Consider the following 60,948-nt stretch of genomic DNA (forward strand, 5'->3'; position numbering starts at 1 on the left):
GACGCGGGCTCTGGCTCGCTGACCGGGGCTGACGAGGGCTCAGGCTCGCTGACCGTGGCTGACGAGGGCTCAGGTTCGCTCACCGTGGCAGGCGTGGGCTCAGGCTCGCAGACCGGGGCAGGCGTGGGCTCAGGCTCGCAGACCGGGGCTTTCCTTCTCCTCCTCTTCCAGGTGGAAGAAGTTGGCAGCACTGGCTCATTGATCCGGGTAGGCAGGGGCTCAGGCTCGACAGCCGGAATCACGAGGGGAGGTTCCTCGGGCGCGAGGTTCCTCAGACCAAGGCTCACGTACTCCCTCCACGGGAGCTCTCCGGGTATCGGCGCCACTCTCCACCGGGATGACAGTAACCCGACCCAGTAGATGGACCTCAGGGCGTCGTCATTGAGCCCGGTGTGGATGGCGACCGTGAAGAAGAGCCGTGAGTACTCGCGGACAGGAAGATTTGCCTGGGACAGTTTGAGGAAAACTGCTGCTAGATCCATTTGGCGTTCTATCGTTCTGTAACGAAATGAAGGCAGCGAAGGCAGACGAGGAGAGTGGATCTAAATGCAACTGTTTTATTTAAATAAACCAACGAATAAACACAAAAGAAACAACCACGATGGGAAAACAGGAAACAAAACACAATGAAATAAAACTGAGAAGGGCAGGGAACACATAATAGGCTAGACAACATTCAACGATAGACAGCGACTAAACAAAGAACCAGGGTTTAAATACACGGACAAAATGAAGACTGAACGAGACACAGGTGAAAACAATGATGAGTGCACTATGGAGCTACAAGGGTGACAAAAGTGAAAACTAAGGAACTCAAAAAGTGACAAAAATGACAAACAAAAGGGCAACAGTGAGACAAGACAAGGTATACATAACATTATGTTTATGAGTCACATTAAAGGGTGTTTCACCTGCAATGTGATATTTGAACGTGAAGAACTGAGTGTTTACTATGAGTCTGAAGTGAAATGTGAATAGGTGTTGTGAACACTGTAAACACTTAATGTGTTACATTTGATAATTTAAGGGTTATTTTATCATTCTAAAAAGGGTATTGTTTATGTTATTGATTTAATTTATTTAACTTAATTAAAAAAAGACTCAGTAGTTATATTTGATATATCACATTGTATTGTGTTATATTATTGAGGTAAAAGGTATTTACCTATAGTAAAAAATAGTAATGTACATATTTAACTGAGAAGAGACATAGTTGTTAATCTAGTTAAGGGTTTAAAGTAGGTTTTATTTGGGATAAATACATAGGGAAAATTAAATATGAAGAGAAATAAAGAGAATAAGAACTCAGGGCCCTTTCCATCTAAGTTAGGAAGAGGAGCGCTACATGGAGAACTGTAGTCAGCGGAATAACGTCTGCATTGTTGGAATTCCTGAAGACAAAGAAGATCGGGATATGGTGAAATTCCTGGACGGGCTCTTTCTGAGTCTGCTCAACATAACAGGCCATAAGCTGGAACTGAGCAAGCTCACAGGATTCCGGCTCGCGATCTGCTGAGGGGGAGAGGCCCCGATCAATTCTGGCCAAATTTTTTCGATCATCCGATAAATATCTCGTGTTATGCGAGGCAAGGAGTAAAGGAAGGTTTTCTTGGAAGAACCGCTGCATTTTCTTGTTCCCAGACTTTGCGAATTCAACAAGAGAGAAATCTTGATTCAAGGAATGCAAGAAACTCTTATTGGAGGTTGTTTTTCCACTGATGTTCCAGGCCAAATTGAGAATAAATGCTAAGGATGGCCGTAAATCATTCACATGTCCCCAGCAAGCAATGTCCTTCATAAAGTCAATGGAATGAGTAAGTTATTTTGTGGTATTCATGTTGTAGCTGAATGGATCGACTCACTGAACATTCACTTGACTGTCTGAGGAAACTGAGTGTTTTTTTTTCATTTCTTTTTGTGCTGGTTCCACCTAGCGGCTGGAGTTTGTTTTGTGGAGTAACACTCCTTCAGGACAGTGATGTGGATGAATCTGGACATTCTTTGTGCTTATGCCTCCTATTGGCTGGAATTTGTTTTGTGGCATATTTCTTGCAACACATTGGAGTGTTTAGGTCATTTGTTGCACTCATGTAGCAGCCGAATGGGCTGACACACTGGACATTCCTGTCCAGGGAAAATGAGTGCCTTTTCTTTTTTCTTTTTTTTTCTTCTTTTGGTTCTCATTCAACCTAGTGGAGTTTGGAGTTTGTTTTTTGGAAGAACACACCTTCGGGACAGATATATGGGTAAATCTACACTTTCTTTGTGTTTATTCCACCTATTGGCTGGAATTTTATTTATAGATTCTCTTTTGTTGTGTAATTCTGCCTCACAAAATTTGTACAGAAACACCGGACCCTCCCAATCCCCAACCCCACCCAAAAGAACACCCCAGTGGTCCCACATGATTATAGACACACAAAAACAAATATTACAAAAATATATTAGAATTAAATAATTAAATAAATAAAATATAATAATCTCACATTTAACATCTACACCTCTCTCTCCACTGTCCTTCCCCGAGAGCCCTTCAAAAATGACAGATATTTGCACCACTTTCCCACAAAGAATTCCAAATTACCCAATCCTCTAGATACCCCTTCTTCAAAAGCTGCCACCCTCCTCATCTCCTCACAACACTCCAGAAATTATGGCGCTCTGTCCGACTTCCAACCAAAGACTTGTCTGCCAATCATAACACTTGTCAGAACCCAATTTTTTATTAATTTGTCCCCAAATTTATGACCGCCCCATCGCCCAAAATACAAATTATGAGGTAAAACTTGAGTGCCCAAACATCACACAAATTACTCTGAACCCTCAACCAAAAATCCCCCCCCCCCAAAAGACATGAGTTGTGTCTCCAACTTTTGATTGGCAATGCCAGCAGGTGGGTGTTTCTTCAAGACCAAGCCTATGTAATCTAGAGGGGGTCCAGTTAAAACTATGTAAAATCTTAAATTGCATCTCTAGATGCTGACTTGACTTTTTTTTTTTTAATCCTAGTCCACACTCCTTCCTCCAATTCCAAATTCAAATCTTTCTCCAATAATCTCTTGATAGAAGTTAAAGCTCCATCCCCCAGACTCTGAATTGGCAGGGAATAATACACTGATGCCTCATGGCCTTTTCCAAAAGCATTAATCACCTTTCCCAAAGCATCTGCCACCTTATTGGGTGTGTGTTACCCCCAAAAACCACACAGAGCATGTGGTGTATCTGTAAATACCTATAAAACTGAGATCTGTGAATCTCAAAATGATGACCCAAATTCTTAAAAGATCTCAACACTCCACTCTCATACAGTTGGCCGATTGTAGCAACCCCCCTCACAATCCACTCTAACCAACAGAAAGGGGACTTATTGATACATCATTTGGGGTTCAGCCATATGCTTGAGGCAACATTTAAATAAATGTCTGAATTAAATACTCCATGTCCAAATCACGTGCAAATGTGAAATTACGGTGTGTCACTTAACTTCTTCATTTGATAGAAAGTCTTTGCAATGGTGAAATAGGGGAAAGGACTTCCTGTTCAATAGAAAACCAGGGAGGGCTTCCCTACACTATCAAATTGCTAAAAATAAGAGAGGGGGATATCTATAGGGAGTGACTGTAGCAGGTAGTTGAATTTTGGAATACAGTTGATTTTAATCATATTAATCTTCCCAATAATCAATAAATGTTATGAAGCCCACCTGTCAATATTGCTCAAAAACCTTTTAATTAAAGTGTCAAAATGAACTCTAAATAAATCAGACAAATTTGCTGACAATAAAATACCAAATACTTAATGCCCTGTTTGGGCCACTGGAAGGTGCCCGGCTGGAAGACCTTTACTGGACAGTACGTTGTCAGAGCTAAAGCTTCATATATGGACCAATTGACTTTGTATCCTGAGAACTTGGAAAAGGAATTCATAATTCTGTGGAGGCAAGGCATAGATCTAGCAGTTTCAGAGACAAATAATAAAATATCATCAGCGAAAAGTAGAAGCTTATGCCCCATCCCTCCCGCCATCACCCCTGGAAAATCATCCTCCTTTCTTATTGCGGCTGCTAATGGTTCCAGGGTAAGACAATAATGGGAAAAGAGGGCAACCCTGCAGAGTGCCGAGTAAAATAATATGAAATTAATACATTTGTTTGTACCTCTGCAACAGGGTGTCTCTAAAGTAACTTAATCCAACCAATGAATATACTTCTGAACCCATACATTTCCAAAATCTTAAAAAGATAATGCCATTCTTCCATATAAAAGGCCTTTTCGGCATCAAGTGAGAAGGCATCAACTGGAGACTAACAATTCACTACTGACCACATGATATTGATGAAATGCCTAATGTTATCCGAAGAAATATGGCCCTGAATAAACCCCATCTGATCTATACGTATAAGAGATGTCATAACTTTTAAGTAAAGATTGGTTAATTTTAGATAGAATTAGAAATCATTTTGAACTTTTAAAATCACTTGGATCTTTGTCCTTTTTAAGAATCAGAATGATCTGGGATTGTGTCCCAAAACCATCCTTTGCCCCTGAATTTCTGCTAAAACAATAAAGATTCTCCCTAATTTATCTTTAATCTGTTTGAGAGATTTGAATTGTAGATGTTTACTTATCAATGTAATGACTCCCCTGCTCTTAATTGAGCCAGTGCTAAAGAAAACATGCCCACCCCATATCTTCCCAAAATGTTCAGCTTCCTGCATGGAATGATGTGTTTCTTAAAGAAACACTATATGACATTTCTTACACTTAATAAAATAAATAACCTTCCTTGTTCTGGGGTACCCCAACCCATTCACATTCCACGTGGAGAAGGATTACCCACTCATAATAACATTTGACATTTTGATATAATAGAAAAAATTTATTGTTAGTCAAAAACAAGATTATACAGACCACATTCCAACATTAGTACAACAATCAAACCCTGAACTCCCTCCCTCCCAAACCAAAAAAAAAAGAAAAACGTGTGCATTGACCCTGCACACAACAGTGCCAACCGGCATCAATCCCTCTAAACATAAAAGGTCCATGTGCGCCTACAAGAGCCCCCCTCGACAACTTTGCCTTCGGATTGCTCAAATCCGAAGCTTCTGCACAAATTTTGTGAGGCACAATTACATAACAGAAAATACTTTGTAAAACAAACCCCAATCGATAGGCAGAATAAACACAAAGAACGTGTAGATTCATTCACAGAACTGTCTCAAAGGTATGCTCCGCCACAAAATATATTACAACGATATAAAGTCGTTCAGTTTCCTCGGACAGACAAACAAGTGCTCAGTGAGCTGGTTATTTATGAGTGCAGCAGATGACGTAACAATGTCCCACAAGAATACTCCACAAAACAAACTCCAGCCAACAGGACAAGCACAAGGAATGAAAATATTCATCCATAACTGTCCCGAAGCAGTGATATTCCACAAAAAAAACTCCAGTCACTAAGCGGAACCAGCAAAAAAAGAAACAAAACAGGCATCCCGGTTCCTCAAATGGTCAAGAGTCAAAGACATCCTTTGTGTGGGCATGTAGATATTTTGTGGCCATCCCCAGTATCCACTCTCAATCTGGCTGGGAACCCCTGTGCAAAAGCAATCCTCTGTCAATATAAAAGTTTCTTGAAGGAGAAGTGTTATTCCACAAAACAAAATCTAGCCACAAAGCGTAATCAATATAAACAGAAACAAAAATGGCGCCCAGCTTCCTCAGACAGTCGGGTGTATGTTCAGCGAGTCAATCCATTCACATGAGAAACACCAAATGGCTTAATCACTCCAGAGTATTTATGAAGTACAATGCTTGTTTGTGACACGTAAATACTTTTCGGCCATCCTTTCGATCTATTCTCAGTTTGGCCAGAAACATCAGTGCAAAAGTGAACTTCCGTTGATGCAAGGGTCTCTTACACTCCTCAAATCGATCACGTTTTCCTCTTGTCGGATTCGCAAAGTTCGGGAACAAGATAATGTTGTGATTCTTCCAAGAAAGCTTTCCTTTGCTCCTCACCTCGCACAACATGAGATCTTTATCAGATGTCCCAAAAATTTGCCAGAATTGATCGGGGCCTCAGCCGATCTGCGAGCCAGGACTCTGTGAGCTTGCTTGATTTCCAGCTTATGGTCTGTTATAACTAGGGAAGAGCTCGTCAAGGAATTTGACCATAGCTTGCTCAGGAATTCCAACAATATATATTATTTCTTCAACTCCTATTTTCGAGATCTTCCAGTTTTTCCAAAATGCTTTCCACGTCTATTTTGGTCGAGAACGGATTAGCGGATAATTCCCTTTCCGATGACTCCAGATAATCGATCCGCTTCTCAACATCTGCCACTCTTGTAACCAACTCAGAGAATTTTGTTTCCATTGCTGTAATGAAACAATGTATTACAGCAAGATTCTCCAAGTCAGCAACAACCTTCGTCAGCATCACAGATATGTTGGACAGTTGGCATTGTATCTCTTCCGCCGGGCCATCCAAATTGAGTCCTCAGTATGCAGACCCATCAGAGGTTTCAGCTTGATCATGTAAGAGTCTTTTAATGTCTCCAGAGCCTGAGGATTTTTACTTCTTTGCCATGTTTACCTCACAGAACAAATATGTAATTAGGTGTATTGAATCTCACCAGATTATAACATGAAAATAATTTAAAAACTAGCAAAGTGCGCAGAGCTCGTCTCTCACACGTCTGCTCCTTGCATGGTGTCACATGACATATCAACCTGGGTCCGTTTAATAAAAAATGGGGCAGCTATTTATCCTTCTTGGAGGCCTCTCAGTGAGGGGAAGTGGAGAGTGATGCATAGTTTTAAATGTGTGTGTACAACCTTATTGTTTTTTTTTTGGAAGTATTCTTTTTATGTTTTTTTTTTTTTTTTATATATGTTTGTGTGTCATTATCAATTTAACTTTCGTCAATTGGGGGAGTTTTTTGGGGGAAGGGTTGGTTATAATTATATATAATTTGATTCCACATTTTCTGTTATGTTTATTTAAGTTGTTGTATGGAATCAATAAATGCTGTTAATAAAAAAAGGGACATTGGAATGTTTGGGCATAGCAATATGGCAGCGCAGTGGCTTCACAGTTATGACATCATGAGCAATACATTTCTGTAACATATATCAGCGATGTGAACTTGTGAATCATATTTTGTTTAAATATAATAGTTATAATCACTATAAACATATATATTTTTTTAAAGTGCCTTAGTTTAAGAAACACACATACAAAACATTAAGAAAATTAAGAAAATTATTCAGACTTAATTTCAAGTCTTTATACTAATAAAGCTTTGTATAAGCATATATTGACATCTGGTTATTGTTCTCCCATTACTTTCTAAAGTCAAGTAAAACATCTGTAGGTAAAACAACATGCTGGATATGGGGGGTCATATTTTTTTTTATTCATTTTTCATATGATTAAACTCATAATACACATTATATGTCTTATCTTATTGTCTTTAATTTACCCATGAGGGCTTTAAATAAAATATTCATCAATGTCAGCTGTACAGTTAAAGTTTTTGGAATATGATTTAATGTCCAGGTTATAGGGGAAAAGAGGGAAAGAAAGGAGTATGATATCATGATGTATCTAATTTTGTGTAACCCAGAGGCCATTTAATAAGATGGCTGTCGTAATGAGGCTTGTTAGCATTACTGCTTGTTTACCTCAGGAACCTTATGATAAATGCAAGTGCAAAAAACTCATTTAAAGTGTGTGTGGGGGTGGCTGATTGAGTGGGCGCAGTAATATGCCTGTTAGCCAATAATTTGTGCTCTAGGTGTGAACTCATTTATGCATATCTGTGTGTTTATATAGTATGTGAGATGCGACTGAAAACCAATGAGGTCACATTTCCTCAAGGTCACCCTGAGAAAGCCAGTCATAATTTTATTTTAATCTGATAGGTATAAAGTGTCCCTCAGAAAGCCACACCTGTCACCCAGGATGCTCAATAGAGAGACAGACAATAATGATAAATAGAAAGAAAGAGAGAGAACGGGAATTAATCATGAAAAGACAAGTGTATGATTGCTGCTGACATGTTCAGGGTGGAAATCCCCATGGCAACACCAGGAAACCACATGCTTTCACCATGGAAACTAAGCCTGGGTAGGAATGCTAATGTCATATTCATACACATAGAGTCAGTCATACACAGAGAGGAAGAATATATTTTTTACAATTCAGTAAATAGCAATATATTATAGTTTTACAGCATGCGATATTATACATAAATGTATCTAAGAATGTAATTTGTATGAGTGCTACATTATTTGTAGTTAAAGGCATGATTAAACCAAAACTGAAAATTCTGTCATCGTTTTCATACGTTGTTCCAAATGCTGACTTTCCTTCTGGAACACAGGAGACATTAGGAAGAGTGTTAGTCTTAGTTATCATTCAAATTTATTGCATCTTTTTTTCCACACAATGAAAGGCAATGGTGACCGAACATGTGATTCTGCCTAAAGGTGCGGTAACATTTACCTTTGCACGCATTTTCCATCGTGTGAAGTATTTACTGTTACCAATTGTCACGTGGAGTTCAAGTTTGGTTCGTTTTGACACACGAATTTGCCGCATTGACCAATAAGATGTTGCTTGGTTTGGCAGTGACCTCTGTGTGGGCAGTACTTTGGACACAGCTACACTGAATATTTACAGTGGATAAGGATATAATTTTAGCTGCAAGTTTTGAACTTCAATCACCCAGAGTACAAAGTGCAGCATTATACAGAGGCAGCTTGGCAATTAGATTTAGCTGGTTTCACATGTGCATTACATCCGTCCACCCCATCTTCGTTTGCTTGTTAAAGTGACCGCACCTTAACATTTTCCTTTTGTGTTCCACAGACAAAAGAAGAAAATAAAAAAATCAAGTGGGTTTGGAACAACATGAGGATGATCAAATGATGACAGATTTTCATTTTAGGTCAGACCTGGGCATTTTACGGCCCGCAGGCCACATCCAGCCCGTTGGCTGTCCCTGTCTGGCCCGCGTGAGGTCAAGTAAATTAAAACATAAATCAAAAAATAGGCCTATTTATGCTGTGCATGAAATACGGCAGTGTTGCTTATATTTTGAAAAGACTGCCATTGTTTATATATATATATATATATATATATATATATATATATATATATATATATATATATATATATATATATATATATATATTTATATATATATATATATATATATTTTATATATATTATCTATTTTATATATTTACGTAGTGGCGCACATGCGTAGGCGCAGGTACATATGATGCTGGTAAGCTAGCCCTCAACATGTCAGTCCACGGCAAAAAGAGAAAAATCGATACAGAATGTCGCGTTTTCAACAAGACATGGACTGCTAAATATTTATTTACAGAAGTCAAAGGTAAAGCCGTGTGCTTAGTTTGTGGTGTACAGGTCGCTGTGTTCAAGGATTACAATTTGAATCGCCACTACGTGACCAAACATGAGGAGAAATACAAGAACTTGTCTGATCAAGAGCGCGCAAGGGAGTCGGATGCTTTGCTAGCTAAGCTGCAAAACCAACAAGGACTTTTACTAAACTTTGCACATCCAGAGATGCAGCTGTCAAGACAGGTTATGTCATATCCCACAAAATAGCTAGAAAAAGTAAACCGTTTTCTGACGGGGAGTTTATTAAGGAGTGTTTGTTGGACTCTGCTGCCCTAATATGCCCGGAGAAAAAGGGAGCTTTTGAGAACGTGCCTCTCTCACGACGGACTGTAACGAGGAGGGTTGAGGACATCGCGGGGAATCTGGAACTTCAGCTGAAGAACAGAGCAGTCAGCTTCGACTATTTTTCCCTTGCTTTGGATGAGAGCTGCGATGTAAGTGACACTGCCCAGCTACTCATTTTCAAGTATTTATTGCTTTTTGCATGAAGTTGACTGTTGCTTATCTTTAACATACTGTAAAACAACTTTTCAGTATTTGGGAAGATTAACATGTTAATAATAAAATGAAACACTGATGCAATTATTGTTTTTACTGTTTATTACTTCTATAGGAGTATTTTCCTACACCACAATTTCATATATTTTTACAAATATTTACAGAATATTCTTATACTTATGAATACCAGTAGTAACTAATCAAAAATATATTATTCAATGCTTTTTACAATGGGGAAAATTAACTTCAAGTTATTGTTGGTTCGGCCCTCCAACATAAGTCAGTTTTCTTATGTGGCCCCTTTTAAAAATTAATTGCCCACCCCTGTTTTAGGTGAACTATCCTTATAATGAATGCATTAACACAACAGAAACATTAATTGCTGTAGTAAATCACTCTGAAAAGAACAAACATGAAGGTTGTGTGAAATCTGAAATCTAGGTGAGGGAATCCTCTTCGGTCCTGCACTTGTCCTACATATTACACACACATTCATACACACATGCACTCATGTTCACACATACAGTCACACAGAGCAGCCTTCACTTGCCCCAAAATCACAGTGTCCTAAAAACTATTTTAGCATTTGCCCAGTCCCTCTGTGTCTAGATTAACACCCCTCTCTCAATCATGCCCTCTTTCTAAATGTCTCTGGAACATGTTTGTGTAAACCTGTATACACATCCTGTCTCTCTCTCTCTCACTCTCTCTCGCAGACACACCAGATCCGTCTTTCTCCCTGAAGATTCACACTGTGTACTGCTCAGAGGCAGAAATCTCTCACAGCTGGCCTGGAAAGACAGAGTCTGTATTTATGTGTCTTTGTGTGATCAATGACATGTCTGAAGGCCGGTGGGTGCAAATCTTCAATCTGTTTCTCAATCACAAGCATCAATGAACCTGGTAGTGGTGGTGGCGTAGTGGGCTAAAGCACATAACTGGTAATCAGAAGGTTGCTGGTTCGATCCCCACAGCCACCACCATTGTGTCCTTGAGCAAGACACTTAACTTCAGGTTGCTCTGGGGGGATTGTCCGTGTAATAAGTGCACTGTAAGTCGCTTTGGATAAAAGCATCTGCCAAATGCGTAAATGTAAATGTAATTGAACCAGACTCACATTTGACTGTAGAGTGTATAAACATACACAGACAAAAAAGTTACAACATGGGCAATAACATTTGTTATATTCTGTATGGAATACTTGATTCTAAATAGTTAATTGTGGCATTCTATGGTCAAATATTTTGTAAAATGACCGCTAAACGGTATAATTGACTGTTAGACCGAGCAGCCTATTTTCTACATATAGCATCTGTGCTATAATGTCACTCATATTATTTTCCAATCTCTTTTTTCTCACGAAATGAAGAATTTCAACTCAAATCAATATTACAAGTCTGTTTATTTAGGTACTTGGTAAGTAGCCATGTAATGAGTGGGATAATGTACAGTTAGTTGGTTATGATTTAAAAAAAAAAATTTGATTAAATCATGACCGAATATACATTTTTCCTTAAACCTCACTCATCATCAATTTGTCTCCCATTTCCCTTAAACTTATTAGAAAGTGTTCATTCCTTTGGCCAATCGAGCCTCTTAAAGCCTGCAGCTTAATAAATTGCTTCTAATTACTTCTTTAATTAAAGTCTGCACCTCTGAGAATCTGGGTTTGTATTGAGATTTTATCCTGCTGACTAAGCCCTCAATATTTATCTGTAATTAGACAGCCAATGGTTATGCCCCATTGGCCTTTTGTCAGCTTGTTTTTAAATAGTTCTTTTGAAGGGTCAAAGACTGTCATCCTATCAATAACTGTACACTTCCAGAGTGAGGAAAAGGGCTGGAAAAAACACTCTGGACCCCACTCACCCAGCCCACTACCTTTTTGTACTGTTGTCTTGTGGTCGGCGCTACAGAGCACTGAGCATCAGAACTGTCAGTCACAAGAACAGTTTTTTCCCTCAGGCTATCCCTCTCATGAACAGCTAAAACTGCCCCATTGAGTAATAATTATACACAGCTTAGTCAATTGTATTTATTTAACATATACAACCTCTTCCTCCTTTACATTACCTTGCATCTGAAAATAAAACAGATTTGTATTTGTATATTGTACATATATGTACAAGGTTGGGTATGTTACTTTTGAAATGTGTTCCAATCATGATCTATATATATATAGATCAGTAGTTCCACTACAGATTACCAAATACATGCTGTAAAATGTCATTTGTAACGTATTCCATTAGATTACTCAAGGTCAGTAATGTATTCTAAATAGTTTGGATTACTTCTTCAGCACTGATAGATTTTTTCACTTGTTTTGACTATAAATATCTGCCAGTACAATAAGACAAAATACACATGGTAAAAATACATTCTCTGAAAAACCAATATATCATATGCAATGTTGTTTCTCAAACCAGATTAATCAAATTTATCTTGTTTTAAGGAATTTTAGATATTTTTACAGGAAAAAATACAAAAATATTATCAAGAATAGGATTTTTGCCCTAATATCAAAGGTCTACTAGAAAAAAGAAATTATAAGCTAACGTGCATTTTCTTGATAAAAAAAATATATGATCGTGGCTGGTAACACGTGCATGTAAAATGGATAGAAATAGCATTTTAGCTTAGCGTAAAGCTGACAATTTACACAAGGTTTATTTCTATTTAATTTGCTCCAAACTTACTTCAGTCTTACTTCTCTGTCTGCTCGTATGAACGTAACACATCATAAGAAAGTGTTTCACTATTTTCTATTAACTTTTTATTTTTAATTAATTTTGTATTATTATCTCTGTCTTGTTGCTGTATTGTTTGTGCACTTTCTGTCATCAAGACAACTTCCTTGTATGTGTAGGCATACTTGGCAATAACGCTAATTCTGATTCTTATTCTAAAGAAATAATTGTACTAATATAATTTTTTCATCAGAAATGTACTGATGGTGTGGACAAATGCCATTATGATATTATTTGTTTAATATTATACGTATGAAAATGTAAATTTTTTCTATTTTACCACACTTTTTTATTTTTTTTTTTATTGATGCTCAAAACAGTACATAAGTAATAACAGTCAACAACAAAATGCATTAAAAAAAAGAGAGAGAGAGAAAAAACTAAAAGCTGGGGGTGCACATAATATAAATTGTACTATTGGCAAATTATGAGAATTACATGACACTGAACAAAGGAAATTGCAAATAGATAATGATTTTAAAGGTTTTTTTGTTCTCAGACAATTTAATTGAAATGAGGTATTTATCGAGTTCTTTGATAAAAACAAGAAAGAGAGGTTTAACATTTAGATATTTAGATTTATGAATGTGGAACTTAGCAACAAGATCAGATGAATTACATAAAATTGCCCTTTTTTAGATTGATCATAATCAACAAATACTAGTACCACATTCCTCCAATACAAAACACATTCATTATAAATTGAATTCCTAAAAAAATCTCACACCATTATCTCACTCTCGTGAGCGCATTGAGAGGACACAGAAAAGGTCATCTATGTCACCCTACTGACTTTGAAAACAGCGCCATCAATGGTAGACTTCTGATTTACGCCAGAGTTTATACAGCCCGACACTGCCACAATGTGGTCAGAAATAGTACTGCATTTCCACTGCTACAGCTACAGGATACTAACATTTTTTAATATTTCTGAATTGTGTAACATTGAATAAAGTTTTTGTCTGGTTAAAGTTTACTTTACAATATTATATGCAACAATAAAAGAGTCTGCACTGAATTTTGAAATATAAAGTCAGGTATACTAGTTATCCAGTTACATAAATGTGCTGTTTGGACTAAAAACCCAAAGGCTACAAGCTTGAACCGCTTTATGCAAACCCATTCAAGGCTGTACATGAAGTAAGTGTACTGTAAGTTATTTGGGAGGTTAAGAATGTGTCAAACTGATAAACAGTACTATTCCCAGAGAAGGCTAATTTTGACGCTCAGTCTTCATAGAGATGAAATTTGATAAATTAAAGATTTACTGCTGATAGATTTAGTTCATCTGAATTTGTATTTATTTATATATTTGTACACCTTATTATGTCTTTCCATTCAAACAATTTAATACATTATACAAATAAACATTCTTTTAAAGACATAATATTTTTCCCAATAATTGTTCACCTTTCTTCTTCTATATATAAAAAATAAACAAACAAAATCAATTACTTATATTCACACATATATATATATATATATATATACGCTCTTATAACCAGACATAATACCTTAAAATAATTCAAATAATATTATTTAAATATAAAATAATAATAATAATAATGAGAAATTAGTAAATAATTAAATAAATAGATAAATAAATAAATTAAAACGGAGGGAGTGCTATATGAAAAAGAAAATATTAATCTAATGTATATTCTTTCATTTTTGAGGTGCCCATATCTTTTCAAAAAGTATGCTTTTGCTCTTAATTGATTTGTTACCATCTCCATAGGATGTACTTTGGAAACTAGATCTAACCAATCATTTAAAACTGGGGATTCTTGCTGTCTCCAAATTTTGTTATTGCTTTAAAATCTGTAATTCAGTATTTTAAATAAATATAACTCATCTTTATTAAGTAGCATAAGTCTTATACCCAAGACTATATGTTGTATCTTTATTATATTTGGTTTCTTAATAATTTCTTCCATTACCTGAATTACTTCTATACAAAAAATATATATTATACTTAGGGGATATTTCTGGTGTTCTGAAATATCTCATATTAACTTTCCAACTTTTTTTTTTAAGATTTCTTTTAAACTTTGTTTCAAATCTCCTTCTGTTATTTTATTTTCCAACACAACTTCCCATTTTACTTTAATATTATATAAACCCTTATCCTTGATTTCTTGAAATATATTATATATTCATCCTATCAAATTATCTGATTTTTTAATTTTACTAACTTTAATCATAAAGTGCAACAGATGGTGAATTTCGTCTAAAGTTTATACTTTAACTTCATCTTTTAAATAATTCTTTTTTGAAGATATTTGTAAAATAGTTTGATAGACAATACATATTTTTTCCATATTGTCAAATGTCTCCATCTAGTTTTCTCCATAAATTTGGTAAAATCTTATAAGACATTTGCTAGCCCAAATCTTAAATACATCCTCAAAGACATTTGGTTTAAAAGATGGATCTCTTGCTATTTCTCTTAAACAGTCTCATGATCCCTATATTCATAACTTTACAAATTCTTCTCCAAAAGTTTCACCTGTGCAATAATAAATCATATTCTTCTTTCTCCCACAGAATATTAATGCACTAATTGCATCAAGTGACCCTGTTTCTATAAGTTTCCACTTTGATGTATTTATACACTTGCATCCAATTCAAAATTGGCTAAACCTGGACAGCATAATAATAATTCTCCAAATTAGGCAATGCTAGACCCTATATGCTCCAGGGGCACCATATCGTGGCTGACCCTGCACTCTGACCCCATACTTGCCTGGGATAGGCTGTGTGAAAACAAAGAAATATCACTGTTTATATGTTTATAATGTGTGACAGTAAAAAAAATGCTTCTTCTTCTATAAAAACTGGAAGGTTTTGAAACAGAAATAAGAATCTTGGAAGTATACTCATTTTAATTGTAGTTATTTTTTCAACAAAGTTAATGGTAGTTCATCAGAATTCTGACCCCCTTTTAGCATGCCATTCAATCCATCTGTTGATGAATGGCATTGGCACACAGCAAACATGTACAGTCAGACACACACCTTTACCTAGTGGCAGGCCTGACAACAAATGTATGCCTACAGGAAATGAACAAACATAATTTATCTGAATAAATTTCAAATTTATTTGAAATTCCTTGGCCTTCATCATTTTTATCCTTGACCAATCTAAAACTAGACTTTAGGACTGTATCTATAAATGAAAAAGAGACATTAAAAGAGACACATTGTTCCTAACACTTCTACAGACTATACACACTACTAGTATCTACACGGAACACAGAAAAATAAATAAATAAACGCGCAAGCGCACATTCACACTCTGACGGGACTCTCTGCTCCCGCTCCAAACCGCCTCATCTTCTGATTGGCTCGTTTGAAGACCAAAGAGAGACCTGATTGGTCGCTTTTGAATTACGCGTTCGCGGCCAGTTTGAATCAAGGAACTCGGAGCTCAGATACACATACAACACCCGCACGCGCTTTCATCTTAAAAACTGCATCTGGACATCTGAGGAAAAGAGGGAAATTTGGACATTCGTTCAGATTGTTTAGAATTCAAAAAGGTACGTTTTCATGAATGGAAATGTTTATCTGTTTTTAATCCGACCTTCAAAAGTTTTAAAGTTGCGCATGTCCTGCCTGGCAAAGACTTGCGAGACCTTTAATTTACAGTTGCTCCAGCAATTCAAAATACAGTATAATTGCTTGATTTGTGTTTGCGATACATGCATATAAATATCAACAATATTAATAAAAAGTGTACAGTTCATTTGTGTCCCTTTTTAGGTTTTAAAACGTCTTTCCGTCTACTCTTGGTGTGACGTGGCCTAGTCCTTTTTTTTGTTGTTGTTGTTTTGTTTGTTTAACGGGTAAAATTTTATTAACTAAATATGATTTTATGTCTTTATAAACACAAAGTTATAACTCGGCATAGACGTTATTGTTTTGAAAGATGCTGATGATTATTGTTTTGTTTTATAAGTTCAAGGTTAACAGTAAAGAAAGGTCAGATATTTTGTAAAATCTGTTTTAAATTCCTTTCTATCGGTTTGCTTTGAATGGTTATCAGACTTTAGCTACTGCTGTTAATATGTTTGTTAATAAAGTTTTCTAGTTTTTTGTTTTGATGAACCTTTTGTAATAGAACCTAGCATACATTTAAAAAATCTGTTCAAAACAATAAATATAATTAAGGGGATAGCATAATAAAACCGATTATATGTTCATGTATGACATATTGAAAAATTTGAGATGTTGTGCTGATATTAATGAACATTTTCTTTATTCTGTTTTGCTTCATAAATTAGTTGTGAGGAAAAAAAAAATGGATGACTACTTAAAGATAGAGAAAATTGGTGAAGGTAAGTTTAATTTTTTATTTTGTGCTTGTCATCAGTATTTTAGGCTCACGTGCCCTTTGACTTTAGCTGGCTATTGTATGCACCTTCACCCACTCAAAAACTACATACAGTTTGTTTCAAGGCCAAACACTGCATGAAGCGTTCCATTGGCCTCTATGTGTTTCTTCTGTAGGTACATATGGTGTGGTGTATAAAGGCAGGAATAAAACCACTGGGCAGGTGGTGGCCATGAAGAAGATCCGTCTGGAAAGTGAGGAAGAAGGGGTGCCCAGCACTGCAGTCAGAGAGATCTCACTCCTCAAGGAGCTCCAGCACCCCAATGTTGTACGGTGAGCGAGAGAGGTCTTGTAGAGACCAGCCTGTGTGTTAATATCAAGTTGTCTTGTTATTTACTGGCAGAGAACAGCAGGAAATGTGACAAGAATAAGAGAATACTTAAAGGGGCTGTGATCTGAGAAATGGTGTGTTCTATCTCGATGTGTTAAGCATGTAGAACAGTATTATGTTCCTATATTACAACATTTCAATAGATATACTTAAAGAGATATTTCATCCGAAAATAGCAAATGTCATCATTTACTTACCCTTATGCTGTTCCACCCCCATATGACTGACTTTCTTCTTTGGAACACAAATAGAGATATTAGGCAAAGTGTTAGCCCCAGTTACCATCCACTTTTATTGTATAAAACAAAATGAACTAAAATGGTGACAGATGCTGTCATTCTGTCCAACATCTTTATTTGTTTTCCACAGAAGAAAGATATGGATTTGGAACAACGTTATGTAAATTATAATTGTTATTTTGGGGTGAACTATTAATTTCAATTCTTTACATTTGTGTACAATTACCACAATTAATAGGCCAATTTAATCCTCAAGCAATATGGTCTGTGCTAATATGTCATGCTTGAAATGGGCCCTCATAAATTCTGTAATGATGGGGAAACAAATTCATGTTGTTTTTAGTGTACCTAAATGTGGGAAATTTAACTGCTCCCAATCTTGTTGTTTTCTCACACATCAAACTTGGTTTCCTAGAACCAAGTATTTGTCAAACTTGGTTCTAGGAAATGTAATTTCTTGCCTCATCAGGTTTAAATGAAACAATTCAGCATTTTGTAGATCTGAAAGGGGACATGATATAATGAATCAAAATGTCCTTGTTCTTTTGACATAAGAGGTTTTTGTACTATATATACTGATGTTGATGGATGATATGGCCAAAAATATTATCACAAAATTGTTTTTCATATCGGTCGATATTTATCACAATATATGTTCACATTTGCACATTGCAATTCTCTTTTAATTTCAGAAGAAAAAATAATTATATCCTAAATGGTTAAAGAGTCTCTACAAAACTGCATTGGGGGCCTAAGGACCAAAATATTAAAATATTTATTTATAGCTTATCAATCCAGTGCAGTTGGATATGAATGTTAACAGCAGTCCAGTATTTGTTTGAATGTATTTACATTCAGATGATATATTTGAATGTACATTCAGATACCCATGTATGGGGACATAGAAGCCCTTGTGACTTAGGAATGATGCTATATGGGAGTTCTGGGGTATCCCCTGAGAGAAAATGTAAAAGTCTGAATGGACTGTTTTTATATTTTCATTAAGTGAGAGTCTAGGCTACCAACTATTATTTTGTTGTCTTGCCATCCATGCCAGAGATGACGACATCTGATTATTTTTCACAAAAATAGAAATCTACTTGTTAATTATTATTGGCTCGTAAAATGCAGATTAATAAAGCTAAAAAAAAAACTTTAATCTAAAGGTTCTTTGGAACCACATTAACTTATGCAGGACAGGGCATAAATGAAACATTCTGTGCTAGATAAAATATTGAAGAATACAGTACAGAAAGATCAGAGCTGGCACTACAGCACTTGCTTTCTCACACTGCTCACTAGAGACAATGAGAGGAAGCAACAGTCATCATGATGTGTTGTTGGGACCCGGACCACAGTAGCCTAATATTTAGCAACATTATACAGTCTGATAAAGCCAAATCGCTTGTGATTTTAGTGACAAGCACCTGATCGTTTAGATGTAGAACATAGGCTATGTGTTGAAAATTACTCAAGCTTATCGATAACGTGGATAATTTAAATATAATAGGCTAAATAAAATATTTAAATATCAAGATCGATTTATCGCCCAGCCCTAGTGTGACTTTAAGATCTCAAAACTTCCTTGTCGTCACTGCGTAAAGAGTATTTGTTGAAACTAAGCTGCCAAACACCTCATTCTCTACATTGTGATGTCACTCTGTGGTAAAGGTTTGCATCTGACTGACTCCACAACAACACATCCATGCCTAATTTATTTTATTAGTTCCAAAGCCCAGCCAGTAGTGGTGAGCAGTGAGATCACGAGAAGACTGAGCAGATCACTCAAGAGCATAGAGACAATCATAATGGTGGGCGTTTACTGTGTGTTTCTGACAGAGGGTTACAGTAATTATTTTTTACAAATACAGGTGCTGGTCATATAATTAGAATATCATCAAAAAGTTGATTTATTTCAGTAATTCCATTCAAAAAGTGAAACTTGGATATTATATTCATTAATTACACACAGACTGATATATTTCAAATGTTTAGTTCATTTAATTGTGATGATTAAAACTGACAACTAATGAAAATCCCAAATTCAGTATCTCCGAAAATCAGAATATTACTTGAGACCAATACAAAAAAAAGGATTTTTAGAAATGTTGGCCAACTGAAAAGTGTGAACATGAAAAGTATGAGCATGTACAGCACTCAATACTTAGTTGGGGCTCCTTTTGCCTGAATTACTGCAGCAATGTGGTGTGGCATGAGTCGATCAGTCTGTGGCACTGCTCGGGTGTTATGAGAGCCCAGGTTGCTCTGATAGTGGCCTTCAGCTCTTTTGCATTGTTGGGTCTGGCGTATCGCATCTTCCTCTCCACAATACCCCATAGATTTTCTATAGGGTTAAGGTCAGGTGAGTTTGCTGGCCAATTAAGAACAGTGATACCATGGTCCTTAAACCAGGTACTGGTAGCTTTGGCACTGTGTGCAGGTGCCAAGTCCTGTTGGAAAATGAAATCTGCATCTCCATAAAGTTGGTCAGCCGCATGAAGTGCTCTAAAACTTCCTTTTTTCTACCATATCTTTTCCTTCCCTTCGCCTCTCTATTAATGTGCTTGGACACAGAGCTCTGTGAACAGCCAGCCTCTTTAGCAATGACCTTTTGTGTATTGCCCTCTTTGTGCAAGGTGTCAATGGTCGTCTTTTGGACAGCTGTCAAGTCAGCAGTCTTCCCCATGATTGTGTAGCCTACAGAACTAGACTGAGAGACCATTTAAAGGCCTTTGCAGGTGTTTTGAGTTAATTAGCTGATTAGAGTGTGGCACCTGGTGTCTTCAATATTGAACCTTTTCACAATATTCTAATTTTCTGAGATACTGATTTTGGGATTTTTCATTAGTTGTCACTTATAATCATCAATTAAAAGGAATGAACACTTGAAATATGTCAGTCAGTGTGGCATGAATGTATACATTATCCAAGTTTCACTTTTTGAATGGAATTACTAAAATCAACTTTTTGATGATATTCTAATTATATGACCAACACCTGTTCATGACTAATTATGAATAAACCTCAAAGAACATTTATTAAAATAACAAAAAATGCATGTCATGACTCCTTTAAGGGTCTGTGTCCGGAAGAATTCATGGTCCCATGATTACTGTTTAAGGTATAAACTCACCTATTCTATTTGATGGTTTCCTTTCTCACAGCCTGTTAGATGTACTGATGCAGGAATCAAAGTTGTACCTGGTGTTCGAGTTTCTGTCTATGGATCTAAAGAAGTACTTGGACTCTATCGGATCAGGCCAATATATGGACCCCATGCTGGTCAAGGTGCAGAGAATATTGCATATTACTGGGCACGTTGAGGTGGTTTGAGTAGTACTTGTACGAGTCTTTACATGTGTATCAGATTGTGTACATTATTTCTCATTAAGGTTTAAAAATGTTTTTTATATATCATTTATTTTTTATTCATGATTCAAATTCCAAATTAAACAGAATCACACATGGCCAAAACATCTCTGTATCTGACACAGGGCCTGAAATTCACTTCTAAAAATGGGGTGGAATTCCCCACTTATACATCTCATATGGGGGAGGATTTACACACACACACACACACACACATATATATATATATATATATCTCAAACTGTGAGTGACTTGACTTAATTAAGATCTTAACCACAGCGAAACATGATGCGAGCACCGTCTTGGCTACACAAATGGCGTGTACGATTTTACCAGCTGTCAGACACCTATCATAACGCTTCTGAAGATACAGATTTAACAACTGTGGATGTCTTATGGATTACTTTTATGTTTCCTTTATGAGATTCTTGGAGCTAAAAAGGTCTGCTCACCATTTTCTTGCATTGATTGGGCTACAGAGCAGAGATATATTTCTAAATATCTTTTGTGTTCTGTAGAAGAAACAATGTCATACATAGCTGGGATGGCATGAGGGTAAATGATGAGAGAATTTTCATTTATGGATCAACTGGAGCTACAGTGTTACTGACTAGGACAGTATATTTTGAATAAATTGAACGGTCACGTAATTTAGCGCGAGCATGGCACTGAACTGATGCATAACGCGAGAAGCGGAGTGCCAGTCTGTGCACGTTTATGGCATGAGCATCCACCACTGACTTGGCAACGTCTCCGCAATGGACGGCACGAAACAAAGTTCAATGAATATTCCGCCCAATACGCTATACCCGCAATCCTGTGCTGAATTTCAGGCCCTGTGACTTAGAGTTCAAGAAAGAGATTTTCAAACTGTAGTATTTGTACAATGAGGTGTCTCTGTGCACACTACAGTATTACACATTAGTTCAGCTAACCAGACACACAAGCTGCTACATTGTTAAAGACTAGGTCTGTTACCATTTTTTATTAGCTGCTATTTAGAGGTTTTTCATTCTCCAAAATTCTCTGATGTTCTTTGTTTGAAATCAGTTTGTTTGGTTTTGATTTGTTCAATATGATGTAGGTATTCGAGTCTTGGCTGAATGTACTGTACACAACTTTTGTGATAGAAAGTCTGTGTCTTCTGTCTGTAGAGTTACCTGTATCAGATTCTCGAAGGGATTCTGTTCTGCCACTGTCGCAGGGTGCTGCATCGAGATCTGAAGCCACAGAACCTGCTGATCGATAATAAAGGTGTTATTAAGCTGGCAGACTTCGGGCTGGCACGTGCCTTTGGAGTGCCAGTTAGAGTGTACACACATGAGGTTTGTTCACATAGAAAGGTTCCCAACTTTATAACTTTTTCTCTTGTCTCCCAGATAGTTCAGCTGGTCTGTTAAAGGGCAAATAGCACTAAGTCATTCTATGACATACTGTCTGTGTGTAATGAGTTGACATTGTGATTGTACAGGTGGTCACTCTATGGTACAGAGCTCCAGAGGTGTTGCTGGGGGCCTCTCGCTATTCCACCCCTGTAGACATCTGGAGTATCGGTACCATCTTTGCCGAACTTGCCACTAAGAAACCGCTCTTTCATGGAGACTCTGAAATAGATCAGCTCTTCAGGATCTTCAGGTATATGTATACATAGGCCTGGACACAACTTAAAATGCACATTAATCATACATCCACTACATTTTTTAGATCCTATAATACCATACTTTACTGCTGGAAAGTGTGGAAATGGCCACTTAAGGCTGACAACTTGCAACTGCAGTGCTTATAAGTAGCATTAACACTGTCCTAAGCAGACACAACACCAAAAGACAAATGGCTTGTTGCTGGAAACGTAGCTTTTGCATTACACTGCTTTAGGTAATTACTAGGTAATGGTACACATTGCATTTACAGTCTGAGGCCAAAGATTCTGTGTTTACAATAGTTGCTAAAAGGTTTACTACAAATGAAATAGAACAGAAATGCTTGGACCAGCTCCTGGCTTTCAAAAGAGACATTTTTGTAATATTGATAGTTTCATTTGTGTGTAGGACTCTGGGGACCCCTAACAATGAGGTTTGGCCAGATGTTGAGTCGCTGCCTGATTATAAGAATACCTTCCCAAAGTGGAAATCTGGGAATCTGGCTAACACAGTGAAAAACCTGGACAAGAATGGCATTGATCTGCTCTCGGTAAAAGGGCATCCTGACATACTGACATCTACTTAACTTTGTATTCGTCACTTCTTTTGATGTTAACTTTCATTCTCTTGTTCAGAAAATGCTGATTTATGACCCTCCGAAGAGGATTTCGGCACGGCAAGCAATGACACACCCCTATTTTGATGATCTGGATAAGAGCACTCTTCCCGCCAGTAACCTCAAGATATAATCGCACCTCACAGATCTTATATTTCCCGCTCCATGTTTTACACATACATGGTCCAATGCAGTGTAAGTTCTGGGGTCATAACGAATCTAACTCTAAAATTTAGTTATTTCTTATTCAGAGTTGTTTCTTAATCCAGAATTGAAGGAGGGGTAGACTCACTCCTCCAACCTGCAGTAATGCAATCTGAGTCTTTTGACACGCAATAATTAACTAAGTTTGATAACTGGGTGGGTTTTCTACTTTTGTTCGTCTGTTTTTTTGTTTGTCTTTTCCTATCCTGTTTTGTATGTTATATACAACACCCGTTTGTAAATAAAGCATATATTTTTTTGTGGACCTGAAGTAAAATATACAAATAATAAACAGTGTTCTCATTAAAGAGCGCTTTGTAGGATCGCATTTTGGTCTGATGTCTTCTGCCGGTGAGAAATTGTGAATTAGCTTTTGTCCATTTTAAATTAATTTTATTTAACAATATTCTGACATTTTTATATATTGATTTCTATAATTGTATCTAACAGAAGAGAATGTTTGCAACAAACCAACTGATACCACAAACATTACAGAATTCATAAAATACTTTGCTAATATAGACAGTGAATGAAGAAGATCTGATAAATCGAAGACTCACTCCAGCAGAATAAACATAGTGGCCCTCAAGAATTAAACAATGTTCGAAAGCCTATATCGCCTACAGCAGCGTACTAGCTACGCGGTCGGCCGCAACCAGACGTGAGCTAGAGGAACTTTAAGTCAATATAGACACAAATGGCAACAGCTGCACAGACCAAGAGTGAAATGCTTTAAAATTTGTTCACTTGATTGCCAAGAAGGAATACTAGCTCACATACAGTATTTTCTCTTTAAAAAAATTTTATGAAGACATGATTGAAACATGGACATTTTCTGTGTTACGGGAATGATAGTTAAATTAAACCCCTAATTAAAATGTTCTTTAATCTTCCATACTAATAACAGATGTTGGGTATCTGCTAAATTAAGAGGTAGACCCCTAGCTTATTTGCCATAAATGAAGACAGAATAAACACTGCTGCAGTTATCACTCAGAAAATTGCAGTGGAATAAAAAAATATATATATATGTGTGTGTGTGTGTGTATGTATATATATATATATATACACACACACACACACACAGTACAAAAAAACCTGAGTTACGTATTTTAAGAACATTTTGACCTTAAGTAATGAGCTCAGTGTTTGATTTTGGAGAATGCTGTCCTACACTGCTTAATCATTTACATTTACATTTATTCATTTGGCAGACGCTTTTATCCAAAGCGACTTACAAAAGAGGAAGAACATCAGCGAATCATCTTAGGGAGACAGTGGTACAAAAAGTGCCATATTACAAAGTTTCACTATCATCAGAATAGTACACCAAACAGATTTAAGTGCAACAAGAAATTTAAATAATTTTTTATTTTTTTTTAGTGACCGGTTAAGTGCTTTTGGAAAAGATGTGTTTTTAGCCGTTTTTTGAAGATAGAGAGTGAGTTAGCTTCCCGGATTGAGTTGGGAAGGTCATTCCACCACCGTGGTATGATGAAACTGAAAGTCCGGGAAAGTGTTTTGTTACCTCTTTGTTTTGGTACGACAAGGCGACATTCCTTAGCCGACCGCAGGCTTCTGGTGGGAACGTAGCTCTGCATAAATGTTTTTAGGTGTGCTGGAGCAGACCCAGTGACTGTTTTATATGCCAGTATCAGGGCCTTGAATTGAATACGTGCATGAACCGGCAGCCAGTGGAGAGAGACAAAGAGTGGTGTAACATGTGCTCTCTTAGGCTCATTAAAGACCAGACGTGCTGCTGCATTCTGGATCATTTGCAGGGGTCTAATAGCACATGCAGGAAGGCCTGCAATGAGAGCGTTACAGTAGTCCAGTCTAGTTATGACAAGGGACTGAACGAGCAGTTGTGTGGCATGTACAGAGAGGAAGGATCTTCCTGATATTGTAGAGTGTAAATCTACATGATCTTGCAGTTTTTGAAATGTGGTCTGTGAAATTTAGCCCATCATCAATGGTTACCCCTAGATTTCTGACCGTTTTGGAAGGCGCAACTGTAGTTGGACCCAGCTGCACGGTTAATCATCAGTAAGAAACTGCCATTCTGCACTAATGTGAAAGGGGGAACAAACACTTGACCCATTCATTCTTCAGTCAGCATGACAACATGCTATTGTATTGCTTTCTGTGATTTTCAAGCCATTTCCCAATGGGTTGACCTAAAAAAAAAACATGCAGAAAACTTCAAAATCAAATTCATGGGCATTTCCTCATGATACAGAGTGTCTGTAAACCATTGCAAAACCGTTTCATTACAGGCCACACTATGGGTTTCACGTAAAATGAAGTTTTCTTTTAAATTGGTCATTGCTTTGTTTAAACAGCGAGTGATGGAGTGTGTAAGAGAAGGCTTCCTTCATGCTTTCTTTATAGTCACTCCAAAGATATCACTCAAAATCTGATCTCACCACAGGTCATAAATGGGTTTGTGTCCATGAACCTTTCACCGTGTTTGAATAACTAAACAATAATATTGAGCTATTCTGTAACTTTGTTCCTTATGTTGAATGATAGATAATACATCTAAAACACACCATGTCTCATGAAATTTACACTCCTTTATATGCAGATTTAGGCTACTAACCATATATATATGGCCATCATCACCGAACCAAAAAAAGTCCAAAGCATATTGTAAAAGAATAAATGCTTCCATATTCACTATATTTTCTGTAACTTCAATCAGGCTCAGTCTATTAAAGTTCTGGAAATGCTGACACTGAACAAAGGGTAGAACAAAAGATAAGCCTGTTTATTCTCATAAATATTCATAAGGTTGAGAACACTAGGCCACTGTATTTAAAACTACCAATCAGAATAAACAATTCCAGAGAGAAGTGTAGCAAAAAAAAAAAAAAAGCCTTGTCAAGCCTTTTCATTGATTCTTTTTATATTCTCCCTTTTTTTCTCCTCAATTTGGAATTCCCAATACATTCTAGGTCCTTGCGGTGGCATAGTGATGAGTCTCAGTTAACTCCGTGTCTGAGACCGTCAATCCACGCATTTTATCATTCTACCCTCCCTAGCAACTTCGCCAATTTGGTTGCTTAGGAGAACTGGCTGGAGTCACTCAGCACACACTGGATTCAAACTCGTGACTCCAGGGGTGGAAGTCAGCGTCTTTACTCACTGAGCAACCCAGGTCCCCTTTTACATTGATTCGTAAGAGATTTGAATCACTTAGAGCTGGGGTTTAGGACCTAAGTTAAAAACGTATGTAATATTGATGCGCTATTGGGGTTTGTAGTAACAGTAACAGCAAGTGATCAACATTTTTATGCAAGCATTAGCTCAGGCACTTCTTTGCACCAATATGTACTTATACAAGCTTGAACACTACCCAATTAAAAAAATAACATCGAAACCAGTATTTAGAGAAGTTTTGGGCACTTCTGCTCAGTCTTGGAGACCAGTAGGTTGATCAGCTAAACACCAACTTTGCCCAGGCTGGGAGACCAGATAAGACCATAAAACCACCTTACGCTAGTAAATTTTTTTCCTTTCTTTTTACTCCTAGCTGTCCATTTTTAAATTAACAACTTTGTTGGTCTCCTTTTTTTTTCTCTCAGAACAGTTCCTGTTTCCTCTACTGGTTAAAAATAGATAACACTGCTTTCTGATGAAAGACGTGTGTTTTCCTGTTTTAGGATTGTGCGTATGTTTCAAGAACAGCTGATGACGGTACTACAGAAGACCGAATTGCAATCACAGACACAATCAATCTACCCAGTGTGATTGCTTTTGGAATACAAGCAGGAAATTATGAGATACTGGATGGGTAAAGGTGAATGTGAGAAAAAGAGTGAGACTGGGAGGAAGAATTCAAGAAAAAAATTGTATCAAATTTTTTCCCCCCACAATGTTAAAATAGCCATTGAAACCACAGGGTCAGATAATCAACAGAAATCTTTCCATACAAACAGAATACAGCTGGACACACTATACAATACCTCACATTTATTTCAACACTGAAAGGCAAACAGGTTTACAAGTAGAATTATTTATATGTGCTGTAACTTTCTCTGGTTAAAATGTAGGATTCCTTGAAAGGCTGATCTAGGATCTGTTGTGGTGCAACTACAGGTTCCAGTGACTAAATGGCTAATAACCGACCTGATCTCAGATCAGAGTAACTCTAAAACCTTTAGAAAGCTATCGGTGGGTAATACCCGAGTGCACATGCTGGGAGAATAATCATGTATAGCCAACCATTTTAACACAATGTGTGCTACAGATAATTTTGTGTTTGCCTGTTACAAATTGAAATACAAGAAATTCTTCTTTCACAATACTGACTAGTATAAAAATCATTGTAAAACACTAAAAGCATATTAAAACACAATTAAACTGAAAAGTGTTATTTTATATTTGATCTAAAATATGCATGAGTCTGCTTTTGGTCCTATTTAATAGTACATAACATACAAAGTAAGTACCTTCATAAAAATGTTTAGTAATACATTTAGCACATTTATGGGATGCATTTATTAGGGAAGTTAATGCAATATATATTTTAAACTGCTTGAAGATAGTTCTTAATTTCCTATAATTGTACGATCCTTTCTGCCTGATTCCCACCTTACTCTATGTTCTACCTTTCTTCATCTCCACTTAATCACTTTTCTTTTAGATCGAGGAAGATGATGATGGTCTGAAATCTTGACAAATAACAATGAGTCTGTAGAGGTTGAGGATGACCACTAGAATGTTTTTGATAGCAAAAAAGACCAACATCTGGTGGAACACTTTAAAGTAAATCATCACAATGAGACGCATCATGAGAAATGGCCCATCCTGGATAAACAAACTCTCCACGATGTTCCAAATATCTGTACTGTGTCTTGACAAGAGCAAGTTACAACAGCCGTCTTCACCCATGGGCTCATCGGAGTTCTTCGGTCTGGACGTTACAACTATAGAGTAGCATACATGAAAGAGGGAAACAGAGGTAGAAGGGTGGTATAAGGTATGATGTCTCCAACTTAAACAAATATTGTGTGAATGAATTTGCTAGTAGTTAGCAGAGAGTGTAGAATACCATGTACAATAGTTATGGAAATGCTCCCATTTAGTTCAATGTATATTTGGATTCAATATATGTTCAGTCGACAGCATTTGTGGCACAATGTTGATCACAATGTTGTTCCTAGTTTTCTTTATTCAGAACAAAAAGCAAATATATAGGTAACAGTGAGGCACTTCCATTGGAAGTGAATGGGACCCATATTTCGAGGGTTTAATGGCAGAAATATAATTATATAAAAGTACTCACATTAATTCTTCTGTTAAAATTAGTGTAGAGTAGTTCATGTCAAGTTTTTACAGTCATTTTAGGGTTAAGGTCGTTGTGGCGAAAAGTGGTAAATTTGATATAACTTTACACAGAAAAGTTTAGTAAGTAATTTTATCACACTAAAATCATATTGTTTATGTCTTCGAAACAATGTATACTTTTGAAAAATATGTATTTTAACGTTTACGAATTCCATTTACTTCCATTGTAAGTGCCTCATTTAACCTGGATTTTTGCTTTAATTTTTAATTTATTTTTATTTAAACTTTAAATGTTATCGAAAGTTGAAATTCATTTTTGTGGTAATCAAAACTATGCAACAAATGCTGCCGTTTGAGTTTCACTTGTATTGAACCGGGAAAATTCCTTTAAATGCTTACAGGGTTTTTTCAAGAAATTACATAATTTTTTATCCACTACAAAAGAGGAAAAAATTGAAAAGAACCCAGTTACTAAAAAGAAACATATTTCAATGCAGTAAAAGTTTATGGGTTTTAGTGTTGGAAGAGGGCTACTATAGCTGTCTGTCTCACTACAGGCCATTTTGTCTCCTAAACTACAAGAATTAAATGACTGTAAAAGATTGGAATTGCTAAAGCTGGCAATTGCAATGTCTTTTTTTATTTCTTTTTTTCTCTCCTTTTCCCCCCCAATTTGGAATGTCCTCATGGTGGCATAGTGGGCCAATTTGGTTGCTTAGGAGACCTGGCTGGAGTCACTCAGCACGCCCTGGATTTGAAATTGCGACTCCAGGTGTGGTAGTCAGCGTCAATACTCGCTAAGTTACCCAGGCCCCTGGCAATTGCAATCTTAATATGTACATATATACCAGTATGTACACACACACAGTCCATAAGCTAGACCATCCAGGTTAATTCATTTCATGTTGAAAATTAAGTTGTAAGATTTTATGAGAGATACAAATGCTCTTTTTCAGGATTAAACTGATAGAGATCAGACTACATAACAGTGAGCAGTCAGTATGTTTGCTGAGATGTTTAGAGTAAACTTTTTGTGTTTAAATTCAAGTCAAATGGCGGTTTGGCTATGTTTAAATATGTGGAGCAGCCAAAACCAAAACTCCTCACAGGGAAATATGCATAGACCACAACTCAACGAAAACATATGCTGTTGAAAACATGCATTTAGATATAAGTAAAGCCCTGCTACACAAATTGTGTCCCAAAACACACAATACACCAAAAGTTTGTGTGAGCTCAAAAGCACTTACTAAAGAGACACTGGGTAAGAAAAATGCTTTTGATGGAGCAGGATGAAAGATTTGAGATAACTAAACAGGACACCATGGACAGTGGATTTCATTATTGCAAGAGTGATAGATGGGATCTAGAATTCTTTTGTAGGTCAGATTACTTGTTTTGCTGCATTGTTAAAGCAACATGCTTTTCCATGTGTTTGATGGTGAGATGTTAAGGAAAAATGGGTAAACAATGTAAAACACAGCTAAACAGTTGATTACTAACCTGCCAGGTGTAAAGGAAACTGTAACATACTCCACGTCCACACTGCCAGGATTATATACACCATCTGCAGACTATTGTCCCTGTAATACAAACACACACATTAAAACACAGGGAAGACTTGTCTTATAAAGGTTTGCATTAATGATGCATTAGCATTTCTAAATGAGCCCCTCTCTCTCTGGAAAACAGTGCCATTTGTATTATATATATATATATATATATATATATATATATATATATATATATATATATATATATATATATATAATTAATAATAAGAAAAAACAACACAAAACTGAACTTCATCACATTATTTTCTACCTTATATTTAACTCTTTGTAGTTTGTAATGGAAAGGTAAAACAAAATCAAAACTTCTAAAACTGCTTTTTTAATGTATTATAACATATTACACTCCATAAGGGATTTTAGTACTCCCAAACCAGGATTGGGAAACACAAATATGTGCCTCTGATGACGACTTCGAGGTCTACGCTGATACCGTAATGTGTTTCATCAGGAAGTGCTTAGATGATGTAGTGCTAACCAAAACAATATGGATCCACCCTAACCAGAAGCTGTGGATTAATAGAGATGTTCGTGTGGCAATTAATGCGTGGACCTCCGCTTTTAATTCCGGGAATACGGGGGAGTATAAACAAGCCGTTTATGCCCTCCATAAAATTATCAGAGCAGAGAATAAAAACTCCACCGTGAACACCGCTGCCTCACTCCCGGATGAGCTTAAAATGTTTTATGTTCATTTTGAGGGAAACAACACTGCCCTCGTGGTGAGAGCTCCCGCGGCCGAAGCTACAGAGGTTAGTTCACTCTCCGTCTCTGTAGCGGACGTAACCTGATCCTTCTGACAGTTGAATATCCGTAAATCCGTGGGTCCAGACGGCATTCCGGGCTGTGTCATAAGAGCGTGCGCGAACAAATTGGCTGGTATTTTTATGGACATTTTCAACCTTTCCCTCTCCTTGTCTGTATCCCCACATGCTTTAAAATGTCCACCATTGTGCCTGTAACAAAGCAATTCAAAATCACTTGCTTAAATGACTGGCGTCCTGTTGCTCTGACCCCCATCATCAGCAAATGCTTTGAGAGGCTAATCAGAGATCACATCTGCTCTGTGCTGCCTGCTTCACTGGACTCACTGTAGTTTGCATACCACAACAACCGCTCAGCTGATGATGCCATTGCATCTACAATACACACTGCTCTCTTCCACCTGAAAAAAAGGAACACATATGTGAGAATACAGTTTGTAGACTACAGCTCAGAATTCAACCCCATAGATCATGGACTTCCTGTCAAGCAGATGCCAGGTGGTTAGAATGGGCAGCAACATCTCCTCATCACTGACACTCATCACTAGAGCCCAGCAGGGCTGTGTTCTCAGCCCACTCCTGTATTCCCTATACACACATGACTGTGTGGCAACTCATAGCTCCATTGCCATCATTATGTTTGCTGATGATATGACGGTGGTAGGTCTGATCACTGACAATGACGAAAAAGCTTACAGAGAGGAGGTGCACACTCTTACACACTAGTGTCAGGAGCACAACCTCTCCCTCAATGTCAGCAAGACCAAGGAGCTTGTGGTGGACTTCAGGAGAAAATACTCTTCTTCCTGAGATGGCTGAGGAAGTTTGGAATGAACCACCACATCCTCACACGGTTCTACACCAGTACTGTAGAGAGCATCCTGACTGGCTGCATCACTAACTGGTACGGCAACAGCAACACCCACAACCGCAAAGCCCTGCAAAGTGTGGTGCGAACTGCCAGACACATCATCGGTGGTGAGCTTCCCTCCCTCCAGGACATCAATACCAGGCAGTGTGTGAAAAAAGCTTGGAGGAACATCATAGACTCCAGCCACCCAAGCCATGGGCTGCTCTCACTGCTACCATCAGGCAGGTGGTATTGCAGCATCAGGACCCGCACCAGCCGACTACATGACAGCTTCTTCCCCCACTCAATCAGACATTTGAACTCTTGATCGCTCATGATACATATATCAGCACCGCACTTTATTAGCCTCAGGTTTGACTCACATTTTATACTTCTCTTAAATAACACAATGGCAACTGACTATCAAACGACAGCTGAATGTCAACCGATTCTTCATATTTATTTCCACTGATTGCATGGGGGAGGGGTGTGGGTGGGGGTCTACTTATTTTGTGTTTATTGCATATTGTATATTATTAGGTGTATACTGCATATTGCGTTGTGTAACAAGATATGTAAATTGTGTTATGTGTAAAACAGATGTTTATTGTAATTGTTATACTGCTATGTTGCTTGGAACGGCACCCAAGACTTTCACCCACTGTTGCACTTGTGTATATGGTTGCGTGGCAATAAAGGGATTTGATTTGTAAAAATGTCATCACAGTCTGTGAAAAGAGTCCATTGGTAGCTTATGGCCATTGTAAGCCCATGAAGTTGTGGACGCCTGGATCACCACCTCCTCTTCCTCTCCCTCTCTCTCTCTCTCTCTCTCTCTCTCTCTCTCTCTCTCTCTCTCTCTCTATATATATATATATATATATATACTTTGAGTGAATTACATTTAAACTTATCAGCATTTAACCTAATGTGATTTAGTTAATTATTTTATTTATTCACATATATCCTTTTGACCTAATGATTTATTATTCTAAGTGTCTTAATATATGTTCTTTGTGATGTCATGCTCAGACAAGCAATTTGAGACCATTCCATATATGTCTTCATGCTTTAGGAGACTTAAAGGAGTCTTCTCTAGTGCTTACATGACCAAACAACGTACATTGATTGTGAAAGTTTTCTGCCATCTTAATAAGAATACCACTTCAGATGCCCTGAGAGAAAATTAAGATAATACCAGTCTCCAACAGAAGATTTGTAGTATAAGACCTTGAATAGGAGAAACTGTGTGCGTGTTTCTCCAAAGGAATTTCTGTTTCAGGTATTCAGTGAAGGGAGAATAGCAGTCAAGAGGTGGACAACTGGACCTCAGAGACCTACTATTTTCCATAAAGGGAAGACTGCCCATGGCCTATGACCTGACCATTAAGACCATAGGAGCCTTTATACGGAACTAAAGCACCATTACAATAATCAATTAGATAAATGATGTACACGATGACCATGTTCAGAAATGTTCTATAGTTATCTATGCTTGTAACCAATCAGAATTCTAGAAGCTCTAGCATTAATGTCAACTTTGTGCTGTTTCTGACTATAAGTATTGATGTTTTTGGTCCTGAGTTCAGTTTGTGATTCTCCTGTCTTCGAACTCAGAGGCTTTTGTACTGCTAACATCTGCCATTTGATTTTGTAAACAATTGTAAACAAAATTTCAACTAATTTGATTGACATCTCGACTCCTGGTCTTCATTCCAAGCCTACTGGTCTATGGGCCCAAGCTGTAATCCCCTACACCGATATTTGTTGAAATGTTGGGGGGACACATTCCAGCAATGGTAGTCTCCGCTTTTGGCCAGAAGTTGGAAAATGTGATTTCTTAAAAGTTCAGCAGTAACCTTTGTCAATAATTGTTTTTAATCCTGACATTTTCCTAAAACAAATATGCTCAACAACAATCATCACTCAAATCCATACATACAGCACACATCAGCATCCATCATATACATACCCCTAACAATACACTCAATATACATCACCCAACACTTGTATGAGCACTGTCATTAAGCCAACCTTCTGTCTATAGACAGAGAACAAAAAGTACCCACTTCACATCAGAAAGAGTTTCATTTGTGAATTCCAAAATATCTGCTCCTGTGCCAACAAAGATGAGCAGAAGTTGAGACAGCTCGTCACGAGTTACTCCTCCCCCTAGTGGGAGGAGCCACTTCCCAAGGATGAGAAGGATGAGCAGAACCTGATGAAGACCAAGGATCCAGTCATACGGACAAACAGAGGTGAGAATCCGTTCCAGATCCTGAAAGACACAGTACACACACACACATACAGTATGTGTACAGTATATAGTGCACACACACGTATACAGACAGAGATTGGAAAGAAATTGGAAGTTGGAACTATGACTAAACAAATCACACCACAGAGAATAAAGGGGAACTCTTATTTTCCAAGAAACATGTCTCAAGATTCAAACATACATTAATAATTTCCTACTAAACAGAATAGTTCAGCAGACTTCAGATTCAGAGGAAAGACTAAAGAATATGGGTTGGTGTGAATATACAGTAGTGCTTGATAATTAAGATGTATGTTTTCTGTTGGTTAAAAAAGGGTTTACAAAGTGTCTGAACTCTATGTGTCAAAAATGTAGTCAGTGCATTCAAGATCATTTGCTATAAATAATTTCATCTGAAATTAGAAGCACATGGTGGAAGCTTATGAATGTATGCAGATAAATGGCAGTCAAAGCATTAGTAACGTTTTGTGCTTTTGATAAACAATACATTAATAGTCTAAAACTAACAAACAAACATGAGATTCATTTGCAAGATTACCTTGAGTGTTTTATTATCCATGGTGCCATTCAGCAGCACAACAATGCTCTTGATATTCTCCCATGAGTCCAATTTCCTACACTGCCAGAAGTCAGAAAGCAGAAGAGTTTAATAAATGGTAAAATAATTTCAAAAGGAATATCAGTTAATATACGACTATAATTAGACTTGACTGATTTCACACACACACAAAAACAATGTTTAATCCGAAGAGGCGGTACATTTTGCTCTGAAAGTCAGCAGAAAGTCAATCTCACCATCAAATAATTTCAAAATCTGTATGATCTTGTATGTAACACAAAACCAGATTTAATAGGACTGTTGAATCAATTAATTTTCATATAAAGAAAGTGAACAGAACATCATAAAGGTGGTACAAATGATGCTATATTTCAAGCCTTATGAGCCATGCAGTAGTTTAGTGAGAAGCCAGGTATGATTTAAGTTGCTATTTGCTAAAAACCTTCCTCTTTGCACATTGGGCTTAATAGAAATCGAATTAGTGCTTGTGCACATTTAAACATGACACCTCAAGATATGCAACACCAGGTTTGACAACATTTCCTACATCACTGTTTCTCAATAGCCTTGTGACCAATCATCATGTGATATGTTGGGATGTTTTGGGTATATACAAATGCGCCAGAAGCAAAGTTAGTTTAATTATTGTTTGCATATAATAAGTAGATATAATGTGAACGCACAAAGTTTTGATAGATAATGATGTTCATGTATAGTTTATGAAGGTAACTTCAGAACATTTGGGACCAAAACCTATTACATGCTGGGTCTTTATCACATTTACTTATAAGTGTATTATATAAAAGACCGTTACTACACTTAGGACCACAAATTTTTACATTTAGGTCTTTTCTTACTTTTAGGACCATTTATTATATTTGTGCCCTCAATACGATTTTCAGCAAGTAACAACATAAGTTACAATAGCACACAAGCATGGTTCGAATTACGTGGGAGCCGGTGGGAGCTGAGCTCCCATAGAGAGAGGATGAGCTCCCATGAAAGCAGTAAAATCATACACCTGTGGGGGGTCTCTAAAAATCATCAGCACCATTATTTTAAATTACAAATAAAGCATTTTTTCCTTCAATATATTCCTTCAATGTTTATGTTAACCCTTTTGCACGTATGATCGATCAACACCGGTGTGATTAGAACGGTCAGTGCATCACGTGATCAACTGCTAAATTCAAACGTGCTTTTGCGCTTTGGCTGGCGCTGAGCCAGAGACTGACGCGCTAAGTGCTGCTGTCATGTATCACAACCATAGACAGATCAACTGTTCTGTGTTTTCAACCACATAATGTTTATTTTAGGTTTCAGACATTTAAATACACATAAGTACTAGCAAAAAAATATTTTGTGTTTGTAAAATACACACTGATGTCTAGGGAAGCGGCAATAATAATCCTTTCCATTAACGTTACGTTACAATAAGACACGTTTTCATATCAGATACACATTGTGTAAGTAGCTTTACATTTTACTCTATTCTTCTCCCAGTTCACCGGCCACTTACTTTCATGTATTTCGTGAGAAGTTGAGGAATTGACGTGTTGTAAAATAACATGGCGCCGCCCATCGCACATACAGCTCAACTAACTTAACGCGATCGTTATAAAGGCGTTTAAACAACAAAACACATCCACTTGCACATATTTGACAATCGGAATATCAGTGTTTCATGTTATAGCTAATACATTTGTGAATATTTTGTATAAAAAAGGAAAAATGACATAAAAGCAGATCATCATTTATTCAGCGCTGTGTTGTGGTTGCGCTGTGTAACGTGACAAGCAATGATGCGTCACCATGGAAACATTAAAGTGACAGGTTCTAAATAACGGTCACCTAGAATAACTCACGCTGGGGGATTAGTTAGAATATTTTAGAAATAGTGTAAAGTTCAGAACCAGCAACCATGCCACCAAAAATAAAAAGACTGCTACCAACATCAGGTACAACTTTGGCAAAATTCGGGTTTATTTCAAAAAACAAAAAACATCATCAGAGGACAGTCTACTCGTTTCTCTACTCCTGTATTAATAAACATTGAAATCAAAAGAATCAAGTGCAGTGTTAAGCAATTATTTATCACACACACCACGCCTGCTTATAGGCTACTTTTTTTTTTTTTTTAAGAGACCCCCACAAATATGAAATCATAATTCGAACCCTGCACACAAGTCACTTTATCACTTTAATTGTGCGTTTACTGATGTTTTTAGCTTTACAGTCCCAGTAAGCATTTGCTTTAAAGGAATAATGTAATAGGAACAGCTCCCCCAAAAATGAAAATTCTCTCATCATTTAGACACCCTCATGCCATCCCAGATGTGTATGACTTTCTTTCTTCAGCAGAACACAAACAAATATTTTAGAAGAATATCTCAGCTGAGAAAACAGAAAAACATTTTCACGGTACATCTTGTCATTGCAGTCTCTAGGTACAATCATGATTTCAAGCTCGCTTACACTTCCTAGTGATTGGTGCAGAGTACTAGATGGCGATAGTGGTGTAATATAGCTTGAAATCATGATCACCAAGGAGACTGCAGATGTCATGTGAGTTTTTTTTTGGGGGTCTGTTCTCACCCAAAACCGATTAGATCACTTCAGAAGTAATGGATTAAACCACTGTGGATTACTTTTATGCTGCCTTTATGTGCTTTTAGGAGCTTCAGAGTATGCATTTATATTGTATGGACCTACAGAGCTGAGATATTCTTCTAAAAAATCTCTGTTTGTGTTCAGCACATCTGGGATGGCATGAGGGTGAGTTAATTATGAGAAAATGTTCATTTTAAGGTGAACTATTCCTTTAATAGTATGGAGAAAGAAAAAACAGCATCTCTCTTTTAGTGTTTCACTTAAAGACAACCATACAAGTTTGAAAGAACATGAGAGTGAGGATATCATGAGGACTTCCAATTTTCCTAAGGCGAGCTATTCTTTTCAGAGAAGGGATGAAGAATTTGAAAATTCAAATGACATAATGGGTTCACAGAATGGTACCTGAGAATCACTGGATTTGTTCTCCTGATGATGTGTTTAAAAAAAACTTTCTTTTAGGCACATGCAAATAAAAGAAAACGCGTGCAAATAGAAAAAAGTGTGGAAATAGAAAAAAACGCATGCAAATAGATCAAGGAACCGGCTTTACTGACGAGATGCGCATAACAATGTCATGCGATATATCGCCCACCCCTACAAGTAAGGTAATGTTATGTCTGTACTTATTTTTAGTGACCCTGTCTTTGACTTGGGACCGAAGCGAGGCAGTGGAGGAGGAGCCGGGTGAGAGACGGGAGGGGACGGGAGATAAAGAGTCTGAGTCAGCGTCAGCGTCAGGATCAGCATCAGCTACAGCTGCTGGTCCCGTGGTTTGCACATCAGTGTCGAGAGGAACAACTATGTCAATGGTGCTAGACAAACAATACAGAAATCTTGAACTGGAAGAGAGGAAATTGCTGCTCGAGATTGAAGTTTTACAGCTTCAGAGAGATAAATTAAAATTAGACTTGCACAAACAGTCACTGGAGTTGTAAATATCTTGAATACTTCCAATAAGACAATGAGGTATTTTAGGCTAATTCTTTTCTGTGTTTTTTAAAGCAGTTTTAAAAGTTAATATGTTGAGTAGGCCTGCTTCTAATCTGCCTTATTAGTTTTACACAGGTTAAGAGTTTGAACGGTAGATATGTTGTACTTTTAATAACCTTGATGATTTTGATATGAATGAAATGAGACACAAACGCTGTATAATTTATTGTACTAATTTATTGAATGAACAGTATGTCACTTGAGAAAACTTCAAAAAATAAATATATATTTATTAAGTTGGTTGCTACTCATTTAAGCCTAATAGGTAAAGACAGACAACATGGTGGCCCACTTTGATGTGATTTTTGTTGTTGTTTTAGACATTGAAAATCCTGTCAACATACATCTGACGCACATATCGACCGGTTCCATTCTGCTCCTCTAAATCTTCTCTGTCCTCCAGTTCATTGTGATTGTCATCTCTGATATCCTCTCCTTGAGGGTCAGGTAGCCGGAGATCCCTAATGATTAAGAAGTAAACAATTATGATTATAGTTGTAGAATGTGGTAAATAGTTATTCAATTAGGCCTATTGAAAATGGCTAGCAATTTAAATTGTTTGTTTTCAGGTAGGCCTACCTCGCTATGTTATGCAGCACAACAGTCGCACAGATGATGTTACACACTCTGTCAGGTGCCATTCGCAATTCCCCATGTAGACAATGGAAACGCCTCTTCAGTACACCAAATGCCCGCTCTACAGTGTTACGAGTTGAACAGTGTGCTGCGTTGTAGTTTCTCTGTGCAGGTGTAGTAGGATTCAGGAAGGGAGTTAGGAGCCAAGGTTTTAGAGGGTAGCCAGAGTCCCCCAACAGGACCCCATCGATAATGCCTTGCTCAAATGCACGGAAAAGTTGAGAATTTTGAAGAATTCGAGAGTCATGAATTGATCCAGGCCAGCGCGCCACACAGTTGAGGAACCGGAGATCAGAATCACAAACAGCCTGAATGTTTAGGCTGTGATATCCTTTTCTATTCACAAACAAATGTTCATGAGCTGTTGGAGCCTGGATTCTGACATGTGTCCCATCAATTGCTCCAACAACATTGGGAAATCTTGCTATGCTGAAGAACCCTCTTTTGACTCTGTTCAGCTCAGCCAGTTGGTTTGGAAACTGAGGGAGCTTATTTGAAAGTGCCCTTGATACCCTGTATACCACCCGTGACACAGAAGCTTTGCTGAGACCCACTGTGTCACCAACAGCATTCAGAAACGTTCCTGTTGCATAAAATCTCAACGCAGTGCAAACCTGTAGCACTGCTGGGATGCTGTGGCTTCTTGAAGTGGCAGGGCTCAGTACTTCAGCTAATTCATCTGTCAGACTCAGTATAGCTTCCTTGGGCAAACGAAACCGACCGATAAAGTCCTCATTATTATATATTTCCAGTAGGTTACTGCGGTCCCTAAAAACCCTTTCCCTTCTCATAGCTCTCTCCATAACGTCGTCATCAAACCACAAATTATGAGCCATTTTCCCTTTTCTTTTGGCTGTTTGTAATGTAACTGATTGCTACTGTTGGTTGCCAAGGTAACATAGAGTCTTAGACCTAAGTTAGCCTGGGGGTAAGGTGTCTAATTTTTTTGGTCTAAATTAAGTCAGTCTTTACTTTTGTGAAACTGTCTAAATTGCATTAGACTAGTCTATGAGCAAATTTTAGACTTGTCTAACACTATAGACCGGTCTAAAATAGCTTTGTGAAACCGGCTGCTGAGAGAGGACAGGAAGATGACAGTGTCACATTTACAGACACATACTCACTATAACACACAAATGCACACTGGCAAACAAACTGAGAAGAACTGGAATGGATAGTTTTAGATGTTCCTTCACACGTGCATGCACTCAGTCAGCTGTAACAAAAGGTGTAGCAGGTTGTTGGTGATGGGGAAGAACTGAGTTGAATCAAAAATATAACTGGCCACAGACTGGTAAAACTAAATAAATACCATCTAAATATAGAAATTAATATCTGAATGTTGAATTGAAGCTATTGTGATCTCATATACGATCAACAGTTGTTTGGAAAATGTTTGGCGGGTTTCCTGTGAATTAATTGAGAATCTGTGAACTTGATTTCATGTTTTAAATCATGCCTAAAAATTAGATTTCGTTTGAAATCTTTCACAGTTAAAATGGAAGGTATATGCAACTCACCATTTGTAGCCTTTCCCCTTCCTTCGCTTTAAAGTGATGAACATCTCCACGACCAGAGGCAACTGAAGGAAGGTCAGTAACCAGTAGATACTGTCATTTTTCACTTTTGTCACCCTCCAAACCCCAACGAGAGAGACCAGAATGAATAGCGATCTGGTTATGATCGCGCACGCAAATTTGACCAAAATCATTATCAAAGACAAAGAGTGTCCCGGGTTTGTGTGGAGAAAACTCTGCTTGCAGAATCCCGTTGAGTCCCCAGTTTGTGTTGAATCCTCCCACCAGCGTCAGCGTGTGAATTGAGTTACAGTGGTGACATATTAGTTCAAGAGACAATGATGGAGAAATTCCAGATTTCAAACGGCTTTTAAAGCCAGACTTTTCCATTCAATCCTATGTTTATTGTTTATCTGGAAAGGGCACTGTTTATCTACACTTGCAAAATGTTGGTCTTTTCGTCACTGGCGACATAATTGAAAATGAAAGATAGAGCAGCATTATCCACTATCACAATTTCTTTATTACGTGCACTGTGCAAACATTTCCATTGTGACCGTGCAAAGTGAACATCCGTGATGATTTTGTAGTTTTTGTGATTTATCGTCTTTATGACTCCCAGATGTTTTGTGATTGCCTTCTGTGTTAAATTGTGAGATCTTGCACACACTAAATACTTGACTTGACTGTATCATTTCCGTTAAGTACAGACTGACAAACTCTAGTTCCACAGCACATGGGTTTTCAAACTATTTAATACCAAGGAACCCCCAATATGGATTCAGCTACAGTGCAGTTAATTTTGTACATCGGCCCTTTTATATTCTTTGAGAAAAACATTAGAAGTGATATTAAGAAAATTAGGTTTTCGCCAAAGCAGATGATCAATATGTCATGTGGTAAATAGTTTTAGTTAAATGCACTTTACAATAAGGTTCCATTTGTTAAAATGAGTTAACAATGAAGATCTTATACAGATCTAAAATCAAAATTTGTATTTGTTAATGTTAGTTAATGCACTAGGAACTAACAATGAACAATTTTATTTGTATTAACTAACATGAACAAAGATTAATCAAGGTAATAAATATATACCTATTTATGAACATATACAGCCAATGTTGCAAGAAAGGAGAGATAAACACTGTGACATTTCTTTTCCTCCACAAACCTTTTTTCTTTTTTTTTTATTACTGTTATTCAATTTATAAAATCGTTTGATTTTCCTGCGGACCACCTTGCACCTCCTTGTGGCCCCCCTACTTTTCAAGGCTTGAAATATAGCATCATTTGTACCACCTTTATGATGTTCTGTTCACTTTCTTTATATGAAAATTAATTGATTCAACAGTCCTATTAAATCTGTTTTAGTGTTACATACTAGATCATACAGATTCTGAAATTATTCGATGGTGAGTAAATGTTGACTTTCAGAGCTAAATGAACCGCCTCTTCAGATTATACATTGTTTGTGTGTGTGTGTGTGTGTGTGTGTGTGTGTGTGTGTGTGTGTGTGCGTGTGTGTGTGAAATCAGTCAAGCCTAATTATAGTCGTATATTAACTGATATTCCTTTTGAAATTATTTTACCATTTATTAAACTCTTCTGCTTTCTGGCGTCTGGCAGTGTAGGAAATTGGACTCATGGGAGAATGTCAAGAGCAAACCCCAGTTTGAAAACCCCTGGGCACACTTGAGAAAGTAAATCTTTAAATATTTAGATTCAATGTCATATTTTTAATTAATTGATTTAAAAAACATTAAATGAATCCTATTTATTTAGTGTCACGCTATTGTGTATCAAGTCAGCGATTGGATGACACAAGGTGAAAGCAGTCATGCTCATACCTCATTGTAGATCAAAATAAATGTTGGTGCATAATATTGCAAAATAAAAAATGTTGGTGCAGCGATCATTTTGATGACTCTCCAGCAGGCATAATTATTTTTGTACTGCACAAACTATAGATTCTATCCCTACCCCTAAATCTAACCTTCACAAATAACTTTCTACATTTTTACATTTTCAATAAAACATTGTATAGTATGTTTTTTAAGCAATTTAAATTTTGGGGACACTAGAAATATTCTCATAAACCACATTTATATCATAATACCATTGTAATTACCAAAAAAAGTCCTCGTAAACCACTTAAACCTGCCTACACACACACACAAACACACACACAAACACATGTTGGTGCGGCTATCCTTATGAAGACTCGCCATAGACATAATCATTTTTATACTGTATGAACTATAGATTATATCCACTAAACCTAATCCTCACAAAAAACTTTGTTTACCTCCATTAAAAAAACATTGTTTAGTATGTAACGCTTATAATAGCATAATACCATTGTAATTACCAGTTTGTAACATAAAAAATGTCCTCGTAAACCACTCAAACCCATCCACACAAACACTCTCTCTCTCTCTCTCTCCCTATATATATATATATATATATATATATATATATATATATATATATATATATATGTGTGTGTGTGTGTGTGTGTGTGTTTGTTTGTTTGACCAAATGTTGACTTACAATGTAAACATATACTTTATATGTGCTGTGGGAGATGATATTTTTTATTAAATACATATAGTTTTGAAGTGATTATAACAGGCATAAACATGTGGATCTCTTACAAAAGAATACAATTAAAAAAATAAAAATATCCAACTATTTTGTTTTGGGCAAATGCTACAATCCAGCATATGGTTAGTGATGGATTTTCAAAAATGTAAAATAAACCATGCATCCATGTCTGTTAAGATTAGCTTCTATATTTGGAGCTTTAGGAACAAGTAAACAAGTTCAGGTACCCCACACAGCAAAAAATCTTTGCATGCATAACTGTCCAGATCTGGAGAATGTTACTTTTTCACCACCAGAGTGTGCAAGAATAAGAGCAACCAGACTCCTCAAGCACCACTGGACGTAAACAAGTACAGTGCTGAGCTGCGATATGCAAATAACATATTTATCATTTATTTTAGACAAATAATTCTTATTTAGGGAATGAAGAGATCTTTTGATGATCTAACATGTTACAAAATACACCATTATACAACAACACACACATTCTCCAAAACAAAAAAGAATAGTAAAACAAGAACATCAAAATATCTACAAACTGTGTTTAATGAATAAAAACAGTTGTGATTAAAGGAGAACTGCGATCAGAGTATAAAAGGAAAAAATAGAGGGTACTGGAGAAGTTAAAGGCTGAGGTGGTATCAGTGCTTAAAGGACCGGTTGGCATAAGACTCCAGAGACAAGTTCTGAAGTAGGGTCCTTTGACCTCGGTGTCCAAACTAAGAGACACGGGTAGTTTAATTGCCTCAGTGGGAACTGAGCAAAATGCTCTTGTCTGAGAGCCGATATGTGTTGAAAAAGGTCACAAATGGTTTGGGGATAAAAAGGGCTGGGGTCTGAATATCAAGCAGAAAAAGCACCAAGAAACACACATGAAAGGTTCACAGTGGGATAAGAGTTTTTGGAAATTCAGCTTTTACCCTTGATCTTGCTCTGTTCTTTATTTATTTTTATTTTTTTTGTTTGTCTTATTGTTTTACATTTTTTTCTAAGTCGGACTGTACTTTTTTTTTTTTTTTTGCAATGCTTGGTCCATTTAGGATACAAGTAATTATGTAAATGTTTATAGAGTTTCTAGAATTAGATGGATGTATGGGAGGCCCCCCCAAGGGTTTTTTATTGTTGTTGTTGATTTTGTGGATATTATGGATCCCAATTATCTTTTTTTTTTTCTTCTTTTTTCTAAAACACTATGATTATTTTCTCTCACAATGCTTAGTTCATTGAAAATAGATGTTGATGTAGATGAAAAGGATGCTGTTCTTCAGCAATATCTAAGGGAGGACCCAAAGGTTTATAAGCTCCACATGGCCATGTTTGGAGGATTCTGGTGCAACTTGACTTCTGTGTCTGGTTGTATAATGTATCATTTTAAGATTGCAGGTCTTATACACATCCTATTGGGTTGGGTTGGGTTGGTGTGGATGGAAATGTTTGAAAGAGAGTGTATACAGGTTAGCGGCCGACACTGATGTTGCATGTCTTGCAGCTGGGATCTTTCTTGGCGTTGACAGTGGACAAGCTCATTAGCTGGTGGCCACTGATGTGAGAGACAGTCCCCAGTGCTAATGGCACTGGTTCAGTATAAATTAGCTCCAGAATCACGTCCTGTGCATGTCGAAACTCCACACGCCCATCATCTCCACACACACGTGTCAGAAAGCGGTTGTTCGTCACATCCAGCTCAGGAAGGCGTTCGGTGCAGTAGAGGTCTCCAGGCGAGCCACGGGGAGCCAGGACTAGGATTACATAATGATAGGCAGTATACATGCAGTAGAAGTCCCCAAAGTAGAGGAGGGTATCAGGGGTGAACAGGGCCTCGGCGGGCACCTGGAAGCGGAAACGCCCATACGGTGAATCTTGTGGGGGCTGACCTGTGTTAAACTCAGTGTTACAGCTGAAGACAATACCCTCCAATTTACCGCTCAGAGGTGAGCCATGACTACCACTGTTGTCCTTTAACGAAGGCATCATCTGACCACCAAGCACACCTCTGTTTGTGTTTGTGTTTGTGTGTGTGTGTGTGTGTGTGTGTGTGTGTGAGAGAGAGAGAGAGAGAGAGAGAGAGAGAGAGCGAGAGAGTGATTTAATATACTTTAACACTTCATCGTATTTTCATCTATCTATCTATCTATCTATCTATCTATCTATCTATCTATCTATCTATCTATCTATCTATCTATCTATCTATCTATCTATCTATCTATCTATCTATCTATCTATCTATGTATATTTTGTCAATGTTTAAGAGTAAACTAGCACAAAGAAGACCTCAAAGCACATGGACAAAAAGGTCACAAAAAACTTAATGGGCTTTTAACATAAAGCACAGCATGTTGTGTGTGTAAACCCCACCAATTAATGGGACAATTATTCCACAAGAGGGAACTATTTCCTTCTTACTGTAATGCTGAACTGAAATTGGCAACAAAGCGAAATTCTGTTTCTCTTCCTTCACCAGCATTACTTCATCTCTCCTCTCGCCCCCTCCCCTTGTGTAGTTTCTTTACTGAATAATTTTTTCTTCCCGGAATCACCTGCAGTGTTGAAAGTATTCCTCATGCTGATTCCGGTAAAAGACAGAAAACTTGAGCATCCTGCCAGCAATGACTTCAGCCTTTTGCAACAGCTGTGTCAAATGCACTGAGGAATAATCTACAAACATAAATACAAGTATTATTTGTCTTCATCAAACATAGTTAATCTTCTAAATCAGATCAATGTTATTCACATCAAAAGCTGGGCAGAAGCATAAAAATGTTCCTTATTCTTTGTGAAAACAGTAAGTTTGATTTTATTACACAGCTCTCTAGAATACTTGATTTTGATTGGCCAACCGCTGCATTCAGTGATCAAATAATTAAAAAAAACTTAAGCTAATAAAATAATTTAAACTAAATTTTATATGTACATGTGTCTATTTATATGGGAAGTACCCAAGTGATCAGCAAGAAAATGTAAAGCAAGCTGGTCATTAGAGCAAAAATTTCAGGTTGATATAAGACCCGATAACACTGTCAGGATATATTTTGCGATAATAACTGACTGACTGTACGTTATCCCTCACATACAGTATATTCATTGTCATATGCATGTGTGTGCTACCTGCCGTACAGAACTCAACAATATCACTCCATTCTGATATGGCATAGTCTCCGTCGCTCTGTTTGCATGCTGTTTGCACAGCAACTGTGTACTCTGTCCGTGGACTCAGGAACCAATGTCCTCGCACTGTCATGGGCAATGGGACCGCCTTAGCAACAAGCTTTGTGGGCACATCCTGAAGACAGAGAGCATGTCATTGAGAGAAGAATTTCTATTCCTGCCTGGCGTCAAATTCACAGACCTATTTTAATCATTTCTGATTATTACAATGTCCAATGACAGAGCTATATGATACATACTGTATGTAGGCAAATGCAGCACAATTTCAATTAAAACTATCACAAATCTTAAAGGGATAGTTAAAGGGATGCAAGTCAATGGGGTCCCAAACTTCTAAGCTCCAAAAAGGACATAAAGGGAGCATAAAGACAATCCATACAATTCAAATTGTTTAATCCATGTCTTCTGAAGCCATATGGTTGGTATAGGGTGAGAAACAGATCCATATGTAACTTGTTTCTTCACTATAAAACCGCAGTCCACTTGGCGCAATCTTAAAGTTGAAGCTTGATTCAACTTTCTTGCACTTGACACGCTGTACTTTTAGGTCCTTTTTGGCACCAAGTTTTGAACCCCATTGACTCTCATTGTATGGAGAAACACACATATCTCCATCAAAATATCATAGTTTCTGTTCCAAGGCAAAAAAGAAAGTCATGCAGTTTGAAACCGTATAAGGGTGAGTAAATGATGTGTGAACTATGCACACATTATACCTCCTTTTAAACTCAATAATACTCAAGCAGAAATTAATACTGCCGAAAATGTCACATGAACAAAGAGCAAAATGTCCTGAATTAGCAACAGTGTTTAATAATGACAATAGCAAAAACATTTAGTGTCAAATAATGTAATTCAAAGCATTAAAATGGTTATTTTCAGCTCAAATAATACACATCAACTAAAAGAATAAAAGCTTGCTGTAAAATGAATCTGTGAGCACCTTGTGTTTGAATTTGTTGGAGTTCTTGTTCTCCTTTTTGTTGAGGTCAATGAAGTAATGTGTGATCTTCTCTGTGGTGTGAGGGTCCATGTCCCAGCAAATCTTAAAAGAGTCACAGGTGATGTTACTGATCTTGATATTGCGAGGAACTGGTAACTCCTCCATTCCCACCACACCACTGTCCTCTGCCTTACCTGAGAGAGAGAGAGACAGAGAAAAGGAAAAGGAAGGAGATTTTTAAACAGAAAGAAAGGGAAAAGAATATGACCTTAATATTAAAATAAAAATGAAATCCTGAATGACATGTTAACATTGGTTAATGGGTATTTATTGATCATTGTTAGTTTTTTTTTTCAGTACAAATATCTAAACATTCTTAAAATGTGATTTATTTACTTCACAAGCAAACTGGCATGAATGTAAGTCTTGTTTTGAGAGAAATCTAACCGAATTTAGTGAGATTTATTAAAAAAAATCTTTACAAATCCTGCAGACACTTCTCACAATGTCTGAGACAGCTATTAAAAGCTTGTCCAATCATTCAACACAAGACTGATTTAGCCTATCAGGTCATCTATATTGCAAGTTTAATTCAAGCCTGTCTCAATGAGATTAAGTTTTACCTACTAAGAACAAGTACACCAGTAGTGTCTCTCCTCATGATAGCCAGCCAAATTCAAAACCCATCCACAGGTCTTTCAACAGGCTTCAACAATGGTTGCAGTTTCCATGGAAACAAATCAAAGCCATTAATCAATGTAGAATAAATTAAAGAGGAAGAACCTTTACTTACACAGTGATCAGACAGCATACAGTGGCTTAAAAATACATTTACTAAACAAACACCACCCATCAGAAACATATTATATACATTCTGTAAAATGCAATATCACGATTAGCTGTTTACAACCAGCAAACAAAGTTTTTGTTAAGTACGTTGTAAGATATCAACCTAAAGCTTGTGTGAGAGGTTTACCGAATAGGTTGCAGTATTACATAACAAAGTAAAAAAAAACTCCTAACTCTACACACTGAAAATCACATCTAAGAAATACAACACACCCACAAATCTGAAACAACAGTGAGGTCTTTATGTGTGCAACCAGCAATCTAACATGTGACCACAAGACAGTAATGGTCCCTGTGGACGCTTCAAGGTAGAGCAGGACTGCAGATTCAAGCAATCTCTGGGCAAGTCAATGTACTGTGGCAGAATGCAAGCTTAGCAGAGTTTACAGTTTATTTAAAAGCTCTGGGCACATTATACTGTATAATGCAGAAGAATTATGTAATTCTGATTCGTCACAACAGAAAACTAATAGAATTGAATATTCTATGAATAAAGGGAATACTTTCCTTCAAATCTGAGAAACACACTCACATGACTACCCAATTAAATAAAAGTTATCCTTAAGACTCCAGTGGTTTAATCCATGTCTTCTGAAGTGATCCTGTTGGTTTTGGGTGAGAACAGACCAAAATATAACTCCTTTTTCACTGTACAATCTTTAAGCTTTAAGCTCTCTTTCAAGAGTTTATCATAAAATGCAGAGCAGTTCAGTCCAAAATTACGATGTGTGAAAAGCATTGCCTTCATGACTGTTACAATCAGTCCAGATTTATCTGGTGTCCATGCTGCATTCATTAATGAGAACACACGCTCCATAGATGCAGATGTCCCAGGCAGACATAAAACAAACTCCACAACCTTGGCTAAGACTCTGAAATTGATGGTCTTACTCTCTAGCTCATGAAAAACCTCTATCCATCTCTCAGACACGACCGTCTTGTTCATGTTCCACTCAGTGGTGCGACAAGTGACAATGTTTTTCGCGCAACCCCATTCATCGAAAAGCGAGGTTTCGTCAATCAAACTGAGAGCGGGATTCTGGAGTAGAAGTATCCGAGGCTGCTCTGAATGTCTTTCCACTCTGGGATGTCTCTCAGTTGGGCCCACTCAAGTTGGGCCCACTCAAATGGAGGGCCGTGGCCGGTGGAGTGGCATCCGGATTGTTGGAGTTCCTGGGGACTAGGAGGGTCGGAATGTAGTGGGGTCCCTGGACGAGCTCTTTCTGGGTCTCCTCGATATGGTGGGCCATAGGCTGGGGTTTGCGAGGTTCCAGCTTGGCAATGCGCTGGGGGAGACAGGCCCCGATAGATTCTGGTGAAGTTTCTGGGATTGTCTGGGATTGTCTCATGTTGCGTGGGGCAAGGAGTGGGGGAGGGCTTTCTTGGAGGAACTGCTGCGTTTTGTTGTTCTCAGTCTTTGCGGGTTTGAGGGGGCAGAAACATGGTCGATTCAGGGATTGTGGGAGGATCTTGCATCGGCGGAGGGTCGCTTATGCACTGATGTTCCCGGTCGGGTTGAGAGTGGATGCTAGAGATGGCCGTGGATAATTTGCATGTCCCCAGCGGGTGATGTCCTTCATGAGATCAATGGACTAAGTGGGTTGTTTTGTGGTGCTCGCGTTGAGGCCATTCACTTGACCATTGGAGGAGGCTGGGTGCTTCTTTTGTTTCTTTTAGTGCTGGTTCTGTCTAGTGGCTGGAGTTTGTTTTGTGTAGTGGCACTCTTTGGTATGGTGTTGTGGATGGGTCTGTGCATTCTTTGTGCCTGGTTGTATTGGTTGGTTTGTTTTGTGGAGTGTTTCTTGCAGGACATTGGAGTGATTGGGTAATTTGTTGCACTCATTTGGCAGTCGAGTGGGCCGGCTCACTGAACATGCATTTGACTGCCTGAGGAATTTGAACGGCCATTTTAATTTGATTTTTTGTGCTGGTTCCGCTAGCAGCTGGAGTTTGTTTTGTGGAAGGTCACCTTCGGGACGGTTGTGTGGATGGTCTACATATTCTTTGAGTTTTTTATGCCTATTGGCTGGAGTTTGTTTTGTAGATTTTCTTCTGTTGTGTACTTTTGTCTTACAGGGTTTTTGTGGAAGCGCTGGACTTGGGCGGTCTGACACTGGAGTTGTTATGGGGGCTTGTTATGGGGGCGTGCATCATATAGTTGGTGCTTTGATGTATCCCTTTTGCAGGGTCATGAATTCCAGCAAATTTTGAAGGCTGAAATCAATGTTTGTGTGGGGACCGGCTGGTCCTCTGTGTCCTCTGTGGTTGTGGCTTAGGGGGCACTTGGGGCAGTTCTTGGGGGTTGGATCATGCAGTGTGCCTCATTCACCGGGAAATCCAGGGTACGAGATCTCGTGGAGTTGGAAGGAATTTTGGGTGTGCCGTGGCAGAGCTGAAGTGCAGTGTCGTCTGATGGCCTTGGAGAATTGACTCCATATATGAGATACAGATATGGTGCTGTTTTGTCATGGAAGGAGGAGTTTTGGCTGTTCAGGGCGAGACAGTTGTGCTTTGAGTCAGGGGACAAGGCGGGGTAGCTTTTGGCAGGATTTATACTGTAGAGCAGAGAAAGTGTATTTCTACCATTCTCTCAGTGAAATCTGCTGGTGGTGAAGTGTTTGCCTTGGCCATTGATATTAATAATGCTTTTAAAGAATTCTATCTTGATCTCTATAGTTCCACGTCTTTGTCCTCTGATGAAAATATTGGAAACCTTGTGGAACAATTAGAACTTCCTAAACTGACGACTGAATGAAAAAAATCTCTTGATTCTGAGATAACCTTGGAGAAGCTTGGCGGAGTAATAGGGGCCTTGCCTACAGTGTAAGAGTTACCGTCCAATTTCCCTGATCCAGCTAGAAGTTAAAATATTGTCAAACATTTTGACTAAAAAAAATTATCGGAACAACAGCATTTTTATTAACTAACATTAACAAAGATTAATAAATGATGTAACAAATATATTGTTAATTGTTTGTTCATGATACCTAATGCATTTACTAATGTTAACAAATAGAACCTTATTGCAGAATCAGAATGAGCTTTATATTTTAAGGAATTTGTTTTGGTGACAGAAGCTGCACAAAAGAAATCATCTGCTTGCATGCCACCAGCTTCAACCAGGGCATCCAACTGCTTTTTAATGTCAGAGTGTATGAATTAGTTCTCCGACCTGCAAGTCTTTTCTCAGGTCATGAATGTGCAAAGCCACTTCTGTGGCTGATATCTGGTCTTGCTCTACCATCTCTAGTGCACGGTTAAAAGTGACTGTTTACTTGAGTGTGAGGCCAATCCAAAGTTTAGTGCAATGATCGCTGAAAATATATTTTAGAAACTTTGGGCATTTTTCTTGAGAAATGAAGTATGCACGCAGACCATTGAAAATGTGTAGTATTCTTCCAAGAGCTGGTCCAAGAGAAACAAGCGTTGTTATGTTGCAGTAATTTCTGATAGTCCAGCTGCAGAAAAGCGAGTATGTTGCATATGACAGCTTCAGATTTGATGCAGGCAGAAGAAAATTTCGGATCATTCAATTTCTTGAGCACTTTCACAGTGCAGTCAGCCGACAGAAATCTATGGCCATGCACAACGGAATGATAAGCAAAAAGTCCTTCACTTGCATGCACCTTGTCATATTCAGAAATTTGCCTCATAAAAAAATCGCCAACACTTTGTGTGGCAGACTTACTTTTAGCAGGATTCACATGCTTTTTTGCATGAACATCATGATTAGAATTCTCACGTGACTGAGAATTTTAGGACAAGGGAAATACCGGACAAAACACGATTTTTCAGAATTAGTCGGGACACTATAAAAAGTGCTTAAAAACGGGACTGTCCTGGAATTTATTTTATGTCTGGTTACCCTATTTGTGTGCTTTTTGGAGCTTCAAAGTTTTGGTCACCATTTACTTGCATTGTATGGACCTACAGAGCTGAGATGTTTTTCTAAAAATCTTCATTGTGTTCTGCAAAACAAAGAAAGAATATACACATCTGGTATGGCATGAGGGTGAGTAAATGATGAGAGAATTTTCATTTTCGGGTGAACTATTCCTTTAATGAGTTGAATTAGAACCCAGAAAAAACAGTGCCTTATGCTTGCCCTCAGTTTGATGCAATTTAACTAATAACCACTGATGTGTAAATGTGGTAACTCAAATTGATAATGGCACTGTGCTGCCAGCACAGCACTCCATTTGGGCTAATTAATGCTGATTCAGATAGGTTCATGCTGGGATGCTAAAAAAATTGCCTCCCTCTCAAAAAACTGTTGAGTCATTGTGCAAGCCTGAAAGTGCCCTGCATTCCTCTTCCAAATTACCAAGGGTGCCTGTTTATCTTATTTGCAATCTGTCACTTCAATCATTTGAGTTTCCTACATACACTCAATAAAATGGCTAATTACTATGGAACACTGAATACAACTGGATTAAATCCACTAGGATTTGTTAAAATGGAGAGAGAGAAAAAAATCTTACAAAACCAAGCAAATAGATCCCCACAGACAAAATGAGATACAGATGAAGTAGCACCCACACGCAGACATTAATGCAGGCATCAGACCAGGTGAGGAGCAAATACTGTATCTTCATGTAAGATGGTAGATTAAACCTGTTTGCCTTTGAAAGCCACAGCAGGTTCCTCCCTACAGTATGTGTGTCCTGCTCAGCATGTGTGTGTGTGTGTGTGTGTGTGTGTGTGTGTGTGTGTGTGTGTGTGTGTGTGTGTGTGTGTGTGTGTGTGTGCACTGTGTGTGGGGACGCAAATGTCCTCACTAAGTGATAGTAAAACCCGAAATGTTTGACCTTGTGGGGACATTTTGTCGGTCCCCATGAGGAAAACAGCTTATAAATCATACTAAATTATGTTTTTTGAAAATGTAAAAATGCAGAAAGTTTTCTGTGAGGGTTAGGTTTAGGGGTAGGGTTAGGTTTAGGGGATAGAATATAAAGTTTGTACAGTATAAAAACCATTATGTCTATGGCAAGTCCCCATAAAACATGGAAACACTACATGTGTGTGTGTGTGTGTGTGTGTGTCTGTGTGTGTGTGTGTGTGTGTGTGTGTGTGTGTGTGTGTGTGTGTGTGTGTGTGTGTGTGTGTATGCGTGTGTGTGTGTGTGATGTGCATCCCTGACATCACCCTCTGCTGTGAAAACAATGCTATTAATTAATATCTGATGCTGCTTGTAGGTAAGAAGCTGGTTACATTTAGTCATAAACCATCAATTGATTTCTGATGGTCATGGTATGGTATTTGTGTTTAAGCATGCTGATGTGGCAGAGGCTATATATATATATATATATATATATATATATATATATATATATATATATATATATATATATATTATTGTTACAAGGAATTAAAAAATATATAATTTTATGAATTTTTTTGTCAAAAGTATCAAGAATTGTTCTCAGGGTTAAACCACATGAACAAAATTTGCCTTTTCATAAACATGTCAAAATAAATATCAGATGTTTTTTAAACATCTTCCTTTCTACACCTGTTGACTGCTGGGCATTCCAATTTCAGCCATTCATTTTTAATAGAAGTGGCCCATCTATACTAAATAATCTTAGTACCAATGTGCATCTCAGCAAACTAAATACTGACAAAACACTAGTTTACTGTGTTTTATAGTATAAACAACAAAATGGCTACCTACATGTTGGTTACACCCAAAGATTTTGATTTGGTGGACAAAAAGCGTTTTAAAATATGAATCATATTTTAAAACTATTGTTTAACTGTTTTTTTTTTTTTTTTATGAAATAACAATAAAATATTATTCTGCACTAGTCATGCAAACATTTATTTTTTCAGGAATTTCAGATGTTAATGAGACTTTGACTTTAATTTCAGCAAATGAAAAATTTTCATCATATTCAAGTAAATGGTTTGTATGTATTGCATTTATTTATTTATTTATTTTTTATGTATGTATTTTTAATTTAATAGATCAGGACAAAAATGAGCATCACTTCACTGACCCTTAGAGCACATGGCCATAATACGCACCTGTTACCCTCTGTAATTACATTTTATGATTAATTTTGTGAAAAGAATCCACGTTATGATCATGTAAAAGGTTTTTTCTTGATTGCTCGCCCAGAATCTTGAACGCATATTTTCTACTTCAATGTACTACTTGACCATGTTTGAAAGTGCGTGAAACATTTCAAAACTTGTAGCGGAAGTATCATGTGAACACTAGGTAGGACAAGTCAACCCCATCGCGAACTCCGACATACCTACCGGTGTTTTCAGAAAACCGGCGTATTTTTTCGCAGTGGAAAGAGAGCTCGCGCGCTTAAGGTTGCCAAAGCATCACCCTGGCAGCATCCAAACTGTACACCTGTCCAGAGCTGATTTCAACTATAGAAATATGGCAACCTCACACATGTCGAAATCTAATTCTGACTGGTTAATTGCCCTTAATTAAAGTCTGTTATTTATCAAACGTATTAAAATTAAATATAAAATATTTTACTTCCATTATTAGTTCTAAGTAATACATGACACACTTGATCTAAAGGGGGTGGTAAGGGGGGATGTTGGTTTTACAAGGGGATGCTTTTTGGTATTTCTTGCAACAACGGGAATGGCATCGCCACGCTTCCCCCTTCAACTCGAGCCCTGTATATAAATATATATATAGCCTATATATTTGTATAGGCCTATAAGATTTTATATATTGCGGTTTTATTTATATATATTTATATATATATATATACACACACACACAAATACACAGTGAGGCTTAACATCATAGATTTGATCATTTTATCTTCCTTTTCTCTACAGATTTACAGTACCGGTTCAAGCGTCACTGACATGCATGGTAACGGCGTCGTTAATGAGACGAGATTAAAAGAGAAAAGCGTCGCTAACGCTGAGACCGTGCAGTGTCCATGGTGCTGAAGCAAGACCCTTTCATGGCCACATAGGGAGCAGAGATTTCACTACGAGGTAACAGCACAGCCAGCACACACAAAGAAAACCGCGATATACTGTGACACATGTGATTTACAGAAAATTTGCAAATATCCAACCTAGGCTACCTGTATCGCTACATTTGGGCGCTCAGCACATTCGTATTGTTAGGAGAAAACAAGCATTTACAATAAGCGTATTGTTATGATATATATATAGCATATATATATATATGATATATATATATATATATATATATATATATATATATATATATATATATATATATATATATATATATTTATCAGGGGCTGAATGCATTTGATCCAGCGGTTCTTACCGTCTCTCTCACACAGCTGGAGCGACTCCAGGCTCGCATTCTTGATCATGCCCTCTCGCGGGTTTAGCGGGCTCGCGATCCCGTGTGCCAAACCCGGCGCCTCCATGTCTTCAGAGGCGCGTGGATGTCTCTGAGAATATTCTTCAGAAAAGAGGGAGAGAATGGCACTCTGTGTCGTTCCTGTCGTTTTTTCTTGCGTTGTGGTGGAAACCGCGTCACGGCTGCACATAGAAGAAAAAAGATAGACACATATTATAAGGAAAACGAATTTCTCATAGTGGCTTGATAAAATGAATGTAGTTCCCGCCTAAATACAACTGAATGCGAGTTATATCGCTTTGACAAGCGCCACAAGTGTGCTTCTCTCTGTGCTTACTGTGTCAGTCGGCCGGCGATGAACGAACGGCGCATTCAACGACGCGTTATGTTACGAGATTACGGACTACACTCCCGTTAATTCTCAATTTCTGCACATTCGGTAGCTCCCCCTCAACCTCTTCCTCCCGCCTCTCCGCAAAAGACTCTTTATTCAACCATCTATTTCACTGACGTAATCTCAAGCGCTCGCGCTCTTGTCCTTATTTGGTACTCAAACGGAGTGCGCGCTCACGAGCTTCTCCGTGGCGCAGGTGCGAGAGGAACGCGCGGATTCAGGGTGGGCTTCGACCTCAAGTTTATCTCTTTTGTTCAAAGAATAGTACGTATGATGTGCTTTTATATACTGTATAAACCATAATGGTATAATTAAAGAGATACAATTAAAGTACGATATATGAATAAATGCATGTCCTTTCATATAAGAAAAACGTTTGAAGTGATGAGGATGAGGTTTCAAAGGGATAGCCTTGTTCACCCCAAAATGAAAATTCTCATCATTTTCGCACCCCCTCATGCCATCCCAGGTGTGGGTGAGAAACAAATCAATATTTAAGTCCTTTTTTATATCTCCACCTTTGACCAGTTCCGACCATTAGGTGGTGATATGCACGAAGAATGTGAATCGCCAAAAAATATATTTATGGTAAAAAAAGGACTTAAATATTGATCTGTTTATCACCCACTCCTATCATATAGTTTCAGAAACTATGGGTTTAACAACTGAAGACGTATGGATTACTTTTATGCTGCCTTTATGTGCTTTTTAAATTCAAAGATCTGGCCAGTATTCATTTGCATTGTACCTACAGTGCCGACATATTCTTCTAAAAATGTGTATTTGTGTTCAGCAGAAGAAATAAAGTCATACACATCTGGTATGACATGAGGGTGAGTACATTTTCATTTTTAGGTGAACTATCCCTTTAAATCTTTAGATTGAAATTCTAGTCTAGGTTAGTGATGATGGCATGAATGGTGCACTAGTCAAGCTGCCAGTCTGCAGAGGAACAGACAAAGGGAATGCTGTGGGCAGAACTGCAGCAAATAAATATTACCTACAGTATGTGTTAGGTTAAGTATGATAACGATGAGCAGTAGTCTACCCCTCAGCTATATGTGTGAAATTGTTGCCAAATATTGGCACCTTTACATTACAGAACCAGCTATCTACACAGTACTTTTTACATGAGATGTTAGAAGACAGTTAATCAGATGTTATTTTGTGGGAAGGTAAATTTACTCAGAGCCCAATATTTTAGCTTAGCAGCCTCTTGCACATTCAAAAGCCCAGCTCTGAGTTTTACACATGTATCCTACAGTTGTCTCCATGATTTGGATTTTTGCCTGGTCAAATTTACAAAATATTTTCACGAGCGCCCTCTGGTGCACTTCAACTATTACAGTTCTTCTTAATCTCTTTGGCTAATTTTTGTCTTAACATCCTCTAAACTTTAAGTGCAATTGTCACAACTGTTTTATGGGAAATCACAACTTTATTGCATGTCTTAATAACGTAGTAACTCACCCAAAACATTTATTCATGCTTCAAAACCTAGTTATTGTGTCAGTAAATTTGCCAATGCACCAAAATGAAAAGATTTTTGTCATTGTGTGAGCCGTACTGGTAAAATTTTTTAGATGTGTTTTCACCATGGCAGTCAACCCTGGAAATGTTTGTTATATACAAAAGTCATTTTTGTTCACATTTTTTATTGACACTGACTGCTTACTGTACTGTACAAGAATGTCAGTTTTGTCTAGCTGAATACAATTTTGTATCACGCAGAGGTTTTAGACACCAATTTCAACAGTAGGTAAACGTTTACTGGAAAAAGTCAATACTGTACAATACTGTAGTACACAAAAAGGATATGCACATTTGTATGTATACAGTAAATGTATTTTTGCAGCAATGCGTTACATGTAAACAGAAAATTCACATTTGCATATCCATTTTTACCAATTTACTACATGTAAAGTCATATATAGTGAACAGAAAACGCCACATAATGACATAAATGCAAAAAATTTATAAAACCGCAAAACATTTAATGATATTTATGGAATATACATGTATGTCTAACAGATTTTGCTCATTGAATGGATCATTTTGCACGTGATAGCACACACGATGAAAGAATGTTTAGAAGTTGCTAAGAGTATGACAATTTAATTTCACTGAGAATCAACTCATCAGATTTGATCAGTAAGCCATGTGCACTTAGTTATTGTGCAAATAGTAGACAATTGTACTTACTCTTTTGCACACATGTGCCAAAACACATGCAATTTGCCTAAATAAATAACAAATTAAAATCTGGTGTGAACAAGAAACTTATTGATCAAAGATTTGAACTTAATGTTTTGAAAAAAATTATTCTCATTCGAGAATTGAGCCAAAGCGATTGAGAAAAACTGTAACATTGAACAGAAATATTTAGGTGACACAGACTACAGTATTTAGATGACATACTGTTAGTCAGTATGAGAGCAGCATACGTTTTTTTGATCATGGGATATTATGAAGAAATCTCAAATATAAACGCATTGCTCTGAGTAAGATTATGAGGCTATAGGGTACAGTGGTAACACTTTCCTAAGCTGTACAAATACTGACCAGTCCCTGTATAAACCTCATTCTCCTGATTTCAGGAGGTGCACTAGCAACTGAAGCTAGAGGCTTTAGCCTTTAGCCTCCTTGTTAGTGCACCCACCTCCCATGCGAGAGACTCAGGTTTGAGTCCCATATGAGTGGGTAGAACAGGAGCATCACAATGGTGCCGTGAGATTTAGGATTGGAGTGAGATTTAGGTTGGGTGAGTTTAATGGGAGCCAGCTGATAGATAGCTGTGCAATATGTACAAACCTCATTCTCCTGACCTCAGGAGGTGCAATAGCGACTGACGCTAGAGGCTGTAGCCTTTAGTCTCTTTGTTAGTGCACCTGCCTAACAAGTCTATTTCCAACTGCTTTTTCTTTTGGGAAGCATGACTGTTCCGTGTGCAATCAATTGTGAAATCTTAACTCGGCGTTATGGTATAAAACTCTTGTCTGAAGTCAGTGTTGAGGAGTGTTGTCTAGCAGTTGGAAAAATGGTGGGTAATAACAACACTTTATCAGCCTCTAGGAAGAAACAACGTGATTGATCTTTTTTTAAACACGATTGAAAAAGCTAATTAGGTTGTTCAAACAGGAGTCATAATCAATGAATCGCTTATACCTGTGCTTCCTCTTTGTAGCTTGAACGTCCCTCCATTTGTAACAGATGAAAGAATTGCACAAGAATTGTCTTTGTAAGTTAGTCTCTCCCATTAGGAAAATTGCTCTCGGGTGCAAATCACCTTTGTTGAAACATATCGTGTCCTTTCAGAGACAGGTGTGCATCATTCTGAAAAATAATGCTGACACACTTAATTTGTCCTTTAATGTTAAAGTTTAACTTCTTCTAAAGTCTTAACTTTAATGTTAAGATTGTTTTGATGATACAGTATTGAAATTATTAGGAAATGCTTTGGTTGTGCTAAAAAAGATAATCTTGTACGCGCTTGTCCTGAAAAAAAAAAAAATGTACAGGTCAGGCAATTTAAACAGATCAGCCTGTTTACCCAGATATTCCCAATATTGCCAAATGGACTGCTAATGGCTTACGGCATGCTTTAGCAGCCACAGACATCCCGTTCTCGTGCCGTTCAAAAAACACAGCTTCATGATCTGTATGTTGGAGCAAAACGGAGTGATTCACTCATCCCATCAACACCTACTCCACCTGCTCACCCCCTCAAAATGCTCCAAGTGCTCCAAATCGGCTGCTCCCAACCAAAGCACATCCATTACACCAATAATCCATGCATCTCAAACAACCAGCACCATTGGAAACCCCCACAACAACCCTCTTCCAGCCCATTCCAACACGTTTTCACTTCAAACAGTGATACCTCTCGCCATACCCTCCAATGCTTCAGCTACAGAGCCTCCACCAGTCTTCAATCACCTGCACACTTAAATCCTAGCAGGTGCAGATATAGATCTCTCTTCCCTCCTTTCAGCAGTCCCTCACAGCAATGCAGTCTGATCCATAGACTATGGTGAGTTTTCCGTTAAAAACAAAAACCCCTCACCCAGCTCGTCTCGCACACTTACTTTTGCTGAAGTCTCTCGCATTTGGTCGCTACACCAACGTCATTTGCTCTACATTTCCACACAGATACTGCGAACTGAACGACTACCTGTCAATAATCACTGAACACTCTCTCTCTCCTTTGGTGGTAATCATTTTTAAACATGACAAATGACAAATATTATTTTGCTGTTCGCCTCACTTTTGGATGCAAAAGAAGCTCCAAAGTATTTGACATGCTATATACAAAGCGAACTTCTGGATACTATCAAAAAACCACTCCTTGCCCTACCTCATACACCTGCTCGATGATTTCCTCACCATCTTGCCACATAATTCTCTTCTAGCCCTCCACCTAAAAACCATGCTGAAAGTTTTCTCCGATTTAGGGATTCCATCTCAGAAGAAAAAAAACGCTGGTCTGTCCACGTCTATCAAATTCCTAGGCATCCAGCTCAACTCTGCAAAATTCCAAGCTTCCCTTCCCAAAAAAAAGATTGATAGGAACATCTCAATAATCTCTAACTTCTTATCTAATCCAAATCGTACCTAGTATGATCTCCTCTCACTCCTTGGTCATCAAAATTTTGCCATGCGCATAATCCCATAAGGTCGTCCATTCATCTCTCATCACCTCTCATTAGCCTCATCCTTCAGCTCACTAAACTAGCCCGTAACCCTAGACAAATCATGCTGCACAGACTTGCAACTATGTCTAAATTATCTCAACCATTGGAATGATCTCACTTTCTTCCCCAGCTATATCCATTTGTACACGGACACAGCCCCGTCCCTCAGATTCAGAGGATTCTGCCAGGGCTGCTGGTTCACGTCCACCTGGCCGCCCCAATCTAATTAACTTACCTCCTCACCCTGCTTCCTCCACCCTTTTCAAACTTGAACCCATCGTGGTAGCAGCATCCCTATGGGGGCCTGAATGGACTACTAAAATTATTCTGGTATTGTGACAACCTAACCATGTTCCAGTGCATTAACAAAGTTAGATTCCAATCTCCAGAACTGGCACATTTTCTCAGACATCTAATATGGATATCCATCT

General features: G+C 37.6%; 4 protein-coding genes across 6 annotated transcripts; 1 reads left to right on the plus strand and 3 right to left on the minus strand.

The window, feature by feature from the left end:
* The first annotated feature begins 9,307 nt into the window (after positions 1-9,307).
* On the plus strand, positions 9,308-23,800 carry LOC127662890 (cyclin-dependent kinase 1). 2 transcript variants are annotated; one of them, XM_052154281.1, is made up of 9 exons: positions 9,308-9,875; positions 10,656-10,743; positions 16,972-17,025; positions 17,198-17,354; positions 20,816-20,939; positions 22,175-22,345; positions 22,492-22,655; positions 23,069-23,210; positions 23,296-23,800. In XM_052154281.1, exons 3-9 carry the CDS (start codon positions 16,989-16,991, stop codon positions 23,407-23,409), a joined length of 909 nt encoding a protein of 302 aa, XP_052010241.1. In that variant the 5' UTR covers positions 9,308-9,875; positions 10,656-10,743; positions 16,972-16,988; the 3' UTR covers positions 23,410-23,800. The 2 variants fall into 2 exon arrangements, with proteins under 2 accessions (XP_052010241.1, XP_052010240.1); XM_052154280.1 differs by lacking the exons at positions 9,308-9,875; positions 10,656-10,743 and adding an exon at positions 15,068-16,227.
* A 3,656-nt stretch (positions 23,801-27,456) lies between these two features.
* On the minus strand, positions 27,457-40,744 carry LOC127662320 (uncharacterized). Its single transcript, XM_052153448.1, has 9 exons — positions 40,554-40,744; positions 38,977-39,546; positions 38,742-38,858; positions 38,045-38,219; positions 37,810-37,845; positions 34,774-34,854; positions 34,027-34,235; positions 30,276-30,355; positions 27,457-28,411 (listed from the first exon to the last, which is right to left on the minus strand). Exons 1-9 carry the CDS (start codon positions 40,742-40,744, stop codon positions 28,125-28,127), a joined length of 1,746 nt encoding a protein of 581 aa, XP_052009408.1. The 3' UTR covers positions 27,457-28,124.
* LOC127662787 (putative nuclease HARBI1) lies at positions 37,955-40,055 on the minus strand. Its single transcript, XM_052154128.1, has 2 exons — positions 38,977-40,055; positions 37,955-38,858 (listed from the first exon to the last, which is right to left on the minus strand). The coding sequence occupies exons 1-2, from the start codon at positions 39,867-39,869 to the stop codon at positions 38,714-38,716; spliced, it is 1,038 nt and encodes a 345-aa protein (XP_052010088.1). The 5' UTR covers positions 39,870-40,055; the 3' UTR covers positions 37,955-38,713.
* A 2,389-nt stretch (positions 40,745-43,133) lies between the features above and the next one.
* Positions 43,134-60,562, minus strand: LOC127662718 (phytanoyl-CoA hydroxylase-interacting protein-like). 2 transcript variants are annotated; one of them, XM_052154004.1, is made up of 6 exons: positions 60,438-60,562; positions 55,394-55,614; positions 47,263-47,456; positions 46,260-46,434; positions 45,692-45,809; positions 43,134-45,147 (listed from the first exon to the last, which is right to left on the minus strand). In XM_052154004.1, exons 1-6 carry the CDS (start codon positions 60,506-60,508, stop codon positions 44,610-44,612), a joined length of 1,317 nt encoding a protein of 438 aa, XP_052009964.1. In that variant the 5' UTR covers positions 60,509-60,562; the 3' UTR covers positions 43,134-44,609. The 2 variants fall into 2 exon arrangements, with proteins under 2 accessions (XP_052009964.1, XP_052009965.1); XM_052154005.1 differs by lacking the exon at positions 60,438-60,562 and adding an exon at positions 55,770-55,953.
* Between the last annotated feature and the right edge of the window lie 386 nt (positions 60,563-60,948).

This window comes from Xyrauchen texanus, chromosome 22, assembly GCF_025860055.1.
Source record: "Xyrauchen texanus isolate HMW12.3.18 chromosome 22, RBS_HiC_50CHRs, whole genome shotgun sequence".
Lineage (NCBI taxonomy): Eukaryota > Metazoa > Chordata > Actinopteri > Cypriniformes > Catostomidae > Xyrauchen > Xyrauchen texanus.

Excerpts from the sequence above, each read along its gene's own strand:
- LOC127662890 (XM_052154281.1), top strand. The coding sequence starts at position 16,989 with ATGGATGACTACTTAAAGATAGAGAAAATTGGTGAAG. Across the intron at positions 22,346-22,491 it reads TTAGAGTGTACACACATGAG|GTGGTCACTCTATGGTACAG; the intron begins GTTTGTTCACAT and ends GTGATTGTACAG. Across the intron at positions 23,211-23,295 it reads ATGGCATTGATCTGCTCTCG|AAAATGCTGATTTATGACCC; the intron begins GTAAAAGGGCAT and ends TCTCTTGTTCAG.
- LOC127662787 (XM_052154128.1), bottom strand. The coding sequence starts at position 39,869 with ATGGCTCATAATTTGTGGTTTGATGACGACGTTATGGAGAGAGCTATG. Across the intron at positions 38,859-38,976 it reads GTGCTGCATAACATAGCGAG|GGATCTCCGGCTACCTGACC; the intron begins GTAGGCCTACCT and ends CTTAATCATTAG.
- LOC127662320 (XM_052153448.1), bottom strand. The coding sequence starts at position 40,744 with ATGATTTTGGTCAAATTTGCGTGCGCGATCATAACCAGATCGCTATTC. Across the intron at positions 39,547-40,553 it reads AAGGGGAAAGGCTACAAATG|GGTATCAAGGGCACTTTCAA; the intron begins GTGAGTTGCATA and ends GGTGGTATACAG. Across the intron at positions 34,236-34,773 it reads TGGATAATAAAACACTCAAG|GATCTGGAACGGATTCTCAC; the intron begins GTAATCTTGCAA and ends TGTGTCTTTCAG.
- LOC127662718 (XM_052154004.1), bottom strand. The coding sequence starts at position 60,508 with ATGGACGACCTTATGGGATTATGCGCATGGCAAAATTTTGATGACCAA. Across the intron at positions 55,615-60,437 it reads GTGAGAGGAGATCATACTAG|CCGTGACGCGGTTTCCACCA; the intron begins GTACGATTTGGA and ends TTCTATGTGCAG. Across the intron at positions 45,810-46,259 it reads TGTTGAGTTCTGTACGGCAG|ATTATTCCTCAGTGCATTTG; the intron begins GTAGCACACACA and ends TTATGTTTGTAG.